General features: G+C 41.6%; 2 protein-coding genes and 1 non-coding gene across 4 annotated transcripts; 1 reads left to right on the forward strand and 2 right to left on the reverse strand.

The window, feature by feature from the left end:
• Positions 1-32,471: 32,471 nt before the first annotated feature.
• LOC131243233 (rop guanine nucleotide exchange factor 1-like) lies at positions 32,472-46,054 on the reverse strand. 2 transcript variants are annotated; one of them, XM_058242429.1, is made up of 5 exons: positions 45,657-46,054; positions 45,121-45,237; positions 43,935-44,485; positions 33,479-33,832; positions 32,472-33,356 (listed from the first exon to the last, which is right to left on the reverse strand). In XM_058242429.1, the coding sequence occupies exons 1-5, from the start codon at positions 45,940-45,942 to the stop codon at positions 32,928-32,930; spliced, it is 1,737 nt and encodes a 578-aa protein (XP_058098412.1). In that variant the 5' UTR covers positions 45,943-46,054; the 3' UTR covers positions 32,472-32,927. The 2 variants fall into 2 exon arrangements, with proteins under 2 accessions (XP_058098412.1, XP_058098411.1); XM_058242428.1 differs by having other exon boundaries at positions 45,121-45,243.
• Positions 40,101-40,172, forward strand: TRNAN-GUU (transfer RNA asparagine (anticodon GUU)). Its single transcript has one exon. It is a non-coding gene; the product is annotated as a tRNA-Asn (tRNA).
• Positions 46,055-47,854: 1,800 nt separating the features above from the next.
• LOC131244169 (rop guanine nucleotide exchange factor 1-like) lies at positions 47,855-48,943 on the reverse strand. The gene is made up of 2 exons (XM_058243817.1): positions 48,390-48,943; positions 47,855-47,976 (listed from the first exon to the last, which is right to left on the reverse strand). The coding sequence occupies exons 1-2, from the start codon at positions 48,673-48,675 to the stop codon at positions 47,855-47,857; spliced, it is 408 nt and encodes a 135-aa protein (XP_058099800.1). The 5' UTR covers positions 48,676-48,943.
• Positions 48,944-72,089: the final 23,146 nt, after the last annotated feature.

Consider the following 72,089-nt stretch of genomic DNA (forward strand, 5'->3'; position numbering starts at 1 on the left):
CTCCAAGGTTTGTAGCTGGCTTAACTTGTCGAGTTGGATTTCCCACAACAGAAGCCCCCTACTCTCTTGGTCTAAGCCCAGACCTAGAGAGTAAACACCTGGGGAAATGAAACGACGTCCCCATGCCTCTACTTATGATGGCAATTGGGATGATTAGGGTATCATTAATGTGATACATATGCCTCAGATCCCGCGTGATGTACAGCGGCCGCAACCCTTCGGCTTCTATCCATTTTAACGGATGACACATGGAGACGATTACGATTCGCAATCGATGGAATAAAGGAGCTAGTGCCACGTGCATGCGAGGGGACGAGGGGTCGTCTGCATCATTAATGACATTAAATGCTGAGAAGACTCCGACCTCGAAGCGTGGGTTCAGACCTATCACTATCTTCCATGTGTCCTCTGGTGTCAGTACCAAATCGCCTTGGCTTTGGGAGCGGCCGTTTGCAATGATGGCGTAGAGTAATGAGGTGTCTATATAAACCCCTCTCATTCCCACCCTTCATACTTCTCGCGCACACACTCTTCACTTTCTCTATTCTCTCCTTCCGAATCGTCCTTTGCCGAAAATCGCCTTCTGCCAGAAATCGCCCTTCGCCGGAAATCGCCTTCTGCCGGGAAAAGAGTTTTCATCGCCGGATAAAGGATTCCCGACCATCGGAGAAGGGATTCAACTCAACAAAAGCCGTCAGAGTTGGGAAAATTTCTGCTAGAGGAGATCGCCTGCAACGCTGTGAGTCTTCCAACACTTAAACGCCTTTTTCCTTCATGTTAAGCAACTCTGATGAAATGGAAGAGGTTCGAGGAGCTAGTTCAGAGTCCGAACCAGAGACTACCGCCTCGAGACCCGGAGAGTTCGAAGGCCCTTTCGAGGTTGTACCCCTTTACACTCCGGCCCTGGCCCAAAGAACCCCAAGTCAGAGGGCCAAGAGTCGAGGCAAGGGACTGAAGAGAGCCCTCAGAGATCCCGTGAGGTGGTTGAAGGCAGGCCCCTCAGGGGGCAGGTCAAAACCATTAGTCCCTGGGGGCTTGATTCTAGTCGAGTCTCAGATGGCCCAACTCCGCGAAGACTATCAAATTCCCAACTCGGTTCACATCTGAGCCCCTGCCCCCATAGACCAAGTGAGATCTCCAGCTGAGGGAGAGATTGTTATTTTCATCTGTGCCCTCGAGGCAGACTCCAATTTCTCATCCATCCATTCTTGCGCGAGCTGACAGCGTAGCTGAGAATCGCGTCGTGGCAGCTGGTTCCGAACTCCTAGAGGATCCTCGCCTCCACTTTTGTCCTCTAGCATTAAGCGGGGAACCAGAGGCTGACGCCGGATGAGTTCCTGTTTTTGTACATGGCTAAGTTCGATAGTTCGGACACGGCCTGGTGGTACTTCTCGACTGGGCCTCCATGCATCCCGAGTCTAGTAACCCAACTTCCTTCTTCCAACAAGGACTGGAAGGGGAAGTGGTTCTAGGCCTTGGGGGAATGGGAGGCCCCTGCCTCTGAATTAGATAGACTGCGGGTTCGAGCCCCCATGAAGTTTGCCAACCCAGGTCGAGCACTTCTTTTGGTCATACTGCATCCTTGATTCATCCTTCCATGTTCTAACTCATAATTTACTTCTGTTTACAGCTCAGTCGAAGGGGGCCCCCAACCTTTCTGCCTTTCACAAGCGACAGGTTGACCGAGTCTGAGTGCTCCTTGAGAACCAGCGTGCCTGGTTTAACCTTATCAGCCAGGAGAATTTGGTGTCGTCTGACTTTTGTAGAATCTAGCCCACTCTCTTTGCTCTGGGTAAGCGGAGTTAGAGCCTTCGAAGATTAGCTTGCCGACCTTCAGTCATTCAATAGATCTTACTTGGCTGATTTCCCTTTTTTGGACAGGAATGGAAACAGGTGGCTCAAAGAGGAGAAGGCCACCGTGCCCTCTAATGGACATCGTCCTCTCCTCCGAGCTAAGGACGAAGGTGACGCGGAAGAAGAGGAAGGCTTCTGAGGCCGAGGCTACTCCAGCTGCAACCATGACTTCAGCCGAAGTTGCACCTGTCATGGCCCCCGCTGAGGTCGTTTCCCTTGCTACCCCGACTCCCATCCCCAAAGTATGAGGCCCTTATCAGAGTCGAACCCATCACCATCTCAATGCCATCTGCAAAGGAGCAGACCCCTGAGGCTCCACCTTTGGCTATAGCGAGCCCTTCAGGGGCAGAGAGGGAGGTGATCGAGGAGACTCTTGGTCTTATTATCCCAGCGCAATCTGCAGCCCACCACCTGCTACTGAGGCTAAAATCTTAGCCAGCCGAACAGATGCTCTTGTTGTATATACCACTACGCCCGATGTTGTTGTCCAAGCTTTCGCAGCCAGCGGGGTCGTAGGAACTTCCAAGCCCATCCCAGAGAGTCTGCCTCCCGATTATCACATGGCTTTACTGAACCCATGGGTAGCCAAGCATGTACCAGAAGTGAGGATAGCCTACACGCTCTCCCGATGCCACGTCAACTTCATGAATGACTATGCAGCAGTCTGTTACCAGTCGCTGCCAATGATAGTGGAGGTGAAGGAGAAGTTGAAGGAGATGGAATGGCTCGAAGCGGAACGGGCCAAGTTTGTGGTCGAGAAGGAAGAACAAGAAGCAGAGCGGGCCAAGTTTATGGTGGAGAAGGCAGAGTAAGAGGCACGGAGGACCGAGCTTGGGAAACGTTAAAGGCTTCAGCTATGGAGCGAGATGAATTGAGAAAGGCTGTTGCATAGGGTCGAGCAAGGGAGCTTGCACTCCAGAGCAAGGTCAAGCAACTCCAAGCTCACTTGGACGTTGCCGACCCCCATGAATGGCATGCTCCTTAGTTGTTTTCATAGATTTGTCATAGTGTAATGAGCCAACCCCTTTTTTAGGGAATCAGGTCGTCTCTGGGCTTTTTCCCTGTGTATGAGGGGATCCCTTTATAGATTTTCATGGGTTTAACGTTCCAACCTCTTCTTTAAGGGGTCAATCCGTTAAGTTAGCCTCTACTTTGAGAGGTAACTTTTTTCGTTTGTAGATTGCACAAGTGGACGATGTAGCAAAGGAACTTTTATTAGAGGCCTTAAGAAGCTAGTAGCTTCGAGCAGTACATTTATTGAGGGCCTTCAACGGCCAGTAGATTTTTACAGATAGTAGATCTTCAAGTGTTCGGCATTCCAGGGATGGGGGAAGCTGATGTCCCTCGAGGTCTTCTAAGTAATAGGAGCCAATAGTACATTTATTGTGTGATTTTTATGGTAATGACCACTTAAGTTGAAGTAGGAGTATGCCAATAGTCCTAGAGGGGTGTGAATAGGACTTTTTAAAATTTTATGCTTATTAACAATCCTATTAATCTAATCCTGAGTGATTAGACATGAACAGCATCAGGATATCATTAGAGTAACTCAAATGGCTTCCAAGCCAAATTAAGGATCTAATCACAAAGCTATTTGAATGATAAACATGAAACAGTTTATAGTCTATGATGAATGTGACTATGTGTGAAGTGTGATCAAATAAAAGCATTTAAAGAAATCACACAAATAATAAGAGACAAAGATTAATCACAAACACAATCATTTTTATCGTGGTTCGACTACTTGTTTACTCCACTCCCGGCAGACACACTCAACCCTTGAGTGTGCCGGATTTCACTAAGGAGGTTTCACAATGTTTCACCTCAAACCTAAGGTTTTAAATCAGGTTCACCTTCAACCTGTACAACCTACACTGAGGATGACTGTTTATGCTCCCTCAGCAAGGGTCAACACATAGCACCCGGTTTTAGGCACACTGGCCAAGGATCCACACAAGGAACCTCTGTTTATGCTCCCACGAGAAAGGGTCAACACAACACACCTAGTTTTAGGTACACTGGCCAAGGATCCACACAAGGAACCTCTGTTTATGCTCCCACGAGCAAGGGTCAACACAACGCACCCCGTTTTAGGCATACTGGCTAAGGATCCACACAAGTAACCTAACTGTTTATGCTCTCCACAGAGCAAGGGTCAACACAACGCACCCACCACGTACACTCCCGCCGAAGGCCTCCTACGAGGGCTCGCAAGGGTGAGAAACACTTTAGACCCAATCTTAAAAAGGAATGATCACAAGTGTCCTCTGGACTCTAATGACTTACAAATAAGTAAATGAGTCCCATTTAGCATGTTGACGAAGATTTCCTCCTTGTTGATGAAGAATCTTCTGCTTCCTAGATCCGCAACACAGATAATGTACCAATACACGGCTTCGGGTTGGGTCAAGGTCAAGACAGAATCCTACTCTATTAAATATTTTCCTATAAGGAAGATAGAGTGATTCCAGTCATCTAGCATTCAAGACATCCTAGCTTAATGATTTGACATTAAAGTAGTAGCTGGAGGATCCTTGAATGCGGAAGTTCATTCCCCAATCCACTCCATTGAATATCAATGATGAGGGTAGATTGGAGGATGAACTCCCATGAGAGAAAGGGCTTCTGGTATATGATCTAAGGTAAAACACTCAAAGGCACTCTCTTCTTTCTCTACCAGCAATAATAGACAAGTTCTCTTTATATAGGCAAAAGGTTCCAATGGATATAAAATGGTCACATTTATGACAGAGTTCGATATCATCGAGCAGGGTCGATATCATCGAGCGTATACTCTCGATTGCATCGACTTGCTGCTCGATGACACAAATTCAAATGTCATATGCTTTTGAACCCTTTTGCCAGCTGGTCAATGAAATCGAAACACATGTCGATGTCATCAGATTTCGAACTCCGATATCATCGATGAGAGGTTCGATTCATCGACACTTTGAAAAATGAAAGAGACTTGCTATGAAATATTTCAAGTTTACAATTATCGAGGGACCTTCGAGATCATCAAAATTTGAATGTCAATGATATCGATAGCTATGTCGAGGCATCGATAAATCTAAGGGATTTTCGTTTAAGCTTGCTAGACAGTTTCTGTCCCTGTTCGATGTCATCGAAACCGTACCGATATCATCGATATTTGAATATCGATTCTATCGAGTGACCCTCAATCATAGATAAACTACCCTGAAATAATTGTTAGAAGACTAAGCGTCCATGATCGATAACATCGCGGGCCTTTCGATATCATCGAGATTTAAATTTCGATGGTATCGAGAAGGGCTTCGATATATCGGTGCACATGTGATTTTCTTAAGTAAAAACAGGGGCACCGGAGATCTGTCTGTCAATATTATCGAGTCACCTTCGATGGACTCGAGATTCAAATATTGATAGGTATATCGATACATCGATAAATCCGTCTAGAGATATATGTGATTGCTGGATGTAATTTGTCCTCATTTCGATGATATCGTTTAAGCATCGAGGACATCGACAGTACGGGTCAATCATATCGAGATGTGTATCGATAAAATCGACAAAGCAAGAAAACTTAGAGAATTTTCTGATTTTGAAAAAATTTTCTCAACTTAAAAACCCTATATGTTCTAGTTTATTTTAAGGGTTTTATATACCTGGTGTTTTGGGACATGGGATGTGAGGCTTAGATTTACCTGTGATGAGCTTGCACGCATCCGGTTGAGGTAGACGCTTTGAATTGATCTTCCTATGAGGCTCTACAGTCTAGCTGACTCAACACTCACGCTAATTGACAAACCAGGGCACTTTCAATTTCCCCCTTTGTCAATTACATGACAAAATACTAAAACACCCTAGAGCAGTATCTAGACAACCACATCCTAAATTGTGTGTACATGTATTTTACTCAATTTTACAATTTCTGATGAAACCATGTACACAACCCAGTATCTGCTCTCCCTAACTGTAAACTCCCCTTATCTTGGTGTAGCTACTACCCCTAATACCTGCAGCACTATTCAAGCAGATATACAATTTTCCGTTTGGGGTGTTTAAACTCTTCTCCCCCTTTTTGTCAGTCATTGACAAAGATATAGCGGTTGATATTGACCAAAGTTTGAAGTATTGGGAAGAACCAACATTCAGAGGAATATGCATATAACAAATAGATGTATAAAGATTAAACAGAGATCTAAATATCTTCATGTTGGAATCCTATGTATGCAGGGGAGATCTAGTAAGGTGGTGAGATAGATCAAAATGCATCACATACCATTTGCAATATAAGCCCAAACCAACAAAACAACGAAAATCATATTGATTATGTCAGTAAAGAACAATGATTAATGCACGCCATATCCAAACTAGACAAAACAAAGCGCATACTGCCAAACTTTGGCAGAAAAAAAATAGTTCGCAAAAAGAAACAAGCCCTTTCATGGGCACCCAGAAGTAGTAACAAACCCACACCAGGGCATATACAAGACAAAAAGATGTCAAACTCTCAAGAGGTTATCACATTCATCCATGAGAGCGTAGAGCATCCAAAAAGATACTAGTGCTCGTACGCAGAAATAAGTGTGAGTGAATGTGATAGCATTCAGAATCCCATATTATGGTGGAGGAGCAGAGGTAGATGGCGTCGTATCGTCTCAACGGCATGTGATTAGCTCAACCAATTATTGTACTATCTGCTGCACTCCTTGGACCAGCCACTCCAAGACGGTAAGCCTTTCGTGCACTGAGTGAACATCCCTCTGAATTGCTCCAATCCGATCCTGGTGGAGCTTAAAGCATTTCATGCCCAGGAGTTGATGTCGATGTTGCATGATGAGGTCCAGAAGCTTCTTCTCCAGCCATCTCAGTCCCTTCCATGGGAGCATCACTAGCACCACCTACTCCTTCTACTTGAATGCCTTCCTCAATCGGATCCTCGAGATACCTATGAAACTTCAAATCCATCCTTCGGATGTTGCTGTTGTTAAAGGTTTGGAGAGGAAGTTCAGGATCATTTGTAGTTGGAAAGCCTATGGCATTGCATATTGTATGTATGATCCAGGGATATGGTAAGTGAACATCCCTAGCTGTATGAAAAGCATAAACCAACCGATGCACGATGAAGGTAGGCAGACAAATCTTGATCCCAGAGGTGATCGAATAAATTATTGTAGTCATGAAGCCTGTGAGATCAGCCCTGTTGGAGACCCTAGAGTAGATGTTTGAAGCAAGGATACCGTGCAGAACCCGAAATCGTGGTTCCATAAATTTGGCTTTCAGAGCATTGCCTTGGTACCACTGAACATCACGATCATGATAGAGGAATTTGGTGACCTTGGACCTGATCTCAATATATTCCATGTCCATAACTGGGAGTCCTACAGGTGATAGAGTAAGATTGAAAATTCCTACGACAGACTCAGGAGTGATTTGCCTATCATCACCATCGACGGTCACAGTGATGGACGGAGGGTCGGATACTGGAGAATGACAGGCGACGAAGAAATTATATGTTCTTTCAAGATGACAAGGCCCGCAAAAATCAAGAACGGGTAACCAATCTATGGCAGTAAGTAGAGGTTCCAGGTTATATAGAATTAGACAACTCTTATCAACTTTTCTCTCCTGAATAATCTCTCCCAGTGAACTTTTCTAAGACCGGATTTACTTTTGCCGGTGGAGGTGTCGGTGCCTCGGACTGGGACCCGCCATGCGATCTAGTGGGCTGCCTTGTAGGGGTCCCACGTTCCGGGGCCCTTGCCCTTTCTTTTGGAGCAAGCACTTTTTGTCGGGCAGATCTCGAAGACTCACTCGGTCCGGATGCTTTTCCTTTGTCTTTTCCCATGTGGACAAAAAGAGGGTTTGAAGGATTTTTGGGAAAGAGGACAAAAAAAACCAACATAAACGGAAATAACCAAAAGAAGGATGGACTTTGATGTATAGAGAGGTATTACCGGATTTGTGGGATGTTTGGGGCTGCCTGATGAGGGTCCAAGCGGTCCGATTGAGAGAATCGAGCAGGGAAGAAGAAAGGTGAACTCTAAGACAAAAATCCCTTTTTCGTGCTCTACCGCCTTATATCGGGCGGCATCTGTCGATATCATCGATCCTTGTTTCAATGATATCGATAAACCCAGATCAATTTTATCCGCCCTGTCTTCGATATCATTCTCGATCACACTACTTTTCTTATTCCAAGGAGTCGTCGATGGTATCGATCCTTGATCGATTAATCGATAATGACTTGTCAAGAGACATATCGACTCTTAATATTTCTCATTCTTCTGCAGTTTAACAGACATCAAAGTATAGGATTTTATCCTTGCATTTACGATATACACACCAAAATATTGTACAGGTTTTGTACAACTCAAAATTATAAACATCACAATGTTTATGCACAAAAAGATTCAGATGTAACATTTTGAAGCTCAGCAGAATTTCATCATTTCAGCACATATCCAGATCTTGATGCATGATCTGAACTAGTTCTTCCTTACCCATTTCATGGCAGAGTTTTTAACTGTGATGGATTTAATTTTAGCGTTCGGTTCATCCACTTGATTAAATAACTCTTTAATGTTGTTAGTCATTTCGGGTGGTGATGGAAGTGTATTTCTTCTATCCATGTTCCTAGGTGAACTCTTGACATTCTGCATTTCTCTGGTTAGTTTGAATTTATCAATATGATTCTAACCAGAGATGTGTTGAGTCCTCCTAGGGGTCATGCATTCGAACTTATAGTGACCCAAATCACCACACAAATGACACACTAGAGTAGCCTTAGTTTTGCTTCCTAAAGCAGCAAATTTTTCAGTTATTGGTGCTGTATTTTCAGATTTTGACTTAAATTTTTCATATCCTAAGCTGCTCTTGTCTTTCCCAGGCCTTCCCAAACCTAATAGTTTTTCTAGCTTTTCACCACTCTTGGAAAACTTATAATTTATCTTCGCCATTTTTCTGGATTCTTCTAGATCAAACAGGAGTGTGTGATTCTCATTTTGAATGAGCATATTCTTATCTTTAAGTAGCTCAACCTATTTGTTCAATTTTTTAGTTTCAGATTTTAAGAAAATATTCACGTTTTTTAACCTATTATTATCTGAATGATATTGTTGTAGATCATTCATTAGTTGTGTGTTGATTTCCAGTGTTTTATCTAAATCTTTCTGCAGCAACTTACTTTTATTTTCCATTATTTCGAGTCTTTTAAGGATATTTATGCTATGAATGTAGAGTTGATTATAAGTATCTTACAGTTTATCCTTTTCTTCCTCTTCTTCTTCTCCAGTTTCCTCATTATTAGACGGAAATGATTCAGTGACTCGCAAATTCTTAGTTGCAATGGGAATGATTGGATTAGTGGAGACCATAAGAATTTTCAAGGATTTCTGGTCTCCATCACTCTCTGGGTCCCTAGATTCTGAGTTTGACTCTTTTGTATCATCCCATGTGGCAACCATCGCCTTGCCCTTAGTTTTTCTGTTTGGCATTCAATAGATAAGTGTCCATACTTCTGACAGGTATAGCATTGTGGTTCTTTGGTCTCAAATTTGTCTGCCAAAGGTTTGTTGTCCACCCATTTTCCTCTGGAAGGACGGCCACGATTCTTTTGAAAGAATTTCCTGAATCATTGTGCCAACAAAGCCACTTCCTCATCTTCATCTTCCTTTTCGCTTCCACTATCATCATTCATTGTTTTCTTTGAAGTTTTTAGGATAGGTGTTTTGGATTTTGGGATCTGTTTGAAGTGTAGTTCAAAAGTTTGTAGGGAACCTACTACTTCTTCTACTTTCATTTCATCAGTATTCCTACACTCTTCAATGGTTGTTACTTTGGGATTAAACTGTTCCAGCAATGATCTCAGTATTTTCCTATAGATTTTAAGAACCAGAACTTTTTCTCCCAATCCACCCATGGAGTTGCAAATGATATTCAACCTTATGAAAAACTCCATAAAGGTCTCATGCTCTTCCATTCTGAGACTTTCGAACTGTGAAGTAAGGAGTTGTAGTTTGGATCTCTTCACAGGGCTTGTGCCTTCATGGGTTGTTTTCAAGAGATCCCATGCTTCTTTGGATGTCCCACACATACTTTTTGATTGAATATATATTGGGACACGACACAGTAGATGGCGTTCATAGCTTTAGCTTCAGCTGTCTATTTTTCTTTATCGAACGTCGTCCACTTTTCTTTGGGTTTGGGTTTTGTGATGGTTGTGCCACTGTCAAGTATAATTTGTTCAATTGGTGGCACATATCCACTTTCAACTATCTCCAAAACATCATGATCAAAAGATCTCAGAAAGTAGTGCATCCTAGCCTTCCAGTATGCGTAATTTGAGCCATCAAAAACTGGAAGCCTAGTGATTGATGAGCCCTCTCCTTTGGCCATATTCCCAACTTCAGTCAAGATCACTCTCTAGGCGGTGAAGCCCTTAAAGAGAGACCTGCTCTGATACCAATTGAAATTGCGGTAGTGACCGCTTAAGTTGAAGTAGGAGTATGCCAATAGTCCTAGAGGGGGGTGAATAGGACTTTTTAAAATTTTATGCTTATTAACAATCCTTTTAATCTAATCCTGAGTGATTAGGCATGAAGAGCATCAGGATATCATTAGAGTAACTCAAATGGCTTCCAAACCAAATTGAGGAACCAATCACAAAGCTATTTGAATGATAAACATGAAACAGTATATAGTCTATAATGGATGTGATTGTGTGTGAAGTGTGATCAAATATAAAAGCATTTAAAGAAATCACACAAATAATAAGAGACAAAGATCAATCACAAACACAGTCATTTTTACTGTGGTTCGACTACTTGTTTATGAAATGGCCAAGCTATATGTCCTAGAGGGGGGGTGAATAGGACAATGCCAAATTTAAACAATAACAGCGGAATATAAATGAATAAAAGATAGCACTTTTAATAAATCACTATATTAGAATGTAAAGCAACCTTAAAAAGAGACATTGATATCAATGTTGTTCTAAGGACAACCTTACACCATAAAAACCAAAGGTTTATGGCAGGACAACCTTATTTCTAGAACAAATTGAATATCAAAAACTCAAACAGAAAGGAAACAAATGAAATAGCAAGAAATAAATTCTAAACTATTACAACATTTCCCACAATGCTTGAAATGTAAATCAACATTCACATTCACATATACATCCTACAAATCTGAATGATCAAAGGTAGAAAATATAAATCACACATCCACAAAACACAAAGAGTTATACTGGTTTGCCTGTGTGTACACCAACTGTTAAAAAACAACCGCACAGATTGCTACTCCACTCCTAATATCCTCACACAGGGGATATTAGCGTTCACTATCAAAATAGGTTTTCACAGGTTCACCCAAAACCTTCACAATTCTGTCTTTCTAGAAAAGGGCTTACACAATTCAAAAACCCTCACTTCTGAGTTTTCTAGCTCTCCTCAGATAACCAACACAATGAGATTTTTCTGGCTTAATCTCAAATAAAACCAAAATGAAAATTTACATAAATATAAAATACCTGGATTTCTCCTTTTGTTACAGCCCGGAAGAACCAATCGGAGTAGAAGATCGAATGTAGAAGTTCAAAGTCCAATACTCACTTTAAAATGGTTCTAGGTTCTAATTGATTTTAAATTAAACCAGTTGGGCTAGTTATATTTGATTTTGATTCTAAGAAGAAGGAATATCACAATTTCTCTTTTCAATTAAGATTGAAATGTAGAAACAAAATCAAATTAATAAAGCCAACAAAAGAGAATATAAATTATGCACAAAGTAGCTTAAAATGAACACAAACTTATCTCAAAGTGATCCCTTGATTTTACTTGAATTGAGTTATCAATCTCTGAAATTCGTGCTCTATTTATAGTTGCAAAAACTCGGCTACGGCTGGTCCTGAGGACACTATGATTGGTGGTAGGAGAAACGGATTTTTAAATTTTTGAACGCGATCGGATAAAACCGTTTTATGACTAGTCGTAGGGTGCTTACTACTGGTCATATGCCCTCTACGACTGGTCGTAGCATACCCACGACTGGTCGTAGGACTCAAAGATTGTTTATTGTAGTTTGAGTCATAGAACCAGGACTGGTCGTAGGACAAGTCGACACTGTTCACACGACCAGTCGAACAGAGTCCAGGACTGGTCGTGGACGAACAGAAAATTCTAAAAAATTGTAACCAATTTAGGACTGGTCTTGAAATTTCTTGGACTGGTCGAGGTAGTGCTAGGACTAGTTGAACAAGGTTCAGGACTAGTCTTAGAACAGTCCAATTCCATGTAAAATGATTCAATTAAATTATGCATTCAAAATGACCTACCCTAAGGACAATCTAAGGTCAATCATACCTTGAAAGTGAGGTATGAACATCGAGACTTCGTATCTTCAGATGATAGATGACCTTTGAAGATTGTGAAGCTTGAGATCTTTGAACTTGATGTAGCACTGAACAAAAGATCTTCTATAGCTTGAATAACAATTCATCTTGTGTTGTACACTGACTTGAGTCTTGAACAAGATCACTTCTACTGTTGTAGCTTGTACTTGCATTCTTCTGTAGTAGCTTGTACTTGCATTTCTTGAAGTAGTTCTTCGTTCTTGACTTGAAGTACAGTGCTCAGAGCGGTGATGCAATGTCTTGAACATTTATAACAATGAACTATGCAAGACATAGATTGAGGTTTTGGCACCACAAAATTTGACAACCAAAGGAGCATAAAACCATAGCACTTACAATCTCCCCCTTTGTCAAATTTGTGACAAAACACTCAATAATAATATAACCAATATGAATACAAAAAAATATGCACAGGTTATAAAAGAAAAAACCAGTTACAGCCTGGTTAAAGAATCATGCACCAGTTGTCATCACACATCAAGATGAAGTAGGCAGAACACCTCCTTACTTACTCCCCCTGAGTAGCACACATATATCCAAAAAAAAAAAGCTCCTCTACCACAGTCCATATTCCATCAACATATCAATTCATATGCAAAACCATATAAATTCTCTTCCTTTTTGTCACAATATGACAAAGGAAGAAGAAAAATGGAAAAGGATAATAAACAGGAGTAATCAAGGAGTCAAGATAAAAGCAAATTAAAGTCCACATACCATGAACTAGTTTAAATAAAGTCAGCAAGCTACAGTCGGCAAACCAAATAAAGTTTATAACCCAACAAAAGTAGACTTAAAGTTATTACAGACCAAAGAGTAAATCACTTAATCAAATTCTGAGGAAGGAGTAGGTATGGTAGGATCAAGTTGATAAAGGCCCTTGTTTAAGCGCCTAAGATACTTGCGCATCTATTTAAATTGTAAATCATGGGCAACATTCATATTCTTTACCTTCTCCTTAAGTGCACGCAGACGCGCATCAAACTCAGATGGTTCATAATCCGGATCATTAGCAGAATCAGACTCAATTTCATCAAAAATATCATCCATGTTTATGTCATCAGGAGGAAGATCATCAGCTTCTTCTTTATTCCCAGCTTCAGCTCCATCACCACCAACATCCACTTGGCCAGGAGCCAATTCCAATTTCATCTTGTTTATATTTGAGTTTTTAAAAATAAGATGATGGATTAGAGCCTCTCTAACAGGCATAACAACCAATATATGAGAAGCTAAAATAGTCATAAGATAGGCAAATGGAATATCACTATGACCTGGATGGAGACGAAACTGAATGATGAAATGACATATTAAAAATGGAAGACAAACTTTAGTACCAGAGATGACAAAGTGCAAAACACGAACCATAAAGGAAGTCAATTCTATTTTATTACCAGAACGCGGATATAGATTTGAAGTAAAGATTTTATGGAGGGTTCTGTATCTGGGTAACAAGTACTTTGAGGGGAGCGCATTCCCTTTATGAGTCCATTGCACATCCATATTACATAATGCTCTGGTGAGCATTCGTTTTTCTGATTCTGAGGGTTTTTCAGTTAGAATATGAATAGGAATACCCTCATCATTAACGAGTATTTCCATAAGGCTAGATATTAGATGACGATCTACATCAAAAGGGCCTTCTCTAGCATCTATTTTAAATGTTAAATTCTCAGCAGAAAAATCAGAGATACATACGAACATGGACTGAGCAATAGATTGATATACAGGCCCACCCCAATGTAAGATGTTATCTCATCCTACAGATTGGAGGAGTGGAATGATACCAAAAGGAGCAATGTGGTTAAGATCAACAGCTCTTTCAACAATAACCTTGTGCAAACGTAAATCCCGTACATATGAGGGATCATTTTCAGGTGACCGAAGATGGCGCTGAGTTATTGGAGTAGATCTAGAAGAAGATGGAACATGGGCTATTTTCTTTTTCCCTCTAGCATCCATTGGCAACAAGAAATTCAAAGAACTAAGGAGATGCAAAAGATGAGAAATGGGTTTTTCAAAATCAGAAATTTGAGAAGAAAACCCCAAATAACCCAACAAAGCTTGAAATCAAGCACTCCAATGATGAGATTGAAGTAAATGGACCATGAATCTACAAGCAAGACTGATAAAATGCACTAACCTTGACGAATCACACTGTAGGGTTCGACTAGTTATGCCACGGCTTGTCGGAGAGAAAGATAGAAATGAGGAAGATGACGATTTTTCCTAAATAAAAGAGGACAGCGCGCTCCACGACCGGTCTTGAGCTGTCCTCGACCGGTCGTACCAGGACCAATCGAGTACACCCACGACTAGTCGAGTATCAATAAAAATATGCATTTTTCATAAAAATTTAAAATTTAACCAAATAAATTATCAAATACTATGATACATATATGCATGAATAATCAATTTTGAATGCACATACCAAGATCAAATTTTAATTTATTAAACTTACTTTTGTCGAGTGGTTCAGTGAAAATGTCAGCAAGTTGAGTCTCGGTCGGAATGTATTCTAAAGAGATTATTTTTTCTTCCACTAATTCACGAATATAATGATACCTAATATTAATGTACTTAGTACGTGCATGCTGGATTGAATTTTTTGAAATATTTATAGCACTGGAATTATCGCAATATAGAACCATTGAATCCTGTGTAATTCCATAATCACTTAACATACGTTTCATCCAAACAAGCTGAGTACAAGCATTTTCAGCTGCGATGTATTCAGCCTCAGCCGTAGAGAGTGATATAGAACTTTGCTTCTTACTAAACTAAGAAACTAAACAATTTCTAATATAAAAACAACCACCACTGGTTGATTTCCTATTGTCGATATTTCCAGCCCAATCAGCATCAGTGTACCCTACCAACTGAACACTAGTATCATATGGATACTAGAGACCCAAATTAACTGAACTTGCAACATATCGCATAATCCGCTTAATAGCAGTTAACTGAGACTCTTTAGGATCAAACTAATATCTAGCGCAAATACCAACACTTAAAGCCATATCTGGTCTACTAACAGTTAAATAAAGTAAACCGCCAATCATACTACGATATAACTTAGGATCAACATTTTTACCTGTAGAGTCCTTTGAGAGTCTTAAGGTTGTACTCATAGGAGTATCAAAATTTTTACCATTCTCAAATCTGAACTTTTTGATTAAGTTCAGAGCATATTTGGTTTAAGAAATAAAAATACCATCAGGTTATTGTTTTACTTGCAACCCAAGGAAATAGTTCAATTCCCCAACCATGCTCATTTCGAACTTAGATTTCATTAAATCTGCAAACTTAACAGTCATGTTAGAACAGGTAGATCCATAAATAATATCATCAATGTAAATTTGAACGATTAAGATATCATCGTTATGTTTCTTAACAAACAAAGTTTTATCAACACTTCCCATTTGAACGTTATGACTTAGTAAAAACTTAGTCAACTTTTCATACCATGCCCTGGGAGCTTGTTTTAAACCATAGAGAGCCTTTTTTAAGCGATAGACATGATCAACACTCTTAGGGTCTTCAAAACCCGTTGGTTGTTCAACGTACACTTCTTCATGCAGATCACCATTTAAGAAGGCACTCTTTACATCCATTTGATAAATTTTAAATTTTCTAAAACAAGCAATGGATATGAATAGTCTGATTGATTCAAGATGAGCTACTGGGGCAAAGGTTTCATCATAATCAATTCCTTCAATTTGAGTGTACCCTTGTACAACCAGTCTAGCCTTGTTTCAAATTATATTACCAAGTTCATCAGACTTATTTTTGAAAATCCACTTAGTACCAATAATATGTTTATCTTTAGGTCTAGGAACAAGGTACCAAACATCATTTCTCACAAATTAGTTAAGCTCTTCTTGTATCACAATTATCCAGTTTTCGTCAGTAAGAGCTTCTTTTACGTTAGCCGGTTCTATCTGAGATGTGAAACATACGTAATTACATATGTCTTCAAGTTGTCTATGAGTGCGCACACCAGTGAGAGGGTTTCCAAGAATCTGAGTGGTTGGATGATCTTTAACAGTCCTCAATTTAGAATCAGTTTGATTTGATGAAGTATCTGGTTTGTCAATTAAAAGAACTTCATCATTATCTGAACTTGGGGCAGGTGTATTCAAGTGATCGTCTATGACCACATTTATAGATTCTTAAATAACACCGGTCCTTTTGTTCAGTACTTGATATGCGCGACTATTTAAAGAATATCCTAAAAAGATCCCTTCATCACTTTTAGTATCAAACTTTCCCAAATTTTCACGGTCACGTAGAATATAGCACTTACTGCCAAAAACTCGAAAGTATTTAACAGTAGGCTTCTTATCGAACCATATTTCATAAGCCGTTTTATTATTAGATTTACTCATATAGACCCGGTTAATTATATAACAGGCAGTATTAACAGCTTCAACCCAAAAAATTTTAAATAGCTTCATATTATTCAACATTACATTAGCCATTTCTTGAAGCACTCTATTTTCCTTTCTACAATTCCATTTTGTTGAGTTTTGGGTGCAGAGAATTCATGCGATATTCCTTGATCACTACAGAATTTCTCAAAACTGCTATTCTCAAATTTAGATCCATGATCACTACGGATCTTACAGACTTGAGAACATTTTTCCGTTTGAATCCATTTCAAAACTCTTTTTATTTCATCAAGGGTTTCTGATTTATCTTTTAAGAAAGCTACCCAAGTGAATCTGGTAAAATCGTCCACTATTACCAAAATGTATTTTTTACCACCTTGACTTTCCATCCTGGTAGGTCCTATAAGATCCATATGGAGAAGCTCGAGTGGTCTTGATGTGGCATTGGAGTTCACCTTCTTGTGAGAGCTCCTTGATTGCTTGCCTATTTGGCATTCGCCACATATTTTGTCTATCTTTTGTAATTTAGGTAGACCTCTTATTAGTTCTCTTTTGCTCAATCTATATAAATTACGATAGTGTACATGTCGAAGACGTTTATGCCACAAATCAGTCTCATCGGTATGGACCATGTAACACGTTTGACTAGATGAGCTAGATTCACTAACAATATAGCAGTTTTCAGAAGTTCTGTGACCAGTTAATATTGCTGAACCCTTATTATTTAGAATTTCACAACCTTAGTTAGAAAATCTTACACTATGATTGTTATCACATATTTGAGATATGCTTAATAAATTGTGTTTTAACCCTTCAACGTATAAAACATTTTTAAACAAAGGGAGGTTATAGAGTTGAACCGTACCTTGGCCAATAATCTTGCAATTGTTGCCATCGCCGAATGTGACTGAACCATCAGTCATGTCTTTAAGATCGGTGAATAAACCTTTATCACCAGTCATATGCCTTGAACATCCACTATCTAGGTACCACTTTGAATGGCTTGTCGCTTTGAAAGCAGTGTGGGCAACCAAGCAGGTAACCTTAGGAACCCATTTCATAACTGTTTTGGGTTTAGAAGTATAGTGGGTCTTCTTCAGATTGTAGTTATTGTTAGAGTTACCCACTGAGTTAGATTTTAAGAGCTCCTTAAGAAGATTAACTATTTTCTTAGCTAAGGGTTTCGGTTCTGATTTTTATAGTTGATATAGATGTTTTAGGTTTTTGAAAAGTTTTAGAATTTTTAGAAAAATTTTGATTACTTTTCCCTTTTGAGTTCAAAGTTTCTCCTCTCACAAACTTGGGAGAAGTGTTCTTCTGTTTAAGAGGAATATTCTTATCGTAGCCCAAACCGGATCGGTCGCCATATTTTCTTGATCCGAATAAAAGTTTTCTAACTTTGAATCACCTTGGGCATATCTCCATGTATCCTTTAAACTCAAAAGAAAAGAGACTTCAAGTTTAAGTTTTTCATTTTCAGATTTCAGATTTCAGATTTTCAATCTGGAAGGTTTTGAATTCCAAATCGCATTTGCGTTTTTCAAAACAATCTGAAATATGAGATTTTTCTAAAACAAGAGACTCAAAATTTTCTTTAAGCTTTGAAAATTTTTCTTTTTGAAGTTTAAGTTTCACAGCAATTTTACAACTTTCCTTTTATAGAGCATTATAAGCATCTTGAAGATCATTTTCATTTTCACATTCACTGTTCAGATTTTCTTCACTTGTTGAATCATTATCTGAGAATGTAAATTTGGCTAGAGTCATAAGGGCTTTAACTTCACTGCCCGACTCAGTTTCAGAATCTTCTGAATCAGAAGATGCTTTAGAATCAGAGGATTCATCCCAAGTAGCCAACATACTCTTCTTTTTGGGTTTGTCCTTTTTAGGACACTCGTTTGCTAAATGCCCATATTCTTGGCAGTTGTAACATTGACTATCTTTTAAAGATTTTCAAGTCTTAGATTTAGATTTAGATCTTTTCTTATCATTTGCTTTTTGAAAATCAACCCTCTTTTTACTTTTGAAAATTTTGTAAAACTTGTTCGCTAAAAGGGCCATATCGTCTTCAGAATTTTCTAAATCTGAATTGTTTTCTTGAGAAACATTTTTAGAAGACTTAAGGGCAATAGATTTTCCTTTAAGAGCTTTAAAATTTAACTTGTAGGTTTGTAAAGACCCAACTAATTCTTCTACCCTCATAGTATCTGTATCACAAAGTTCCTGGATCGCAGTTACCTTAGAATTAAACCGTTCAGGAAGTGAGCGTAGTATTTTTACACACACTTTACTTTCTGGGATTTTATCTCCAAGACCCCACATAGAGTTCACAATGTCATTTAATCTAGTGTAGAAGTCCATAAACTTTTCATTTTCTTCCATATGTATTTCCTCAAATTGGGTTGTGAGGATTTGGACTTTAGATTTCTTGACAATTGATATACCCTTGTGTGTCATTTCTAAAATATCCCAAGCTTGCTTTGCAGAATCACAGGATATAATTCTTTTGAATTCATCCGGTGATAGTGTGTTTTCGATTGCATTTAGTACTTTTGCATTTGCACTACTCTCACTTTTTTGAAGTGTGATCCATGAGAAATAAGGTGTTACTCTCATTGATTTTGAACCATCGATCCCGGTTACTTCAATGGTAGGAGGGGTCCATTCATTCATTGTGGCTAGCCACACACTTTCATCCATGGATTTAAGGAAGATCCTCATCCTAGCTTTTCAATAGGCATAATTGGTACCATCAAAAGGTGGAGGCCTAGTGACTAAAAGGCTATCAAAATTTGACATCTTATATATAGCTTAAATCAGTTAGCTCAGGAAATAAATCCAAATAACAAGAATTAAAACGAGCTATTAGGCTCTTATACCACTTAAAATGGCCAAGCTATATGTCCTAAAGGGGGGGTGAATAGGACAATGCTAAATTTAAACAATAACAACGGAATATAAATGAATAAAAGATAGCACTATTAATAAATCACTATATTAGAATGTAAAGCAACCTTAAAAAGAGACATTGATATCAATGTTGTTCTAAGGACAACCTTACACCATAAAAACCAAAGGTTTATGGCAGGACAACCTTATTTCTAGAACAAATTGAATATCAAAAACTCAAACAGAAAGGAAACAAATGAAATAGCAAGAAATAAATTCTAAACTATTACAACATTCCCCACAATGCTTGAAATGTAAATATTACAACATTCACATTCACATATACATCCCACAAATCTGAATGATCAAAGATAGAAAATATAAATCACACATCCACAAAACACAAAGAGTTATAGTGGTTCGCCTGTGTGTACACCAACTGTTAAAAAACAGCCACACAGATTGCTACTCCACTCCTAATATCCTCACACAGGGGATATTAGCGTTCACTATCAAAATAGGTTTTCACAGGTTCACCCAAAACCTTCACAATTGTGTCTTTTTAGAAAAGGGCTTACACAATTCAAAAACCCTCACTTCTGAGTTTTCTAGCTCTCCTCAGATAACCAACACAATGAGATTTTTCTGGCTTAATCTCAAAGAAAACCAAAATGGAAACTTACATACATATAAAATACCTGGATTTCTCCTTTTGTTGCAGCCCGGAAGAACCAATCGAAGTAGAAGATCGAATGTAGAAGTTCAAAGTCCAATACTCACTTTAAAATGGTTCTAGGTTCTAATTGATTTTAAATTAAACCGGTTGGGCTAACTATATGTGATTTTGATTCCAAGAAAAAGGAATATCACAATTCCTCTTTTCAATTAAGATTGGAATGTAGAAACAAAATCAAAGTAATAAAGCTAATAAAAGAGAATATAAATTATACACAAAGTAGCTTAAAATGAACACAAACTTATCTAAGAGTGATCCCTTGATTTTACTTGAATTGAGTTATCAATCTCTGAAATTCATGCTCTATTTATAGTTGCAGAAACTCGGCTACGACTGGTCCTGAGGAGGCTACGACTGGTCCTGGAGACACTACGACTGGTCGTAGGAGAAACGGATTTTTGAATTTTTGAGCGCGATCGGATAAAACCATTCTACGACTGGTCGTAGGGTGTCTACAACTGGTCGTAGGCCCTCTACTACTGGTCATAGCATACCCACGACTGGTCGTAGGACTCAAAGATTGGTTATTATAGTTTGAGTCGTAGAACTAGGACTAGTCGTAGGACGAGTCGACACTATTCACACGACCGTCGAACAGAGTCCAGGACTGGTCGTGGACGAATAGAAAATTCTGAAAAATTACAACCAACTTAGGACTGGTCTAGAAATTTCTTGGACTGGTCCAGACAATGCTAGGACTAGTCGAACAAGGTTCAAGACTAGTCTTAGAACAGTCCAATTCCATGTAAAATGATTCAATTGAATTATGTATTCAAAATGACCTACCCTAAGGACAATCTAAGGTCAATCATACCTTGAAAGTGAGATATGAACATCGAGACTTCATATCTTCAGATGATATCACTTCTACTGTTATAGCTTGTACTTGCATTCTTCTGTAGTAGCTTATACTTGCATTTCTTGAAGTAGTTTGAAGTAGTTCTTCGTTCTTGACTTGAAGTAATGTGCTTAGAGCGGTGATGCAATGTCTTGAACATTTATAACAATGAACTACGCAAGACATAGATTGTGGTTTTGGCACCATAAAATTTGACAACCAAAGGAGCATAAAACCATAGCACTTACAGTCTACTCCACTCCCGGTAGACGCACTCAACCCTTGAGTGTGCCGAATTTCACTAAGGAGGTTTCACAGCGGTTCAGCTCAAACCTAAAGTTTTAAATCAGGTTCACCTTCAACCTTTACAACCTACACCGAGGCTGACTGTTTAGGCTCCCTGAGAAAGGGTCAACACATAACACCCGATTTTAGGCACACTGGCCAAGGATCCACACAAGGAACCTCTGTTTCACTAAGGAGGTTTCACAGCGGTTCAGCTCAAACCTAAGGTTTTAAATCAGGTTCACCTTCAACCTTTACAACCTACACCGAGGCTGACTGTTTATGCTCCCTGAGCAAGGATCAACACATAGCACTCGATTTTAGGCACACTGCCAAGGATCCACACAAGGAACCTCTGTTTATGCTCCCACGAGCAAGAGTCAACACAACGCACCCAGTTTTAGGCATACTGACCAAGGATCCACACAAGGATATAATTCTTTTGAATTCATCCGGTGATAGTGTGTTTTCGATTGCATTTAGTACTTTTGCATTTGCACTACTCTCACTTTTTTAAAGTGTGATCCATGAGAAATAAGGTGTTACTCTCATTGATTTTGAACCATCGATCCCGGTTACTTCAATGGTAGGAGGGGTCCATTCATTCATTGTGGCTAGCCACACACTTTCATCCATGGATTTAAGGAAGATCCTCATCCTAGCTTTTCAATAGGCATAATTGGTGCCATCAAAAGGTGGAGGCCTAGTGACTAAAAGGCTATCAAAATTTGACATCTTATATATAGCTTAAATCAGTTAGCTCAGGAAATAAATCCAAATAACAAGAATTAAAACGAGCTATTAGGCTCTTATACCACTTAAAATGGCCAAGCTATATGTCCTAAAGGGGGGGTGAATAGGACAATGCTAAATTTAAACAATAACAACGGAATATAAATGAATAAAAGATAGCACTATTAATAAATCACTATATTAGAATGTAAAGCAACCTCAAAAAGAGAGATTGATATCAATGTTGTTCTAAGGACAACCTTACACCATAAAAACCAAAGGTTTATGGCAGGACAACCTTATTTCTAGAACAAATTGAATATCAAAAACTAAAACAGAAAGGAAACAAATGAAATAGCAAGAAATAAATTCTAAACTATTACAACATTCCCCACAATGCTTGAAATGTAAATATTACAACATTCACATTCACATATACATCCTACAAATCTGAATGATCAAAGGTAGAAAATATAAATCACACATCCACAAAATACAAAGAGTTATAGTGGTTCGCCTGTGTGTACACCAACTGTTAAAAAACAGCCGCACAGATTGCTACTCCACTCCTAATATCCTCACACAGGGGATATTAGCGTTCACTATCAAGATAGGTTTTCACAGGTTCACCCAAAACCTTCACAATTCTGTCTTTTTAGAAAAGGGCTTACACAATTCAAAAACCCTCACTTCTGAGTTTTCTAGCTCTCCTCAGATAACCAACACAATGAGATTTTTCTGGCTTAATCTCAAAGAAAACCAAAATGGAAACTTACATACATATAAAATACCTGGATTTCTCCTTTTGTTGCAGCCCGGAAGAACCAATCGAAGTAGAAGATCGAATGTAGAAGTTCAAAGTCCAATACTCACTTTAAAATGGTTCTAGGTTCTAATTGATTTTAAATTAAACCGGTTGGGCTAACTATATGTGATTTTGATTCCAAGAAAAAGGAATATCACAATTCCTCTTTTCAATTAAGATTGGAATGTAGAAACAAAATCAAAGTAATAAAGCTAACAAAAGAGAATACAAATTATGCACAAAGTAGCTTAAAATGAACACAAACTTATCTAAGAGTGATCCCTTGATTTTACTTGAATTGAGTTATCAATCTCTGAAATTCATGCTCTATTTATAGTTGCAGAAACTCGGCTACGACTGGTCCTGAGGAGGCTACGACTGGTCCTGGAGACACTACGACTGGTCGTAGGAGAAACGGATTTTTGAATTTTTGAGCGCGATCGGATAAAACCATTCTACGACTGGTCGTAGGGTGTCTACAACTGGTCGTAGGCCCTCTACTACTGGTCATAGCATACCCATGACTGGTCGTAGGACTCAAAGATTGGTTGTTGTAGTTTGAGTCGTAGAACTAGGACTAGTCATAGGACGAGTCGACACTATTCACACAACCGGTCGAACAGAGTCCAGGACTGGTCGTGGACGAACAGAAAATTCAGAAAAATTACAACCAACTTAGGATTGGTCTTGGAATTTCTTGGACTGGTCGAGGTAGTGCTAGGACTAGTCGAACAAGGTTCAGGACTAGTCTTAGAACAATCCAATTCCATGTAAAATGATTCAATTGAATTATGTATTCAAAATGACCTACCCTAAGGACAATCTAAGGTCAATCATACCTTGAAAGTGAGATATGAACATCGAGACTTCATATCTTCAGATGATATCACTTCTACTGTTATAGCTTGTACTTGCATTCTTCTGTAGTAGCTTATACTTGCATTTCTTGAAGTAGTTTGAAGTAGTTCTTCGTTCTTGACTTGAAGTAATGTGCTTAGAGCGGTGATGCAATGTCTTGAACATTTATAACAATGAACTACGCAAGACATATATTGTGGTTTTGGCACCATAAAATTTGACAACCAGAGGAGCATAAAACCATAGCACTTACAGTCTACTCCACTCCCGGTAGACGCACTCAACCCTTGAGTGTGCCGAATTTCACTAAGGAGGTTTCACAGCGGTTCAGCTCAAACCTAAAGTTTTAAATCAGGTTCACCTTCAACCTTTACAACCTACACCGAGGCTGACTGTTTAGGCTCCCTGAGAAAGGGTCAACACATAACACCCGATTTTAGGCACACTGGCCAAGGATCCACACAAGGAACCTCTGTTTCACTAAGGAGGTTTCACAGCGGTTCAGCTCAAACCTAAGGTTTTAAATCAGGTTCACCTTCAACCTTTACAACCTACACCGAGGCTGACTGTTTAGGCTCCCTGAGAAAGGGTCAACACATAACACCCGATTTTAGGCACACTGGCCAAGGATCCACACAAGGAACCTCTGTTTATGCTCCCACGAGCAAGAGTCAACACAACGCACCCAGTTTTAGGCATACTGACCAAGGATCCACACAAGGAACCCAACTGTTTATGCTCTCCACAGAGCAAGGGTCAACACAACGCACCCACCACGTACACTCTCGCCAGAGGCCTCCTACGAGGGCTTGTAAGGGTGAGAAACATCTTAGACCCAATCCTAAAAAGGAATAATCACAAGTGTCCTCTGGACTCTAATAACTTACAAATAAGTGGATGAGTCTCATTCAGCACATTGACGAAGATCTCCTCCTTGTTGATGAAAAATCTTCCGCATCCTTGATCCGCAACACAAATGATGTACCAATACACGGCTTCGGGTTGGGTCAAGGTCAAGACGGAATCCTACTCTATTAAATATTTTCCTATAAGGAAGATAGAGTGATTCTAGTCATCTATGCATTCAAGGCATCCCAACTTAATGATTTGTCATTAAGGTAGTAGCTGGAGGATCCTAGAATGCGGAAGTTCATTCCCCAATCCACTCTATTGAATATCAATGATGAGGGCGGATTGGAGGATGAACTTCCATGAGGAAAAGGGCTTTGGGTATATAATCTAAGGTAAAACACTCAAAAGCACTCTCCTCTTTCTCTACCAGCAACAATAAACAAGTTCTCTTTATATAGGCAAAAGATTTCAACGGATATAAACTGGTCATATTTATGATAGAGTTCGATATCATCGAGCAGGGTCGATATCATCAAGCGTATACTCTCGATTGCATCGACTTGCCGCTCGATGACACAAACTCAAATGTCATACGCTTTTAAACCATTTTGCCAGCTGGTCGATGGAATCGAAACACATGTCGATGTCATCGGATTTCAAACTCTGATATCATCGATGAGAGGTTCGATTCATCGACACTTTGAAAAATGAGAGAGACTTGCTATGAAATATTTTAGGTTTACAAGGATAATCGAGGGATCATCGGAATTTGAATGTCGATGATGTCAATAACTGTGTCGAGGCATCGATAAATCCAAGGGATTTTCGTTTAAGCTTGCTGGACAGTTTCTATCCATGTTCGATGCCATCGAAACCGTACCGATATCATCGATATTTGAATATCAATTCTATCGAGTGACCCTCGATCATAAATAAACTACCCAGAAATAATTGCTGGAAGACTAGGAGCCGATGATCAATAACATCGCGGGCCTTCCGATATCATCGAGATTTGAATTTCAATGGTATCGAGAAGGGTTTCGATATATAAATGCACATGTGATTTTCTTAAGTAAAAATAGGGGCACCGGAGATCTGTCTGTCGATATTATCGAGTCACCTTCGATGAACTCGAGATTCAAATATCAATAGGTATATCGATACATTGATAAATTCGTCCAGAGATATATGTGGTTGCTGGATGTAATTTGTCCTCATTTCGATGATATCATTTAAGCATCGAGGACATCGACAACACGGGTCGATCATATCGAGATGTGTATCGATAAAATTGACAAAGCAAGAAAACTTAAAGAATTTTCTGATTTTTGAAAAAAATTTCTTAACTTAAAAACCCTATGATGTTCTAGTTTGTTTTAAGGGTTTTATATACCTAGTGTGTTGGGACATGGGATATGAGGCTTGGATTTACCTGTGGTGAGCTTACACACATCCGTTTGAGGTAGACGCTTTGAATTGATCTTCCTATGAGGCTCTATAGTCTAGCTAACTCAACATCAAAGTATAGGAACTAGCTTGCTGCGGTCATCCCTCGGGCGCCGGGGTGGCTTCCGCCAAGTTCAGAGGTGGCTGCTGATTCTACTATGCCTTCATCCGACTGATTTCATCCTGCAGCATCCGGACTTCGTTTTACAGCGCCTTGTATTTCCCTCCTCGACTTCGAGTCCGTTGGGACAGCCTGATTGGAGCCAACTTGGTATGTCGTAGTGAAGAGGACTAATGTTGCCTGCTAAGTTCGGGCTCTACTGTCATCGCCTTTTTCTTTTCTCTTGCCATTTCTGATAAGCTTCTTAGCTTTTTGTTAGCGTTTCCCACAGACGGCGCCAAAAAATGTTGACGTCAAAATCTGAACCACCCTCCACTCAATGATGCAACCCCGCGATGATCCTTGGTCCTGCACAGAAGGGTAAGCAAAGGAGACCCTGGCTTAACCGGGGGACCCTCCAATGCCTAAGTCAAGCAAGAGAATCTGGGTCTAAGTCGAATGTAGAGAGAGTGTGCGAGATCTTACGTACCTGTAATAGTAGGGTTCCCTGGTATTTATACCTACAGGTTGGACGATCCACGTCCAATAATCTCGGCAGGATTCGCTCAATCAGTGAGATATTGTGATCGTGGGGATATTATCTGTAATCTATGGGTTCATGCTGCGTATCGTGCCTTAAGGGCACATATCCTTGGGCGAGATCTTCGGTCACATCCGCATTTGGATAGTTCCCTGGTTTGGCACTCGGAGTAATCACAGCCGGCCTCAGCCTCGGACTCATCTAAGCCGAGGCCGAGTGTTAGTAATCGGGGCTAGTCACATAGCCTTTACTTCGGCTCATGGCCTCGAAGTAAGACTGGAATGTAAATTGATCGATCTGAAACGACGGCTGGTCACTGCTCGGAGTCAGGATGGACCAAGAGAGGACTTGGCCCTGCTTCTCATTCGTACATTCCCAAGGTCTCCCCTCCGAGCTCTGAGGTTTGTAACTGGCTTGACTTGTCGGGTTGGATTTCCCACAACAAGATATAATCTCAAACTTTCATATTTGTCATTCAGCATATAAATGGAAATTATCTTTCTTGCCAGTATGTTTATAAATGTATATTGGGCATTTTATTTCCAATTTATCAGAATATTGATTTTAAATTTTAAAAAATAAAAATAAAAATCAAACTCACCAAAGGAAAAATTAGCAATACAAGGATGGATGAATACATGAGATGTGTTATTAGAGAAAATCCATCTTGGTCTCCAATGAAACAATAATCAATTAAGAAAATTGCGTGGTACCCGATAACTGATTTTATACATGAGAAGTTGGAATCAATGTAAAAGAAGAAAATTACAAGAAATGAATCAAAACTTTGAAAAAACAATACAATATCTCGTGACAGATCTACTCAAAAGTGGGTTTAGATGGAATGATGACTCGAAGTGTATCACCATAGAGCTGGTTGTTTGGAATAAGTCCATTGAGATAGGCTATTCGAAACTGTTTTTGCACAATACAATAAGCATTTTAGCCTGCAAGTATTAAATAACCTGATATTTTATAAGCAGTAATCCCCTCAGAAATGTGGAGAAGCAAAGGATTTGAGGAACACATTATTCCCCAATATAATCATCTGGAGATTATACTCAGCACCAAAAATGCTACAGACCATAAATCACGAGCATCGCCCAAGTTGTTGGGAATCCAAACATGCCCATATGCAGGCATTAGAACCATTTAAGGCAAATGGAAGTCCATATAATTATTAAGAGAGAGTGAGTTTAGAATTTTTCAGATGCGGGGACACAACAGGAATCAACAACAGGTATATCTCCTACATTTCAAGCAGGTGAGACTCCACAGGCTAGGCCATCCTCATCAAGGTCACAGAAGAAAGCTGCAGCCCAACCAGAAGTAATACACAAACTAGACTTTAACAGTTCCATAAAGGATTGCTTGCAGAGAATGGATGTCAAGAACACAATGAAAAGGTATGTGCAAGTAAGAAGCAAATGGACTTGCAAAAAAAAAAAAAAGCCCATGAAAATCACCACTCGCAGGCTATCCTGATGCAGGAGTTGATGAACATGCCACAAATCCTGAAGAAGAAATGTGGAAAATACTCGGATATCCCATTGCACATCAAAATCAAGAGCTCTTCATTCATATACAGCCAAAATTAAGACCTACATTTATGGAGAACGTTATGAGAAATTGAAGGATACACTTCTATCATCTTTTGATGTATTTTTTTATATGTTTGTCTCATGGTTATCATTTTGTTTTAAATTAAGACATGTACTTTAGACCTTATAAATGTTTGGGATTAATTAATCTGAAGTGGTTCTTAGTATTTGTAGTATCTTCCACTATCTACTTAGCTTAATTGCCTGGGCTCAATTTAGGTGTATTGGTTAACTATTTGTGGTAGCTTAATTTCTATCACCCAATGCTTGAAATCGCATCAATTTTGGGTCAAGTCTATCTTATTTGTTCATGCGGTACACATGCCACGTTGGTATTGGATACAATCACGTCCTATGAATAAATAGAGCAAAACTTCTGGATTCCATTGATTGAAAACCCCAGTTGCCAAACACAGTTAATGAATTCCACAAAATTGAAAATCTAGTTGCTAAACACAACTGAAGGTATCCAAATCGCATCAATTTCAAATCGAGGAAGAATCCAATTCCAGATTGCCAAACAACCCCTAGGACTGGTTTTCATGATTACACATGAGAACGCTTTGAAAACTCATCCCAAATGATATGCATAGACAATCTAGGCCATGCAGATTCTACATCTGACTAGTATGTATGAAGGTCAAGCAAAACATCAGACTGTTTTGCAGCTCAGGTGTGCCCCAGTGAAAATCAAGGGTGGGCGTCCCCTCCCACTTTGCTGCCGAAGTAAGAATGCAATTCCTAGTTGCCAAAAAAACCCCAAAAGGACCGGTTACCTTGAGAACCTGTGAGAACCCTTTGAAAACTCATCCCGTGTGACATGCATATGCAATCCAGACCATGCAGACTCTACATCTGACTCAGATGAAGGGTCAAGAAACATCACTGTTTTGCAACTCAGGTGGGCCCCAGTGAAAATCAAAGGTGAGCACCCCCTCCCACTTTGCTACCTAAGGGTTTCATGAGGTAACACGTCTAGTGGACAGACTGGAATGCCTAAGTCAAGCAAGAGAATCTGGGTCTAAGTCGAATGTAGAGAGAGTGTGCGAGATCTTACGTACCTGTAGTAGTAGGGTTCCCTGGTATTTATACCTACAGGTTGGACGATCCACGTCCAATAATCTCGGCAGGATTCGCTCAATCAGTGAGATATTGTGATCGTGGGGATATTATCTGTAATCTATGGGTTCATGCTGCGTATCGTGCCTTAAGGGCACATATCCTTGGGCGAGATCTTCGGTCACATCCGCATTTGGATAGTTCCCTGGTTTGGCACTCGGAGTAATCACAGCCGGCCTCAGCCTCGGACTCATCTAAGCCGAGGCCGAGTGTTAGTAATCGGGGCTAGTCACATAGCCTTTACTTCGGCTCATGGCCTCGAAGTAAGACTGGAATGTAAATTGATCGATCTGAAACGACGGCTGGTCACTGCTCGGAGTCAGGATGGACCAAGAGAGGACTTGGCCCTGCTTCTCATTCGTACATTCCCGAGGTCTCCCCTCCGAGCTCTGAGGTTTGTAACTGGCTTGACTTGTCGGGTTGGATTTCCCACAACAAGATGTAATCTCAAACTTTCATATTTGTCATTCAGCATATAAATGGAAATTATCTTTCTTGCCAGTATGTTTATAAATGTATATTGGGCATTTTATTTCCAATTTATCAGAATATTGATTTTAAATTTTAAAAAATAAAAATAAAAATCAAACTCACCAAAGGAAAAATTAGCAATACACGGATGGATGAATACATGAGATGTGTTATTAGAGAAAATCCATCTTGGTCTCCAATGAAACAATAATCAATTAAGAAAATTGCGTGGTACCCTATAACTGATTCTATACATGAAAAGTTGGAATCAATGTAAAAGAAGAAAATTACAAGAAATGAATCAAAACTTTGAAAAAACAATACAATATCTCGTGACAGATCTACTCAAAAGTGGGTTTAGATGGAATGATGACTCGAAGTGTATCACCATAGAGCTGGTTGTTTGGAATAAGTCCATTGAGATAGGCTATTCGAAACTGTTTTTGCACAATACAATAAGCATTTTAGCCTGCAAGTATTAAATAACCTGATATTTTATAAGCAGTAATCCCCTCAGAAATGTGGAGAAGCAAAGGATTTGAGGAACACATTATTCCCCAATATAATCATCTGGAGATTATACTCAGCACCAAAAATGCTACAGACCATAAATCACGAGCATCGCCCAAGTTGTTGGGAATCCAAACATGCCCATATGCAGGCATTAGAACCATTTAAGGCAAATGGAAGTCCATATAATTATTAAGAGAGAGTGAGTTTAGAATTTTTCAGATGCGGGGACACAACAGGAATCAACAACAGGTATATCTCCTACATTTCAAGCAGGTGAGACTCCACAGGCTAGGCCATCCTCATCAAGGTCACAGAAGAAAGCTGCAGCCCAACCAGAAGTAATACACAAACTAGACTTTAACAGTTCCATAAAGGATTGCTTGCAGAGAATGGATGTCAAGAACACAATGAAAAGGTATGTGCAAGTAAGAAGCAAATGGACTTGCAAAAAAAAAAAAAAGCCCATGAAAATCACCACTCGCAGGCTATCCTGATGCAGGAGTTGATGAACATGCCACAAATCCTGAAGAAGAAATGTGGAAAATACTCGGATATCCCATTGCACATCAAAATCAAGAGCTCTTCATTCATATACAGCCAAAATTAAGACCTACATTTATGGAGAACGTTATGAGAAATTGAAGGATACACTTCTATCATCTTTTGATGTGTTTTTTTATATGTTTGTCTCATGGTTATCATTTTGTTTTAAATTAAGACATGTACTTTAGACCTTATAAATGTTTGGGATTAATTAATCTGAAGTGGTTCTTAGTATTTGTAGTATCTTCCACTATCTACTTAGCTTAATTGCCTGGGCTCAATTTAGGTGTATTGGTTAACTATTTGTGGTAGCTTAATTTCTATCACCCAATGCTTGAAATCGCATCAATTTTGGGTCAAGTCTATCTTATTTGTTCATGCTGTACACATGCCACGTTGGTATTGGATACAATCACGTCCTATGAATAAATAGAGCAAAACTTCTGGATTCCATTGATTGAAAACCCCAGTTGCCAAACACAGTTAATGAATTCCACAAAATTGAAAATCTAGTTGCTAAACACAACTGAAGGTATCCAAATCGCATCAATTTCAAATCGAGGAAGAATCCAATTCCAGATTGCCAAACAACCCCTAGGACTGGTTTTCATGATTACACATGAGAATGCTTTGAAAACTCATCCCAAATGATATGCATAGACAATCTAGGCCATGCAGATTCTACATCTGACTAGTATGTATGAAGGTCAAGCAAAACATCAGACTGTTTTGCAGCTCAGGTGTGCCCCAGTGAAAATCAAGGGTGGGCGTCCCCTCCCACTTTGCTGCCGAAGTAAGAATGCAATTCCTAGTTGCCAAAAAAACCCCAAAAGGACCGGTTACCTTGAGAACCTGTGAGAACCCTTTGAAAACTCATCCCGTGTGACATGCATATGCAATCCAGACCATGCAGACTCTACATCTGACTCAGATGAAGGGTCAAGAAACATCACTGTTTTGCAACTCAGGTGGGCCCCAGTGAAAATCAAAGGTGAGCACCCCCTCCCACTTTGCTACCTAAGGGTTTCATGAGGTAACACGTCTAGTGGACAGACTGGATGTTGTGCATACATCACATTGGATGTGTTCTCAAAGAACAGGATCCCTGGAGAATTTCTCATGCATAGGATATTTACGGAAGTGTATATTCGATTCAGGAATTGAAATTACATGAACCCACTTTAGACACATCCCGCACCCAACACGTACACATCAGCCAGTGACTGAAAGGTTGCGGTCCAAGCCTGAACTTTCTAACAATATTTCTATCACATTCAAGTACATACATTTTACCTCTCGTCTATAGGGAGAAGATCAGCAAGCTGCATTACTTTGGTGGATCATCGCCCATGATTGCATTTGGGGAAGTGGCTTTTTCCCAACGGCATGATTGCACTTAACAATCCACTTACAAGAAATGCTTGGCTCAAACCAGATAACTGAAGCTGTCCCAAGAGATCTCTAGTCACATGCAGGTCAGATTTCAAGCTCAAGAGAATGAAGAAACAGAGACTTGTCATCACAATCAATCCTACATACTGAGCATATTTACATATAAAGACATGAATTTGCATGAAACAGCTTCAAGAAATTCTATCACTTCAGATATACTATTGAAAGTAATGTGGTTAGCGTGAGCTATTTTCTGGTATTAAATCCATCAGGAAAATAGAAAAGAGCTTAGGCATGATAATTTTTCAAGGGGGTGAGAACTCAATTTCAGGACTACAGGCAAAAAGCACAGATAAAATAGACAATTCTCACCAGGCAGCTGATGCGAAACTAAGATCAAAACTTTATCTATGTTATTCCCATTCCTTTACAAGAGGAAAGTCGCCATCCAAACTACTACTCTGATAACTCAGCCTCTGCCATGATTCCTATCCATCTTAGGACTCCGACTACTGATTGCAAATCCAACTCTGTAAGTTGCATTCGGTCAATGCCTTCTCAGTTAGTCACGCTCAGGAGCATCCCCTAAATCCTGTCTCGCACTCAGGTTACCAGCGTATGACCAGGCTCTCTCCACATCGCCAGGAACCATCTTTTCCAGTTTGCCATCCTGTTTAGCCCAAAGATTGCCCTTACCAAGGGAAGGATGTGGCCTTCTCGGGCTACTAACAACTGGACTAGAACAGTAGGTTGGCGTTGCAAACGGTGACATGTAGGGGGTGTTTTGGATTGAGAAAGGGCTGGGTGAAATCCTCTTCTGTATGGGAAGACCCCCCAAGCCTCCCCTTGCAAACATGGAAACTGTCTCTGCTGCCACACATTGCTTGGTTGTGTCATCAACATAAATCAGATCATCGATTCTCGCCATTATGTTGAATGCCAGACTCTCCATAACCCTGGAGTAGCTCTCAAGGATCGACTGGCCTACATCCTGCAAGAAAACAGATATTACTCTCCTTCCCTTAGTTTCTGATGACAGCAAGTTGCTTGAGTAGACCCAAAAGAAATGCTCATTGGAGAAAAGAATATCACATAAAAGAAGAAGAATACAACCTTGTTGTATTGAATCTTGTTCATGTCCAATACTGTCTGAGAGAGGCCAGGGTACCGAAGCCTCAGGCATTGTAGGAGGCTCTCCGCACGTCGTGCTAGAAGATGGCTCTTCTCTGTATCATTAACTAGACCCTTGACCTTACCACCCCACGATGGTCTTCGTGTCTTGGTCCGTTGCAATCGTTTCTTTTGGCTTTTATGGTGCCAAACGTGTATGGCAGCCTCAATCTTGTTTGCTATTTCAAGAGTATGGTGTTCTGATGACAGGTCTAAGCAATCAAGGAGACATTCTGGTGAAAACTGATCAGCCGTTAAGTAGCGGTAGATGATATCGCCGAGACAAGATTTCCCGCTCTGCAGGAGTAACCGAACCCATGAGTTTGCCAATAAGACTAATGACCGATAGCGGCATAAGCTTAGTTTGAAAAACTCTTGATTATTTGAAATCTTTCACAAAATTCAAATCCCATTTAGATTTTCCAATAGTAAACATATTAAATCATGACTGAATATTTCCATGAATTCATAGATGGATAGTGAAGCAAAGTAACATCACCTAGGAACATGAACCTCAAACTACAAGTCAGGTTAATATGCAGGGTTCTTTATGTAATGGTCAGGTCTTCAAGGTTAGGTGGGTTTTTATAATGAGCTTGTAAGTTGGTATAGAAAAGAGAAAAGTAGAAGAAAAGATGAAAATAAGAGAAAAGGGGAGAGAAGAAACTTGAGAAAAGGGAATTGAGAGCTAGGGCTCGTGTTCCCACTTTTCTCTTATAATATTTTATAAATGGATGAAATTACAAAAGTACCCTTAAGTAAACAAAAGCAAAAATAATGAAAATACCCCTTGTACTAAAAACTATGTTCCCAACACATCCCACCAAGACTAAGTGGGCCTAGCCCATAACCACTACCATTAACACTCTGCCTTAAGCTAGAGCATAGATGTCTTGCATGTCTAGCTTGGAGACTAGTTTGTCGATCGGAGATTTTTCAAGAGCCTTAATGAATGAATCTGCAACTTGATCGTGGGAAGAAATATAAGGTGTGTGGATCTCTCCTTGAGATATCTTGTCCCGAATAAAATGACAATTAACCTCTATATGCTTCGTTCTCTCATGAAACACTGGATTGTTGGCAATATGTATCGCATCTTGATTGTTGCAGTGTAAAGACATTGGAACCTAAACTATGAATCTCAATCTTCAAAAGAGACTTTAACCATATAAGTTTACAAGTTGTATATGCCATTGTCTTGTATTCAGCTTCAGCACTTGATCTGGCAATTACATTTTATTTCTTACTTTTCCAAGTAACCACATTACTACCTAGGAAGATGCAATAACCCACAGTTGACTTTCTATCAAATCTCGACCCTACATAATCTGCATCTAAATAACCGGCTACTTGGAGATGGTCATGAGCTCTATATAAAATATTCTTCTAAGGTGAAGATTTCAATACCCGAGGATTCTCATAACTGTTGCTAGATGTGATGTCGATGCAGGATGAAAGCCCTAAGCTAGTATGAATGAATTGAGATCATCAAAAAAGTTAACTAAAGTAATTAGTACTCAAAATTAGGCTTTCCTTCCATAATTTAAGAAAAACCATATCTACAACTAGAATGAAATTCAGACCATAAACGTTCCCACAAAGAGATAATCATAAGATGAAGAGGAAAATGTTCCAATGGGAAGTGAAACTCCCGTCTAGCGTAGGCAATAACTTGATTCGCATGTAAACCCTGCATGCAAATAAAGAATCCCACAATAACATGACTGTTTTCGGAATTGAAGGGAATTAAGGTTTAGATAGGCTAGAATTTGGGGAATTATGCCTTTGGGATTAGGATTGGGAAATTTAGGGGTTTTGGTGTAGAATGGGGGAATTGGGGTTTTTGGATAGCCAAGGGTTAAGAATTTGGAAGATGAGAAATTAGAGATTTAGAGGAATTTCGGGATTTGGCAAATTGGGAAAAATTGGAATCCTTAGTTTAGGTTTTTTTTTTTTTAAAAAAAAAAAAAAAAAAAAAAAAAAAGAAGAAGAAGAAGAAGAAGAAGAAGAAGAAGAAGAAAGGGAAGGATAGCTTTCCAGATCTCTCTCTTATCTATGGATGAGGGAGGCTTGTTATCTCATTTCCTGTATTAGGAAAGAGTCAAGGTTGTGTGGTCTCCTTGTTTTTGAAGGAATCTGGATGAGGAAGAGATTGAAGAGTCTCTAGGCAAGTCTTTGCCTTACCGGGTAGACGAAAATCAGAGGATATGTCACGCCCCGCACTTTGGATATAGAGTGTGCACCCTCAAACCCGAGTTATGGTCCATGACTCATGCACTAAGTGTACATGAATCCGCCTATTATACAATTACTAAGAGGCACAATTTGCATGTATTCTAGATCGTCACCACATTAACATTCATACATCCAGTTGTGTCCACTTCATTTATTAACACTTCATCCATAACATTCACATTCATAAATAAAATTATCAAAACTAGTCTAAGTCCACCCATTTGGGACTTTATTCAACTAAAATAATCAATCATCGTCTAACAAAGTTATGTCTATAAACAGATTTCAAATTTAGTCAAATTAGCAGCAACTAAAATGAATTGAAACTAAAACTCCTGGAATCAATCACATAATCAATTCAGTCGTCCAATGCAGCGAGCTCGTCTTCCGCCAAATACATCATTGGTCTTGAGTTTCATCCACTAACCAGACCTCATTTTCTGGTACCTGATTAGATCATCCTACATCGTCCATCTTTGTACGGTTGTTAATCCACGACGTTAGCTAGCCAAGCTAGTGAGTGAACCCAACATGGTTCATACGTAGCACAATATAATTGAAATAGTGTGTATGCAGTATGAGCATGAATGCAAAGGTGTCATGAAGTGCATGTCAAGTGGGATGATCGTCCACTTGCTTAGGTTGGATATCTGTCAACCCGAAAATTGTACCCTTTAGACATCCATCGTATGTAGGCATGGGCAATCTGTACCCATCAGACATCCACCTAGGTAGACATGGGTAATCATACATCTACTCCGTGAGTAGGCTTCCACTATCAAAGGCATCTGATAACGAATCTACTAGCCGTAACAATCGGGAGATCCCCTAGGAACCCAGGCACAAGGTGTGCATACAGTTATAATGGATGCATGTAGTGCATGCTCAATGTCTATGCATTAACATAATCAGTCGATATATACATCTCTTGCCTCAAGAGGAAACAATTGTTTAATGATTGCAATGGTTTACATGTTCATGTATTCAATTCACATTTACAGTCATAGAGCATAAATCAATATAGAAGAATCATCTTGGCATGTTATTACAGCAACACAATAGGAGATCAATCATGGCAATCATGGCAATCATCACAAACATCTCATATCTTAACCGTATAGGTATGAGACACGTTGGGATTCACTCACCTATTCGTGGTAAGGTCGAATTCATCGAATAGTCGAACACTTGAGAGTTAATGCTCCAAAGTCCTATCAATATTATTCAACATAATACCAACTCAATTAAACTATATCAATATGTGAGGCCAACATTTTGTCAACTCAAGATGGCCCACAATAAATCCTTATGGCCTTGGTGACTATCATATTCAGTTACAGGTCAAAGCAGGGAACTGTCGATTGAGCAAGCCAGCTCGAGAGCCCTTGATTGATCTTCCGATCAATCAACCATGGATCGATGATATTCTGATTTAGCTCCTAAAGTCTCTGAACACTTTTGGCCATTCACGATCAATCGAACTCTGCTCGTCGGCCGATAAAACTTGGTCAGATTAAATAAATTCGCTTACTAGACAAAAACAGTCAAGTTCGGCTGATATGCTCGATCGATCGAGACCGGTCGAGGTTCTCCTCTATCGATCGAACCTAGATATCGATCAATCGAAACAGATCATGAATTATGGTTTTGGTCTCTGTACAAACATCGACCTCATCAATCGATTGAACCCTTCAATCAATCAATCAAAGTCGAACACATTTAATCTATTTCACAATTCATTTTTCTGAAAGTTTTAGGGTTCTCTCACTTTTTCCTTATTTGCACAATTGTAATTCTTCTAGGGTTTGGGTTCAACCCATCTAATGATTTTTCTCATTGTCGGATTTAGGATGACCAAAGGATCGCTTGAATCTAAAACACCAGGAATTCGTAACTAAAAGTTGAAAACTATTTTTCGCCATAAAGTATCGTTATACAAACAATTCACTGATCGTTGTAGAAAATCCCTCTGTCAGATCACTCTAGAATTCAAGGTCCTAACATGACGTGAATTTAAGACCCTCTTATTCGAATTTTCCTAGGCTGAGACAACTGGATTCCTCACGGTTGATCATTCTTGATGTAGAAACTTATTCAAAAACCATTTTCCTTTGTTCAAACTTCTCCCAAGATCCGAACGATGGACATAGGGTGAATCCACCACGTCCATTGGTTGAATCCAGGGTTTTTAGGTAGGAAATTACAAAAAATAATAATAATAATCATAATAAATAATAATAATAATAATAATAACAATAATAATAAGAGAAAATAATGAAAACTTACCAATGGAGACTCTTCTTTCGCAGGGCCTCTCTCTCTCTCTCTCTCTCTCTCTCTCTCTCTCTCTCTCTGTTGTTCTTAGGTTTAGGGTTTTCTGTAGGAATTTCTCGTAGCTTTTCCCTTTAAATAAAGAAATCCCTAAGGGCCTGTTTGGCCAGGCAGATTGGATGGAATTGGATGGTATTAGAGTGGATTGCAGGGATTTCAAGGTAATGATAGCTGCGTCAGTGGATTGGTGGAAGATCTATGGGATTGCTATATCCCGGGATTGCTATATCCAGTCTGTTTGGCACGCCCAACCAATTCCGGGATTAAACCTTCCAATCCCTTTCAATCCCTCTAACCAAACACGTCCCAAGCAATTTTGAAGGGATTAGGGTGGATTGGATGGGATTTAAAGGTAATGATGGTGATGTCAGTGGATTGTCTTAAGATCCATGGGATTGCTATATCCCGGGATCAAGATCCCGAGTCTGTTTGGCATGCCTGGCCAATCCCGGGATCTATCTTCCAATCCCTTCCAATCCCATCCAATCTGCCCAGCCAAACAGCCAAACAGGCCCTAAGAGTGCTTCCACTAACTAGCTAAATGCTTGGTTTTGTTAATAAAGAACAAATCAAATTATTAATTTGCTTCAATCATGGTCTCCTGTGAGTCACAAAAATGGGTCGTTACAAGATAGATGGGTGTGGAAAAGGGAGGGCCACTTCTCAGTTAGCCCCTTCTATGAAGCTATCGCCTCCAACTCAAACCAAGTTTCCACATATGGAAGTAGACCACCCCGCATTCTCTCTCATCTAGTTGGTCCCGAACAACAAGATTCTCACGATTGACCTAAGTAAGAGCAATATGGCCATACTGAATAGTTACCCCATGTGCCTAAGGAATGAAGAATTGCTTGACCATATTCTTACATTGCTACTATGCCCAAGAAATTTTTTGTGGAGAATTATCTTCCTCTTTAAGGAGATTTAGGCCATGCCATACCCCATGTTTGAATTCCTTCAAGCTTTGCACTATGGATGAACAGGGAACATGATGAGATTTTCACTGTGGAAGCTATGGGTGTTAGTGATGTTATGGACAATATGGTTAGAACGTAACGCCCAAACCTTTCTAAACAAGTCGAATCCTCCGGGAATCATCTTTCTCAAGCATGGTATGCCAAAACGGTTATGTAATGGTCGTAACGGCCTTCACGTAATAGTAACAATGGTAACCGTTACATATTACGGCGTTGTAACAGCCGTTACAGAAAAAATGGCCCATAATCGCACCGTAACAGCCCATAATGGGGCCAAACTGACTTTTTCAGGAAAAATAATAATAATAATAATAATAAAATTTGAGGTTGCAACGTTAACGGTAGTGGCCGTTACGGCCATCGACCCACCGTTACCATTATGGAATACCTTGTTCTCAAAGCAAGAAGATATGTGGTGGAATGGACCCATGCAACTAAAATTGTAGGGGTATTCAGCGAAACCCCTTGAGTGTGTAGTAGGCTTTTTGTTTTTGCAATCTTTGGGATGACAACTTATCATCTTTGTAAGCTTTTACTTCTTTAGATAAAATATTCGGAACCTTTCAAAAAAAAAAAAAAAGGAAGGATACAACTAAAAATGAATGCATTTGAGGCAACTTAGGAGTAACACCAATGAGGGAAAGTAGACTTAGATGGTTTGATCATGTGCAACGAAGGTCAAGAACTGCACCGGTTAGAAGTGACTTGGTGGAAGTTAAAGGCTCTAAAGGGCAAAGGGAAGGCCCAAGAGAATGTGGGTGGAGGTAGTAAGAAAAGACTGGGTGATCTGTGGTCAAATTGAGGTTATGGCAATTGATCAAGTGGAATGGGGTAATAGGATTCATGTAGCCAACCCCAATTAAAACATCCCCTTTTTCTTCACTCTTCCAGAACCAGTACAGAAATGGGTGATTTTTCTACGTTGTTTACCTTAGTGACTGGGGGGTTTCGGGGAAGACCGCTCATATTGGTCATGGGTTGAGAGCGGGAGTTGAACTCTATGAGATCTAATCTCCCGTTGTTCCTCAGTAGCTCAATGGTAGAGCAGTTGGTTGTTAACTAATTGGTCGTAGGTTTGAATCCTACTTGGGGAGATTTGATATGAGTGAAACAAAACAGCTTATGAATTCGCAGTAAGAAGATTGATTCTCATTCCCTATGTACAAGAGTAAGGTAGAAGTAATCATAAGCAATGGAAACTGTTTACCCCAAGATTAATTGATTAGTCATCATGGCTTGAAGCGAGTGCAAAAGATCAACTGTATGGAGTTTCTACTATTGTATGTATTACCATACCGGGGATCAATCAAAAATGAATGGACGGTTAGGAACACTAGTGTAGACAAAGGATTAGTAATAGAGATAATGTAAGGTATCCAAAGGGATATTTCTACATAAAAGGAATCATAATGAGGGTTTTAAGTTGGTAAAAATGATCAAGGAGTACTTCCCCATGATTCCGATCTAAAGTATGCTCTTATCCACTGATTAAAGAAATGACTATCAAGAACGACGTAATCCTTTATTTTTTTTTTTTGAATCCCCTCTTCGTAGTGAGAAAGAAGAACAGGAACGAAAGAAATGAAATGCCTATTTCACTTTCCTCGCTTCCGCTTCATTTTCCGCAGTACCATAAGCGGTACCACAAGCCGTACGTTCAACAATTATTATACGCAAAAAGTTGATGACGTTGTTGGGCTAAGGCTTAGAAGAAGAAGAAGAAGAAGATGATGATGATGATGATGACGACGACGACTTCATGTGACCAGTGTTGAGGATCCATCATGTGGGATTAAGTCAAGTGTTAGATTGAATGGCTTCTGAGATATCCCAAGCCAAGCACTTTTGAGAGCACATTATTTCAACCAAGTAGAGGAAAGAATGAAGAAGAGACCATGGTTTGAAAACCCAAAAACACGACTCGACTCCATAGAATATTGAGTCCAGTCGAAGACTTAGAGTCTTGATAGTCATGAGACTCAATGGTATTTTAATATTTTTGAAGTATAACATTGTCGTCTTGACAAGGTTAGTAAAGTTTTGATGAACCTTCTCCAGTTTTGACAAATCAAGTCTGAGTCAACTGAAACTTGATTAGAGACGTATCAAGTCTTGACAAAATTGAGAGCTATTGGTGAAATCTGAAAGAATTAAGTCAGCCGAGTTTTCAAAGCTTGATTAGATACGTATCAAGTCTTGACAAAATTGAGAGCCATTGGTGAAATTGAGAGCCATTGATTAGAGACGTATCCAGTTTTCAAAGCATATTCAAGCACACAAAATGGTGATTTTTTGTTGTCTCATAGAATTGAGCTGTTAAAGACAACCTTATCCTACCCTTTAATATTTATTGATCTAAAAGATGATGGTGCTTGTTGCCAAAAGATTTGAATGGATCCAAACACGCTTCCACTCGGTGAGGCAGAGAAGCATATGGGAATGTTCAGTGAAGTGAGAGAGAAGTTCAAGCTGAAGGCAGATGGAGATCTTAGGTTTTTAGGGTTTGATATATGTTCTTCCTGCAGTCATTCCATAGCCCAACCTGATGAAACGTAAAATCAGTGCATGAATAAACACAAACATTGATATCAAAAACTAATGCATGAGGATAACCAGTCATAGATGCCTACATATACTGCCTACATACACTGCCTTCATGTTCATAGTTAAATGCATGGAAATTGCACCTCAAAGAGAATGGACTTGATTTCAACTGTTGTCTAGATTATGAACAATAGATAAGCAGTGGCACAGGAGTTATGGATGCTATCTAAGAGATTCTACAGAAGTTAGCAACACACGTTCCTACTACGAAAACAATAGTAATCGCCTCAAAACTAATTGGTATCTTGAAGCAATATTTTTAAAAAACTTCAATGGTTGTAGTCCATTGACGAACATCACTTGAAGCAAATTTTGCAAAATTTGCAATGGCTTTAGAAGATAAGTAGGAACTTGGATTTCTGACATTGATGAATCACGTTATGTAAATTTTGCTTAAATCAGTTAAGGAGCAATCAATTGGTATCTTGAACAGAGTAACTATTTTTCGATTTTAAAGAGGATGAGAAGCTAGAAAGCACAAGAGTGGCAATTAGAAGAACATAATAGGGAAACTCAAATATGATAGCAATTTTCCAAGAAAGATCAATGTGTAAAAAAGCAACAGCAAAAGAGCTTTTTCATACTCTAAAACACCATGTGTAATCACCTAATAGATCTTGGGAAGCAGTTCGCTTGAAGCTTTTGAATTGGTTATTGAGGACAAACTGCTAAAGCAATAACAATCATCATGCATTACCATGAGAAAAAAAAAAAAAAAATTTACGATATCATCAAATAATGGACTTTGACTTTATGAAGCTTCTATGGTCATTCACTTCAATGTGACCAAAATAACAACAACACCAGACCTCATACAAGGAAGCTCTGCTAGAGATAGGCTCTAAGTCACAAAAATGGTGTGATGATAGAAGAAGGATTCTCAACAAGATTTGGTACTGGTACTCAAACTGAAGATGGTAATCTGGATGCAGTTCACAGAATATAGTGACATTTCAATGAAAACCCATAGTAATATGCAGTTGTTATTGTAGAATATAAGAAACATATCCATGTCTCAAAGTAACATGCAGTACCGTGCAGCAAATCATAGTAACATGCTATTATATGCAGTTCTAAAGATCATAAATCATAAGACATGAGAATGCTGCCAGTTGGTGTAAAAAGGAATCTCAACAAGATCCAGCACTCAAATTGACGGTAACCTAGATAAAGTAGTTTACAGAATGTAGTGACCTTTCAGTGGAAAATAATATTAATGTGGAGGCAATTGTGAGCAAAACACAATAGTTTCTAAGCCATAAAAGATGCCAAAGAAATTATGAGTGCAAGATTAATAAAATTTCCAATGTAATTCCCTCAGAAAAGGAAAAACAATGATAGCTTCACTTGTAATCCATGAGAGATCAACCTTTTCCATATAAGCACAAAGGCATAAGCTTGTGCATACCACGTAAATAAACCCAACTATGAAATTCTAATAAAACAGAGCATCCCATCTTAGGGATTACACTTAATGCAACATGACAACATTGAACAAACAACCCAGAGTGATGATAGGTACTTTCATCCTTCAAAAAAAGTAAGTGATGATAGGGAAGGAGTTTCCTGCATTGCAAGCTCCAAAGTCATCGAGTGGTTTAACATCAAAGAGAATATGAGATTATCATTGCTGTCTTTGCATTTCTCTCAGCAATATGGGGTCCGATTTTAAACGATGGATTGGCTAACGGCTGCCCGCCAGACATCAACAATCCTCTTTTACCTAGGAACCAGCAGGCATGGAGGCTCCAATTGACACGATTCACATACAACACCGTCCACCCATATCAACCACAAGCCCTACCATTAAATGCACAACCTAAAGGGTGAGCAAACAAATTAGGGTCATGGAGAGGAGCTGCCAAGCAAACTGCTATGCACAAAGCACCCACCCAAATGAAAGGCATGCTCGAGTAGTTGGCAGCTCAAATTAGAAGGGAACCAACTGACATATGATTAGGCTAACTGCACCTCATCGCAGTAATCACACATCAATAGCAAGGGAAATTTGTGAATAACTGATATCTAGAACATGCAATGCCAAACATGCTTATTGAGGACAAAAAACAGTTCACCTCACGTAAATCCAAGAATATCGCCTTTGACTACAAAATGCAGACAACCCCAATTGTCTCTCTTAATTTTTACTCATTTTGAAGGCCAAGATAGGACCGAACTCCCATGGTGTTATCCCATAATATCAAAGGGTAAGATGTAGAGCAATATTATGAGACTGAACAGAGAGTTTGCACCTTTGGCAAGCTTTCAAAATATGCATCGGGAATCTCCATCTCTGCAAGCACACTGCTATTGATTGCCATGGCAGCCTTGAGGATCTGGTTAGCGCATTCCCTACATTGCTGCAATCTCTTCCTCATGTCATCTGACAGCCCTTTTGATGGGACCCTGGGGCACGGGAGCCACCACTTGTCTTCCTGCCTCACTGAAGGCCTACCAGAGGAAGAAGACGATGAAGGATAGGCACCAACATCATCAGCATCACCCACCAGTATCCCACGATCAACATACCAAAATTCTGTGTCCCGAAAGCCGTCAAGCATGCTGAGAAGCATGGCATCGAGCTTCTTGAGAGCCGGGAGGTTGATGTAGAGATCAGAGCGGGGCCGGGCCACCATCACCTCGAAGGTCTTGCCACCACAGCTTCTAGGGAACTCTTGCAAGGAAGGAATGAGTTCAACAATGGAATCGCTGACACACAACAGCCATTCCATTTCACGGCACCACATTGATTTCTTCTGTTGCGCCAATGGTTCCAACCTCCATAGCTCCCCAAAAACAGTTGCTGATATTTATTACCCATAATATTAAGAAAAAATGTAGATAATAATAATAATAATAAGGATTTTGCCAATATCCCCACCTTCATGGGGACATGAATGCTTTTAAGCGACACATGGAGTGTCCAATCATCAATCTGGGCAGCTCATTCATTCATACAATTAGGGGGCAACCTATGGTGAAAAAAAAAATCACGCTGATCAGATGATTATAACCCTTTGATCGGGCCAACTTGTTACAGCCGTCGGTTTTCTACAAGCCATAGATCACATGGTATAATCATCAAACCAAAGTGCTACTTTCGAATCATAAGCAATAAAAAGTTGGATCTATTAAATGGATGTTTCTAAATGATGTTTGGACCTATTTTGCTTCTCTACTCAATTTTGACTGCCCATTTTAAATGCTATTGAGCATACGTTTAGGATCACCCAATTTGCATGATTTTTTCACCATAGCTTATACCCAACTGTATGAATGAATGAACGGCACAGATTAATGATTCAACACTCGGCATGTCACTTAAAAGCATTGGGGACGTTGCTGTCATGCCCACCAAAAAAATAATAATAATAACAACAATCTTTTTTTTTAATAAAATGATTTCAAGTCTTGAAGACAAGGGAAAGGGAAATTCACCAGAGAGATTGGTGATGGCATTTGAGATTGCAAGAGCAGTGCAAACTCCCTTCCCTCCACCAGACATGTCTTCACCAAGGAGAAGCTTCGCGAACCGCTCCTTCATCATCTCAACTTCTGCAACTATGGAGAAAAAATAAATAAACAATGTAAATAGAATACTTTGCTAATCACAACGATGGGAACACCTGCTAAACTAGACATTGTCTCCAATTCTGCAGCAGTGGAGAAAAATGCATCAAATAAAATGAAAATACAACAGCAAATACGATATTTGCTATTATGCACCTCCAGAGACACAGACACCATCTCGACTTTCACAAACTCAAACAACATGGAAAAATAAAAGGCCATCTGCTAACTTGCACCCGTGGAGACAGCTTCTAAACCAGAGGTCCAGAACAAAGTGCGCCCATTAAAATCAGCGGCACAAGTTAGATCGCCCTCCCACAATGCTGAAATGCTAATCTACAGAAAAAAATTCAAAGGGCGAATGAAGGGGAAAAGCACGGGAAAAAAAAAACGAAAGAACGAACCAGATAAATCAGTCTCTCGCTTCTCCCCCTTTCCTTCCCACATGACCACATCTCTGCCGCCGACAGCAAGCATCAGTTCCGGCGCCGGTGCCGAGGAAACGGACTTTCCGGCAGCGAGAGCAAGAGACGCCGGAGAGCTCGAAGCGGCGTCAGCATCGGCGCTGTACTGGCGACCGGAGAAGCTGCTGCAGCTCTCGGACTCGCTCACATCAGCGCTCAAGCTGTAGCTTCCGAACCGTTCGCTCTGCTGGTCGAAAGCGTCGTCGTCAGACGAAACAGTCCCCATCGAGGAAATGCAGAAACCCTAGCTCAATTTCGCTCCGACGAAGAGAAGAATGCTGAATGCAATGCAGCGATTCAGGAACCTGTACCACCCATCTACCGTACTCCCATGCGCAGAATGGGATTGTATCCGATCCCGGATATTTTCATCGTCTTCTGAGATTTGCGGCGGCGTTACTGCAGCTGCAGGTGCTGCAACGCGTGAAAAGCAAAAGCGAAAAAAGCACGCTGCACCTCTCACTCCGACGGAAGAAACTGAAAAAGAAATGCGAGGTGCACTCGCGCGAGTGTGTTTCTCTTGGCTGGCCACTCATTTGTATAGCGGCATACGTGCAACCCATCGGAGTTGTTCAACAGGCCGAAACTGGCGCTGCATATCTCCTCAGTAAAAAGTATGATCAGATCATCTCGTTGATCATGCATATCCTTTAACGCGGACCATTCAATTAATTTTCTTTCAATTATCCATTCAGTTTCACAAATTAGATAATCTTATCAGCATATTTTCTTAACAAGGAATGTTAATATGATTGGTCCCACATGATCAACGGATCAGATATTTATAGCCGTATATAGCACCGGCATGCGGGAGCTAGGGTAACAGAAAACAGTCGCGCGAGTGACATTAATAAGGCTATTGAAAGTAAAAGGAGACGCCGCTTGCAGATTCCCTTCCGGACTAACAGTCTTCGGCTTGTCTGCGCGCCCATTTTGGAGCCCTTGCCACGTCGTTATCCACGTCGGATTATTTCTTGCTTGTGAGATACTGGAATTGGCGGACTGAATAACATGCACTATAGGTTACTGACTAAGCTATGTGGTGCCCACTCTGATGTATGTATTTTATCCACACCGTCCATCCATTTTACCAGCTCATTTTTTGGCATAAAACAAAAATTAAAGTATATTCAAGGATCAAGTGAACCACACCACAGGAAATAGTGTAGATAACGTCGTTGACTGTTGAAACTTTTCTAGGGCACGGTCATGTTTATATGTCATCCAAACTGTTCTCAATGTCACCAAGAACTGGATGAAGGGAAAACACAAATAAAATTTTGATCCAAAGCTTCCGTGGCACCCAATAAGTTTTCAAGGTACGTGTGCAATTCACACAGTTTCCTATATTATTTCCACTACTTGACTTTGGGTATACTTCAATTTTGGGCTCATGACAATAAATAATCTACTAAAACAGATGAACGGCATGGATAAGACACATAAATTAAGGTGGCCCCACGGAGTTTACTCAGTACGAATCGCAATCTGCTTCTGTGGGAGACTGTTGGTCCGACTCGGACCAAAGAATCATGGTGACACCACGACCCACGTGGGTGCAGCAGGTTGTCGTGGGTTTGGAATCTTAGGTCTTAAGGCATTTGAATGGCTAGAAGTAACAATGATGGTGGTTACATGCTCGCGGGAAATCTTGGTGGGCCCTTTTTCTTCGGCGATCCGACCCGGAGGCTATAGCTCCGTGGACACTTCTAAAATTGCTCACATTGAATGATACCAGACGTTCGTTTCTTCGTATATTTTCTGGATTGAAGCTACTTTTGTTACCAGAAAAGCTTAATACCTACGCAGAGCATGATCGATGATCCACGGTAGGGCCTCTATGGTTGAATGTATTTCAGGGAAGTTACAGTGTATTTTAGGCTTTTAAAATATTAATTACGTGCTACATGGATTTGTGATGGAATGGATGCTGTATCACGTTAACAGTAGCAACTTTTGGGTAGGGAAAATAAGATGGGCTCTAGAAGTCCCACCATGATGAATGTGTTTTGTCATGCTGTCCATTCATTTGGCCCTATCATTCCGAGGTCTAATTCAAAAAATAGACAGATCTAAAGCTCAGATAAACTACACCATCGGAAAAGCATTTAAATTGTTAGTATTCAATCTCTAATATTTTATGGATTGGTGATGGCATTTGAGATTGCAAGAGCAGTGCAAACTCCCTTCCCTCCACCAGACATGTCTTCACCAAGGAGAAGCTTCGCGAACCGCTCCTTCATCATCTCAACTTCTGCAACTATGGAGAAAAAATAAATAAACAATGTAAATAGAATACTTTGCTAATCACAACGATGGGAACACCTGCTAAACTAGACATTGTCTCCAATTCTGCAGCAGTGGAGAAAAATGCATCAAATAAAATGAAAATACAACAGCAAATACGATATTTGCTATTATGCACCTCCAGAGACACAGACACCATCTCGACTTTCACAAACTCAAACAACATGGAAAAATAAAAGGCCATCTGCTAACTTGCACCCGTGGAGACAGCTTCTAAACCAGAGGTCCAGAACAAAGTGCGCCCATTAAAATCAGCGGCACAAGTTAGATCGCCCTCCCACAATGCTGAAATGCTAATCTACAGAAAAAAATTCAAAGGGCGAATGAAGGGGAAAAGCACGGGAAAAAAAAAACGAAAGAACGAACCAGATAAATCAGTCTCTCGCTTCTCCCCCTTTCCTTCCCACATGACCACATCTCTGCCGCCGACAGCAAGCATCAGTTCCGGCGCCGGTGCCGAGGAAACGGACTTTCCGGCAGCGAGAGCAAGAGACGCCGGAGAGCTCGAAGCGGCGTCAGCATCGGCGCTGTACTGGCGACCGGAGAAGCTGCTGCAGCTCTCGGACTCGCTCACATCAGCGCTCAAGCTGTAGCTTCCGAACCGTTCGCTCTGCTGGTCGAAAGCGTCGTCGTCAGACGAAACAGTCCCCATCGAGGAAATGCAGAAACCCTAGCTCAATTTCGCTCCGACGAAGAGAAGAATGCTGAATGCAATGCAGCGATTCAGGAACCTGTACCACCCATCTACCGTACTCCCGTGCGCAGAATGGGATTGTATCCGATCCCGGATATTTTCATCGTCTTCTGAGATTTGCAGCGGCGTTACTGCAGCTGCAGGTGCTGCAACGCGTGAAAAGCAAAAGCGAAAAAAGCACGCTGCACCTCTCACTCCGACGGAAGAAACTGAAGAAGAAATGCGAGGTGCACTCGCGCGAGTGTGTTTCTCTTGGCTGGCCACTCATTTGTATAGCGGCATACGTGCAACCCATCGGAGTTGTTCAACAGGCCGAAACTGGCGCTGCATATCTCCTCAGTAAAAAGTATGATCAGATCATCTCGTTGATCATGCATATCCTTTAATGCGGACCATTCAATTAATTTTCTTTCAATTATCCATTCAGTTTCACAAATTAGATAATCTTATCAGCATATTTTCTTAACAAGGAATGCTAATATGATTGGTCCCACATGATCAACGGATCAGATATTTATAGCCGTATATAGCACCGGCATGCGGGAGCTAGGGTAACAGAAAACAGTCGCGCGAGTGACATTAATAAGGCTATTGAAAGTAAAAGGAGACGCCGCTTGCAGATTCCCTTCCGGACTAACAGTCTTCGGCTTGTCTGCGCGCCCAATTTGGAGCCCTTGCCACGTCGTTATCCACGTCGGATTATTTCTTGCTTGTGAGATACTGGAATTGGCGGACTGAATAACATGCACTATAGGTTACTGACTAAGCTATGTGGTGCCTACTCTGATGTATGTATTTTATCCACACCGTCCATCCATTTTACCAGCTCATTTTTTGGCATAAAACAAAAATTAAAGTATATTCAAGGATCAAGTGAACCACACCACAGGAAATAGTGTAGACAACGTCGTTGACTGTTGAAATTTTTCTAGGGCACGGTGATGTTTATATGTCATCCAAACTGTTCTCAATGTCACCAAGGACCGGATGAAGGGAAAACACAAATAAAATTTTGATCCAAAGCTTCCGTGGCACCCAATAAGTTTTCAAGGTACGTGTGAAATTCACACATTTTCCTATATTATTTCCACTACTTGACATTGGGTATACTTCAATTTTGGGCTCATGACAATAAATAATCTACTAAAACAGATGAACGGCATGGATAAGACACATAAATTAAGGTGGCCCCACGGAGTTTACTCAGTACGAATCGTAATCTGCTTCTGTGGGAGACTGTTGGTCCGACTCGGACCAAAGAATCATGGTGACACCACGACCCACGTGGGTGCAGCAGGTTGTCGTGGGTTTGGAATCTTAGGTCTTCCATGAGAAATTTCACACATCCAACACACTCTCTCAACTTCAAGTGTGGCCCACCCTCTCATTTCCAATCTCAACCATTCATCTTTCATCAACCTCCGTTAAAAGTGAAGGTAAGGAGCTAAGGATCCAAGGGAGCAAGGAGAAGGAAGATAAGGTGGGTGATTTGCCATTATTTTAAATTTTAGGGCCCACTTGTTTGTGGGACCCATTTGGATGTATGTGATTTAATCAAGATGGCCCATAGTGGCGGGGTTCCTCTATCTCACCATGTATCTCTCTCTCTATCTCTCTCTCTTTCTTTCTTTGTAATGGTGTGGATCCCACCAATATGTGTTACATCTCCCCCGTCCATCTACATCAGACGGTGTGGCCCACTCTATTACAGGTGATGATCCGCACCATCCACTGTTTGGATGGGCCTAATGCATCTTTATAAATATATATATATACATATATGTTATATTTTATATATGTATATAATATATAATATAATATGTATTTATATACATATATAATATAAGGTATGTATTATATGTATACATGTATTTATATTGGTGGGCCACGTCCATGTGGGGCCCGCCACAATGAAGTGATTATGTAAGTCGTCCAGTGTCCAGGGACGCTGGACGTTGGCAACGTAAAGTGTAAAGTACCATTTCCCCTCTCAATATTTATATTTAAGATATTAATTATTCTCCCCACCAAGCCTTTTGAAGGGCACATGGGGTGGCTGATCAATCCAAGCCGTCCATTCTTCTTTTAACTACTAGCAAGCTATGGAGCATTAGGCCGATCAGATGATCCTAATCCCTTGAATAGGGCTATTTTGTTACAACCGTGGGTTGCTTGTGAGCCATACATCATGCTAATAGAATAATCGAATTAAAGTGTTACTTTAGAATTATAAGAAACACAAAGTGGGATTTATCTGCTAGAAGTTGCAAGATGAAAACTGGACCTGTTTTGTTGGTGGTTAATCTTGACTGTCCATTTTGATACCATTGATCGGAAGGTTAAGATTAGACAGACGAGCTGGGGTCACGGCCCCAACTGTGGGCCCCACTTTGATGTGTTCGACCATCAGCACCGTGCATTTGATGGGTCCCCACGGACTAGCCGTCCATCCCAAAAATTAGCATTATATGGAACTCAGGTGGGCCACACCATCTAAAAGCATGTGAAGACATGCCAAAACATATAAAATCACTTGGTGGGGCCTACCTGAGTTTTGAACGTTGCTAAAACTTAGTTTGGACCGTCAACTAGGTGGGACTCACCTAATGGGCGGGCTGGATCTGTGGACCACATCACAGCGGGCCCTAGGTTGGGTGGCCTCATCAACGTTAATGGCAAATAAACATTACTGTGGTGCCTCGTCCAGACCGGGTTGTACAAAAAAAAATAAACATTACGGTGGGCCCCTCCACCTCGTGGCCCTGTGTGATCAGGTTGTATGAAAAATAAACATTTCAGTGGGCCCTTGGCCCACACAACCCCATCAACAGGTTGTATGGAAAATAAATATTACAGTGGGCCCTATCCAGGCCCATATCACCTTATGAATAGTTTGGATGTCAAATGAATAGCACAGTGGGCCCTATCCAGGCCCACGTGACCTTATGAATAGATTGGGTGATAAATAAACAGTATAGTGGGCCCTACCCGGGTCCACATGTCCATATGAACAGTTGGTTGGAAAATAAACATTATGTTGGGCCCTAGGTTGCTTAGAAAATAAACATTACTGTGGGCCCCGGTCTGAATGACCTTAACAATGGGTTGGATGGGAAATAAACATTATGGTAGGCCCCTCATGGGACCCACTTATGTATGTGTTGAAAATCATACCCTCCATTAGAGTGGGCTCCATCATGATGCATGTGTTTCATCCAATTGTCCAACCATTTTGGAGATAATTTAAGGCCCATTTTATGAGGCCCATTGTGATGTATGCAAGCCCATGTGACTAGGCCCATGTGGATGCATTTGTGGCCCGTCATTGAGGCCTACCTTGATATGTATCTGTGAGACCCATGTATAAGGCCATTTGATGTATTAGAGGCCCAATGGGATGTACATGAGGCCCATTTCATGATTTATGTGTTGACCCTTATAACGGGCCACGCCTTGGAAGCAATGCTGGTTTGACGTCCACATTGATAATGTTGGTTAAATGTCCGCATTATAACTCTCCCCAAGGCCCACTGATAGGCCCATACTTGTTTTAATAGGCCGTCTAGGCCCGTCTCCATTATACCTAGAGCACATCTCTTTATACATGTTTAGTATAGATCCATGATTCATGATCATTCGCACCATATATATGCCTGATGTGAGGAGTGACCGATCATAGTATATACCTTTGGATAGACTGTTTATGGGCTCCCTGATAGGCAGAGTTGCCTCATATAAGTGCATGGTATATACAGGGCTGTTGCATGATTGATAGTGTGATTCATGCACTTGCATTTGTGTGATTGTAGTTACTGTATGCCCTAGCCACATCAGGGCCATAGCCTCCACAGACACATCGTGGATGGCAGGATTGGAAACCGGAAATATTTGGTTCTAGCATACGGGCGCCATAGACGTCCCTGGGTGAAAATCCCTAAACCCGATGGTACCAGAGGATGACTCCAATGTCGAGACCGAGTGGATATATGAACGCACGAGGGCCGAATACCAGGAGGCCGCGTCTCCCACTGTGTCGTGGTCGGTTGGAAAGGGGTGTGGCCTTACTCGCCCGAGGGTAGGGGGCAATACTAGGCTGAGTTTGACCAGCTCGCGAATGGGTCCGCTATCGACGTGCCGGATAGGTATTGGCAGACTATTGGCCAGGCGGATAGTGAGGTTTCTTACACTCACTTGGACTGTGCGGCTAGGAGAGCGACAGTGCCATTTGGAGTGTATTGAACCCCGGTGATTATCCAGAATGAGAACTGTACTGATACATGATGAGGATTGGCATGCTTGAGTTGCATCTCGCATCGCATGGTCGTATTATGGCCGATGGCATTCATATATTGCACCGCATAGCCTTGGTACGGCTGATTGCATTCATGTACTCATCGCCATGATTTCGCATTACTCTGACCTTGCATTTTGAGCACGCTTATATTGCGCACATACTTACACCACCCTCTAAGCTTTCTATAAGCTTATGCACGATTGATGCGTGCAGGTGACGCCAAGACGCAGTCGCAGCCATAGTCTCGCCGTAGTTGGACCGTGCAGACGAGCCTTGGAGTTTCTATCTTTTGCACTACATTGTATTTTCCCTTTCTGTCGCATTGTACTAAAAAGTTTTTGATCATAGTGGATTTTGTAGTGGTGTTCTTGTGGTTATTGTTGTGGGTTATACTTTTGTTATGCTCATTATGAATCAGACTGATGATTTGAAATCCTCCTTATAGTATCCCAGGATTGGAACCTGGTGAATGGGTGCCGGGATCCGAAAATGGGGTTCTATGGAGGCTGTCGGCGCCGGATTCGGCCATCGAAAATTTTGTGAGCCCAGTTTCCGAGTTCGGGGCGTGACAACTACTTTATAAATGTTTACAATTTATTGAAAGTAATGAATTTAGGTAAAATATAATTGACAATAATTACTTTATAAACTGACTTTATTTGTATTCCTTAGCAATATTTTCGTCTAAAGTTTTTTTTTTATCTCGTGGATTCGAAGTTTCTCATGGATTTCAATTTATCACATAGGAAGAAGAAAATAATTTCTTCCTTCCCTTTCCGCCATGCACTAGTTATGCCATTATGTTACCATTGGATTAGTAGATATCTATTTGATTGTTAAAAATTAAAATTATCTAATGGTTTTATTTCAAGAAATAAGGTTCCACTAATAAGAAGTCAAATTTATTCACCTAATTTGTTTTAATCTGTACCGTTCCTTAGACTCCCGCGATCCTCCCGGTCGAATTCCGGCGACCCGCGACCTATAACCGGCGTTTGGGCGCTACCCAAAGTCGCATCCCGTATATCTGAGTCGACTCAACCCAAGACTTATACCCTAACAACCGCGTCGTCGCCGTGGTTCCAATGCCACATCTCACGCGCCAATGCGATACCCAGGCCAGGAGTAGTGGGCCCGCGTATATTTCGAAAAAACGCCGCGCGTTGCGAATCCCGAGAGAATCTATACCCAATCTATTACATCAATCAATCAAGTGCAAGCATGTACTCAACCAATACCTAGCCCATCCCCCTCTTACACAACTCATCCCCAAAGTCAACTCTCTCTCTCTCCACCCATCCCTTTCTTACACCTCACCATCCCTCTCTCCCATCCATCCCATCCTTTTCATCCCATCACCCCTCTCTCTCTCATTCTCTACCCATTCCCCAAGCAACCCCAAGAGTGTGGACATCCAAGCTTTCTAAGTAGAGAAAAGAGAGAACCCCAAGTGTGACCCACTCCCTACCACCCAATCTCCCATCCTAGCCATCCATACTTCATCATCTTTCATCAAAATCAAAGCCAAGGAGCTAAAGAAGCCAAGGGATCAAGAAGGAGTGCAATCGGTGGGTGATTTTAAGATATCCACCGTTGATTTTCATTTGAGGGCCCACTTATGATGGGACCCATTTTGATGTATATGTTGTAAACAAAGAGGGGCCCATAGTGGTGGGGTCCCTCCATTGCGTCGTCTCTCTCTCTCTCCATCTCTTTCATTTCTTTTGGTGATGATGTGGCCGTGTGGCCCACCTGGATGGACCCCACCATGAAGTATGCATTTTATTCATGTTGTCCACCTGCGTGGACCCCACCTTGCACCCGTATCTCATCCAGGCTATTCGCCCGTTTACTGGACATTAACATCCCTAGATGAAACAAAAATACAAATATCGGCTTCTTCCAACTGGTGGATCCCACACGTGTGGACCCACCTCAATGTATGCGTATATCTCAGCCGTCCAACAGCTGGACGCTATTATTTGGTGTCTGCAAGTTCTGTGGGCCCCACCGTGTAAATGTGTTAAATCCAGGCCGTCCATCTCTGGTTGGCCAGCACCCCCCTAGTAGGTCTTGATGTCAACAAGTCCTGTGGGCCCACCGTGAGCACGTGTGATATCCCAACTGTCCATCTGTTGGATGAGCAGCCTATGGCTGTTGGATTGACGTCAGCAAGTTCTGGGGGTCCCGCATGATGTATGTATTTCATTCCATGCCATCCATCCGTTTCATCCATGACGTCCATCTGCATGGGCCCCATTAGCTAGATTAGTGGTTCTAATCATGAGGTCTGTATTATATCAGACCGTCCATCTGAGGGTCTAATCATGAAGTATGTGTTATATCCTAACCGTCTGTCTATCTGGACATGGACCCCACACCAGCCATATAGCTGTTGTATGACGTCAGCAGGTTATGTGGGTCTGATCTGAGGTATGTGTTAAATCTAGACTGTCCATCTGCTGGTGGGCCAGCTGCCCAGCCATATGGCTTCTGTATTGACGTCAGAAGTTCTGTGGGTTTCATCCCCACCGTCCGTTCGCTGGACAAGTGGGTCCCACCTTTAATGCATGTATTGTATATCAGCACCGTCCAACTGGACAGTGTATAACGCCCTGAAAATCGGGAGTTGAGCAGGAGCCCAACTCCCGAGTTCCAATACATCACTTATGCAACATAGATAATAATGATTAAATGTTGTCCATATTAACGCATTAAACATGAGTGGGATTATACCAAATCGGCATATCATACTCTAGAGACAGTTAGATTACACAAGCGAAAGACTGTGATAAGTATATAGAACATATAAGTGATTGTAAGTCTCCTGAGTATGATCATGTTACCAGGTCAATTAATTATATGTAGAATTTCAAAATATACAAAATGTGTAAGTCATCTAGCTAGTATCCCAGTAATCCTCGTCGATCAGAACATGGTCTACATAGACCCGTCTGATAACTGCATGTAGGAGAACTCCTCATCGCCATAAAAATCAGGCTCCGCCTCGTAAGCATCACCGTCATCTGCAACTAAACCAGAGTCTAGTTGGTGTTTTAAAATACTGTCCGAGAGTAGGAGTGAGTGATCAACTCACTGGTACTATAAGGCGAAGGTTAACATGTTATCAACTCAACCAAGCAGTAATGATAAAGCAATACAACAATCATAGCCTAAGTACTCTTGTTAATACAGAAATGGTATACGATAATGATGTATGCCCTCGCCTACACTTCCTCAGCAACATCATCTCACTATCGTGGCATGCACTACTCCGGACACGTGCACTTCCTCACCAAAGTACCGTGCAATGCGAATGCATGATCATGTTAGCCAAGTTCTTATTTAGGTTTATTCAAACAGCATATTCGGGAAGCTAAGGTACCTCCCTTATATCATTACTCAAACAATGATCCATCTAGTGTCGTCAATCCTAGTCAATCACATACGATGTGCATGTTCCAGGTCGCCACGGAGAGGCTTGTCACCTCAGCGCAGGCCTGGTTTATACGCAAGGTCACTACGGAAAGGCTCATCACCTTAATGTAGTCCTAGTGTATACTTGAGATCACTACGGGAAAGGCTCGTCACCTTAGCGTAGGCCGACAGCTCGAATATAGTGTCTCATTGGTCACTACGGGGAGGCTCGTCACCCCAGCGTAGGCCGACAGCTCCACCACAATTTTCCATACCACCATGCCCAGCTCATGAGTGTATGTGGATCGAGGTACCAAAGTTAAACGGGCTTTTCACTGGTAAGTTGGTACCTTAGGTTCAAGCAGCAACGTCCATACATGGTGAACATGCATTAGGCCAATCGAGTTGCTTAACGAGCTCGACTGGTACGAGTGTACGTTGAATTAATCAACATGGAGTGCGTAAGCATTCCGCATGGCCTAACCACTGTCGACAATCGGCATACGACTCAGATTCATCAAACGTGTCTTATATGGTGTAACAACCTCGACCACTAATTTGGGAATTCATTACCGATTGCCTGGACTACATCGTAATACCAATCACACTCCAAATAATAGCATTCGCATATGATAATCTAAGACAGCATGTGACAACAAAATCTAAACATAAATCTCATTCGAGCATTTCAACAAACACATACTACACATATCATCATACATAGGCATCTCATCTGTAAATCACGTAATAGTAAGATAGGTTACATAAAGGAAACTGTAACTATATATAAGGGGATTGAGAATCATATCTCAACACCCTCATTAAGTACATTACATCATGTATTTTCTCATTTGGGCATTTTATCAAACACTTAAGCTACATATATTAACATACATGTAATATAGCAGTTATAACAGGCATTATAGCAAATCCTTTCACAAGGAAGTTGCCACACGTACAACAATCATGTACCCTTAAACATAGATCATGGGAAGCACAAATCATAATTCCATACTCATACAAACATTTCAACAAACACATGGAATGCATTTATTTTAACATAGTTCATATATGTGTGTAATACGTAGAAAATATCGTATCTAAGCATATGTGATAGCAATCAAGTCAGACATAAATCATTGCTGACATTGAAAGCCTTGAAAACTATAACCTAAATGTTTATCGTTCGCACCTTTTGCCGGTAAACTCGTAACGATCTCAGTTTAAACACTAAGTCCTCGCCTACGGCACAATGACAACCTATAGTATGAAATAGGTTAACTACTTCACCATTTACTCAATTTGAATCCCTAAAACAGATTAGGGTTAGGATTTTTTATCCAAAAATGGAATCAAAATTGCCAGTATAGCGACACAGAAGCGATAACTAAGTACGTGGAGTAGTGGGATCGAATCCCAGGAACAAACCCTAACTCTCTCTCTCTCTCTCTCTCTCTCTCTCTCTCTCTCTCTCTTCTCCTCACTTTCTTCTTCTCTTTTCTCTCTTCTCTCTCCTAGGGTTTTAAAATTCGTATGGCAAGGGGGAGAGAGGGTTTAAGGCCCTTATATAGGCCCGGGACTAATGTAAATGGCCCCAAGGCCAGGGTATACTTAGGTTATAGACAAAAGTTGGTTCTTTCGGTCCAACGGAGCACATCTAGAGGCCCCTTTTCTGCGTACGGTCTAGGAAAAGTTCTCTGACATTGGATCTAGGTCAAGTTAAGTTTTCGGTCCGACCGGATTTACAGATCGACCGCGGAGGATCAGTTTCAGTTCAACGGTCACCGTTACCCGATCAGGGCCACAAGTACACTGACATGTATTGAAAATTTTTCCAGATCTGAGGGTGTAGTTGGGTCAGAATATGATGGTCTGAATTCTTAGATTTGGCATGCAAGTGAACAGCTTAATTCACTTAAGTTTCAGTTCACTTCCTAAAGATATTAGCGTTTCTCACACACTTCGCTCCGGGCTTAAGTTATGCGTTTCTGGATACTATTAGGGTTTGATTTCCAAGATGGTTGTCGAGCCCAGTAAGGCGGTCATAACCGTATAGTTTTATGGTAATCAGACTTTCAACGCGCGGTCCAGGTCCGATACGGAGTTTTATGATGCTCCCGAAAGCAACTGGGTTTTGAGATTGATCCTACGTTTTTAGGTAATGTGGCATTAACGATTCTGCTAGTTTTGGGTCTTGTAGTTCATATTTAAAGTGGTTAGAGCTAATTTCACACATAATCTAGTTTAACACTTAGTTAATTCTCATTTTATTTCTAAAGAATTTGGTCTTAGTGATTTCTGCCTGAGGTGGTCCTCGGGTCTTTGTACGGATTTTTTCGAGACATTACACAGTGCCATGTGGGGCCTACCTTGATGTATGGGTCTTATCCTGTACCGTCCAGTAGCTGTTAGATGGTGGGACCCACCGTTGATGTATATGTTCCTCATCCACACCGCCTATCAGGTGGACCACACCGCAAAACCATTGGAGGATCGAACGTCTACTATTGAAACCCATTTGGGGTCATAGAAGTTCTAGATCAATATGGAATTTTTTTTCCTCTTAATTCAAGTCTTTGTGACCTTGTGAACAGATTGGGTGAAAAATAAACGTTATGGTGGGCCCCTGCCTTGATGACGTGTTGTACATCACACCTTCCATCATTGGACAGTACTATGTGGGCGCACCATGATGTATGTATTTTATGTCCAAGCCGTCCACCTGTTGGGCCCACCTAATGTATGTATTTCATCCCTGCTGTCCATGTGGGACCCATGTGATGTAAGTGTTTTATCAGCGCTGTCCAAACTGCTGGACGTGCGACTCACGTGATGTAGGTGTTGTGCACCCATGTTGTTCATCTGGTGGGCCTATTTGGAATGTGCAGGGCCCACCCCAATATGATGTAATTGTGGCCCATTGATGAGACCCAATATGATGTTTTTATGGACCATTGATAAGGCCCAATATGATGTATTTGTGCCCTTGTATAAGGCCCAATATGATGTATACGAGGCCCATGAGTGAGGCCCGATGTGATGTATGAGAGGCCCATGGATGTGGCCCATTGTGATGTATTCGAGGCCCATGGGATATGACCCATTGTGATATATTTGAGGCCCATGGGATGTGGCCCAATGCGATGTATATGAGACCCTTGTATGAGGCCCAATGTGATGCATGTGAGGCCCATGGTGAGGCCCAACAATGTATGTGAGGCCCTTGTGTGAGGCCCAAAGCAATGTATATGAGGACCGATGTGATGTGTGATTCCACCATAATGTATGTAATGATGTTTATGATGGGTCATGCCTTGAGAACAATGATGGTTTGATGTTCACATTGTAAGGGCAATGATGGTTAAATGTCCACAATATAACTCCCCCTAGGGCCCATTGTTAGGCCCATTCTCACCTCCCCTTAGTGGGCTAACCCAAACCGTTGGGCCTCATGATCGTTAGGCCCATTCTTGATATGAGTAGGTCATCTAAGCTCATCCTTGATATGAGGAGAGTACATTATCATCATATAACATGCTTAGTACAGTTTCATGATCCATGCCCATGCGCATTATATGTATACTTGATATGAGTGATTGATCATAGCACATGCCATTGGGGGGAATATTATGGGACTCCCTGATAGGAAGAGTTACTCACATGAGCGCGCAGTATGCGTAGGATTGCTGCATGACTAGATAGTATGATTCATGCATCTCGCATTTGTGTGATATGATTTTTGTATGCCCTAGCGACATCAGGGTCATAACTTCCACAAGCACATCGTGGATGGCAAGATTTGACACCGAAAATACTATTACTAGCATCGGGGCATCATAGATGTTCTTGGGTGAAAATCCTTAAACCCAATGGTACCAGAGGATGACTCCAACATCGAAACTGAGTGGATACATGAGCGCACGAGGGCCGTATACCAGTAGGACGCGTCTCTCACTATGTCGTGGTCGGTTGGAAGGGGGTGTGGCCTTATCCGCCCGAGGGTAGGGGGCATAACTAGGCTGAGTTTGACCAGCTCATAAATGAATCCGCTATTGACAGATCGGGCCAATATTGGTAGGTGGATAGTGAGGTCTCTTCCACTTGCATGGTTGCGAATCCAGTGGGCGGTGATCTGGTGTATAGTGAACTAGACCCCAGCGATATATATTCTAGAGTTGAGCTGTATTGATATGTGGATTCAGATGAGAATTGATATGCTTGAGTTGTACCTCGCATATGACATTGGCCTTGTAGGCCTTGCATTGCATAGCCTTGGTGTGGCCGATAACCTTCATGTCTTACATCGCATAGCCTTAGTACGGCTGATGGCATTCATGGACTTACCAGCATTTTCACATTATTCTGATATTACATACTTACATTTCTACCGTGCGCACACACTTCCACCACCCACTCAGTTTTCTATAAGCTTATGCACGACCGTTGCATGTAGGTGACGTTAGGCCATAGCTAAGCAAGAGTAAGAGTGTGCCGCAGAGCTTCTAGAGTTTTGTCATTATTATCATTGTATTTCTCTTTATGCACATTGTACTTAAGTTTTTTATCATAGTAAATTTTGTGATGGCGTTCTGGTTATTGTTCGTGGGTTATGCTTGTGGTTATGCTGAAACAAATTTATATTGAAAATCCTCCTCGTAGGATCCCAGGATCGGAACCTGGTATATAGGTGCCAGGAGCCGAGGCTGTCGGTGCCGGATTCGGTGATCAAAAATTTTGTGAGCCCGGTTTTCGAGTTTGGGGCGTGACAAAAGTTGGTATCAAAGCATAACTTGGGAATAACCGAGAACAACATCACATATCTGCTATGAACTTAGAATAATTAAGTCCCGAGTGTGTAACCTTCTAGTTTAGTTCCCTAACGTCCATGCCTTCGAGAGTTCTTAAGGTTGATAGGCACCTTTGTTCTTTCCTATAAGACACACGGCTCAGGAGAGTGACCCGAGCGACTCTCACTCCATCACTAGAGATCCCTGCTCCCCAACCTGAGGATGCAGCTCCTCTACGTGAAACCGGTGCTGATCTAACCGTACCCGTGAGTGCCACCTAGCTATAGCAGATGTTGTAGGCTGTTATAGCCGCCCTCCAAGGGCAGGGCAGCCACCTTGCTGTTACGCCAGCCCAAGCAGAGCAGGAGCGCCTGAGCGCCCTTCTTCAAGACTTCCGACAACTCGATCCCCCGTGCTTCCAGGGCGAGCCAGACCCTACAGCAGCCGAGAGATTACACTCTGAAGTGGAGAAGATTTTTGATACAATGGGTTGTACGACCCAATAGCGGGTCCGGTTAGCTATATTTCTTCTCTAAGGTGAGGCTGAGCACTGGTGGACCTCTTTTACCCATGCTACAGGCCTGATTTCGTATGGACATGGGAGGATTTCATAGACCGATTTGACATACAGTATTTTCCTGACCACATTCAACGACAGCGTGTGCTAGAGTTCGAGACTCTGGTGCAGGGGGATATGACGGTGGCTCAGTATGTGGCTCGTTTTGTAGCGCTGTCTAGATTTGCGCCGTACTTGGTAGATGATAAGGTGTAGAAGGCCCGTCGTTTCAAGAATGGCTTGCATTATGGTCTCCGAGGCCACGTTATTGGGCATGAGTTCTCGAATTTGGAGGAGGTAGTACGGAGGGCCCATATCTACGAGGCTGAGTCGGCCAGCTTCTAGAGTGACCGTGATCAGAAGAGAGACCGGAAGAGGCAAACCCCCTCCGGTAGCTCCCAGTAGTATCGGTGGCCGTAAAGGCACAAGAGCCACCTTTCCGCCAGAGCACCAACGACACCTCCAGCGCCACCCTAGAGGCCATTTACAGGGACCTATTTTGGATGTGGTGGGATAGGGCACCGCATGCATGAGTGCCCCTGCCCCCAACAGCAGCAGCAGCGACCACGACCACCTCCGCCGCAGAGGCCCCAGCCACTAGGCCGCCGCAACAGTAGCAGCAGCAGCACCCTCAGAGGGGACAAGCACCTTCCCAGTCGGCTCAAGCTAGGTTCTACGCCGCCCAGTAGGACCCTCAGTCATTAGGAGGGGTCGTCGAGGGTACCCTCCTTGTTTCTACATGCATTGCACATGTATTGTTTGATTCTGGTGCATCGCATTCCTTCATGGTCGAGGATTTCTGTTGATCGACTGGATTGCCGATAAAGTCCACTAAAGAGGGGTTGTCAGTGTTGACTCCATTGGGGAAGACCACAGTGTTGGGCCGATTTTGCTCATCTTGTCTTGTTCTTGTTAGTGATATCTTTTTAACTCCCGATCTGTTTGTGTTGTCGATGTCTGAGTTTGATGTCATCTTGGGCATGGATTGGCTTACCGAGTATCATGCCAAATTAGACTGCTCCGCGAGGACAGTCACGTTCTGTATACCCTGAGTGCTGCAGTTTCAATTTGCAGCAGAGCCCAGAGGAGAACAGATTTCTTGTCTCATGTCATGCGCCGTTGAGGAGCCCGTTGCCTTTTGTATCGACCAGTTGTCGGTCCTCTGTGGTTTTCCCGATGTGTTCCAAGAGATCCCGGGATTACTGCCTCGCTGGCACACCGAGTTTCAGATTGATCCCGTACTCGGTACTGTGCCTATTTCGAAGGCCCCGTATCGTACAGCACCGTTGGAGTTGCGGGAACTACAGAAGCAGTTGAACGAGTTGCGTGAGTTAGGCTTTATCTGTCCGAACAGTTCACCGTGGGGAGCACCGGTACTCTTCGTGAAGAATTAGGACGACATGTTGAGGCTCTGCGTCGATTACTGCGAGCTCAACAAGGTCACAATTAAGAACAAGTATCCGCTCCCAAGGATTGATGATTTGTTTGATCAGCTACAGGGTGTACGATTCTTTTCGAAGATTGACCTGCATTTTGGTTATCATCAGATTCGAGTTTGAGAGGAGGACATACCGAAGACAGCATTCAGGAGGCGCTATGGTCATTTTGAGTCCAGGTCATGTCCTTCGGACTGACGAATGTGTTTGCGGCATTCATGCAGTTGATGAACGAGGTCTTCCGTCCATATTTCGATCAGTTTGTTGTGGTGTTCATCAACGACATTCTGATATATTCGAGGACTCATGAGGAGCATGAGTAGCATCTAAAGATTACCTTGCAGACCCTCCGCGCACATCAGCTCTATGCGAAGCTGGAGAAGTGCGAGTTCTGGTAGGAGGAGGTGAAGTTCCTCGGTCACGTGGTGACGAGGCAGGGTGTTACAGTAGACCCCTCGAAGGTTGATGCAGTGTGTCATTGGGGCCAACCCATGAATGCGTCAGAGATCCGCAGTTTCCTTGATTTGGCGAGCTACTACCAGCATTTCATTGAGGGTTTCTCCCTTATTGTAGCCCCATTGACTAGGTTAACTCAGAAGGGCGCAGAGTTTGTTTGGAGCGACAAATGTGAGCAGGCATTTGCACAGCTAAAGGACCGTCTAACGTCCACACCTGTCCTCACTCTTCCCTCTAGGAGTGATGGGCTCGTAGTTTTTACCGATGCCTCGCATATTGGTTTGGGTGTTGTCCTGATGTAGCATGGGAAACCAGTGGCCTTCGCGTCTCGCCAGCTCAAGGTCCATAAGCTGAACTACCCCACGCATGATTTAGAGCTGGCAGCAGTCGTCTTTGCACTGAAGGTGTGGAGGCACTATCTCTATGGGGTTAGGCTCGAGCTCTTCTTCGACCACAAGAGCTTAAAGTATTTATTCTCTCAGTCTGGGCTGAACATGAGGCAGAGATGCTAGATGGAGCTCCTGAAGGAATATGATTTTGATCTTCAGTACCACCCAGGCAAGGTAAACATGGTGGCGGATGCCCCTAACCGTCAGCCACGAGGCATGGTGGCGCATATGATGATTCAGGAGTGGAAGATGCTTGAGGATATAGCAGAGTATGACTTCGAGTATGGTCTGTAGTCTACTATCGTTCAATTATCGAGTCTATCGATTCAACCCTCTCTTGTCGCAAGGGTGATCGAGGCTTAGCAGATAGACGAGTCGTTACAAGGTTATTGAGCAGAGGCCACATCCGAAGAGCAGGTAGATTGGCAGATTGGTTTAGATGGTGGACTTTGTTTCAGAGGCCGATTGTGTGTTCCCGACGTTCTAGAGTTGTGTAAAGATTTGATGACCGAGGTACGCCGATCAAGGTTTACTATCCACCCAGGCTCCACGAAGATGTACTACAACATAAGGAGACAATATTTTTAGGCGGGGATGAAGCAATAGATCACCAGTTTTATGGCCGAGTGCGACACATGTCAGCGTGTTAAGGTAGATCATCAGAAACCCCTAGTCCATTACAGCCGTTGAGCATCCCGACATGGAAGTGGGAGCACGTGTCGACAGATTTCATTATGAGCTTACCAAGGACTCAGTGCGGTCATGACGTTATCTGGGTTGTCTTGGATCACCTGAGGAAGTCAGCACATTTTCTCATATTCGTGCGACTTGGCCTTTGGACCGACTTGCGAGGATATTCATCGAGGAGATTGTGAGACTGCATGGCATTCCAGTCTCGACCATTTCTGACCGAGGCCCGAGGTTCACGTCTTAGTTTTGGAGGAGCTTTTAGAGAGCGTTGGGGTTTATTTTGCAGCTCAGCACCATGTATCATCCATAGACCGATGGGCAGATCGAGAGGGTCAACCAGATCCTTGAGGATATGCTTCGGGCTTGTGTGATTGACTTCGCGAGTAGTTGAGATGAGCATCTACGATTGGCTGAGTTCGCATACAGCAATAGCTATCAAGTAACCATTGATATGACTCCTTTTGAGGCACTATATGGCAGACCGCGTAGATCTCCGAGTTGTTAGACTGAGGTTAAAGAGCAGCATCTCCTAGGTCCCGAGCTTGTGTAGCAGACATCAGAGGTCATTGATATCATCAGGCAGAGGATGCGCACAGCTCAAAGCCTGCAGAAGAGTTTTGCTGATTATCAGGGTCGTCCCTTGGAGTTTGTCATTGGGGAACATGTGTATCTCAAGGTCTCACCCATGAAGGGTGTGGTTCATTTTGGAACGAAAGGCAAGCTTACCCCAAGATTCATAAGACCTTTCAAAATCACTGGGCGCGTTGGCGCCTTAGCCTATCGGTTTGCCTTGTCATCTCAGTTGTCTGGCGTCCACAATGTTTTTCATGTCTTAATGTTGAGGAAGTGTGGATTAGACATCATTCCTGTCATTGATTAACAGTCGTTGGAGGTTCATGAGGACGCTTCTTACATGAAGCAGTCAGTTCGTATCCTTGATCGGAACGAGCAGGTCCTCCGGACCAAGGTCATTCCCTTGGTGAAGGTCCAGTGGAGTCACCATTCTATTGATGAGGTGTCTTGGGAGCACGAGGTTGAGATTTAAGAGCGTTATCCTCATCTCTTTGATGATTGATTTTATGTTGTATCTTGTATGTTGTCTCCGATTTTCTATGATGATGTTATGTTTCCTCTTTCCTTATGAGTTATATCTAGTTGCGTGATAGTGTAAATTTTGAGGATGAAATTTTTATTAGGAGGGGAGAGTTGTAAGGACTGTATCCTAGTTCGTACCGTTCCTTAGACTCTTGCGATACTCCCCATCGAATTTCAGCGACCTGAGACTTGTAACCGGCATTTATGCGCGACCCTAAGTCACATCCCGTATATTTGAGTCAACTCGACCCGAGACTTATACTCTACCGATCGCGCCATTACCGCGGTTCCAATGCCACGTCTCACGCACCGATGGATACCCAGGCCAGGAGTAGTGGGCCAGCATATATTTCGAGGAACGCTGCGCGTTGCGAATCCCGAAAGAATCTCTACCCAATCTATCACATCAATCAATCAAGTACAAGCAAGTACTCAACCTATACCTAGCCCATCCCCCTCTTATACAACCCATCCCCAAAGTCAACTCTCTCTCTCTCTCCACCCATCCCTTTCTTATACCTCACCATCCCTCTCTCCCATCCATCCCATCCTATTCATCCCATCACCCCTCTCTCTCTCTCATTCTCTACCCAATCCCCAAGTAACCCCAAGAGTGTGGACGTCCAAGCTTTCTAAGGAGAGAAAAGAGAGAACCCCAAGTGTGGTCCGCTCCCTACCACCTAATCTCTCATCCTAGTTATCCATACTTCATAATCCTCCATCAAAATCAAAGCTAATGAGCTAAGGAAGTCAAGGGATCAAGAAGGAGTGCAATCGGTTGGTGATTTTAGGATATCCACCGTTGATTTTCATTTGAGGGCCCACTTGTATGGGACCCATTTTGATGTATGTATTGTAAACAAAGAGGGGCCCATAGTGGCGGGGTCCCACCACTACGCCGTCTCTCTCTCTCTCTCATTTCATTTGGTGATGATGTGGCCGTGTCACCCACCCGGATGGACCCCACCATGAAGTATGCATTTTATTCATGCCGTCCACTTGTGTGGATCCCACCTGGCGTGCGTATCTCATCTAGGCTGTCTGCCCGTTTACTGGACATCCAACGTCCTTGGATGAAACAAAAACACAAATATCAGCTTCTTCCAACTAGTGGGTCTCACACGTGTGGACCCACCTCAATGTATGCATATATCTCAGCCGTCTATCTACTTGTTGGCCCAGCAATCCAGCAGCTAGACACTGTTGTTTGGTGTCTGTGAGTTTTGTGGACCGCACTGTGTAAATGTGTTAAATCCAGGCCGTCCATCTTTGGTGGGCCAGCACCCCCCTGTAGGTCTTGACGTCAGCAAGTCCTATGGGCCCCACCGTGAGCACGTGTGATATCCCAACTGTCCATCTGTTGGACGAGCAGCCTATGGCTGCTGGATTGACATCAGCAAATTCAGGGGGTCCCGCATGATGTATGTATTTCATTCCATGCCGTCCATCTGTTTCATCCATGACATCCATCTGCGTGGGCCCCATCAGCTAGATTAGTGGTTCTGATCATGAGGTTTGTGTTATATCCAGACTGTCCATCTGAGGGTCTAATCATGAAGTATGTGTTATATCCTAATCGTCCGTCTATCTGGACATGCACCCTGCACCAGCCATATAGCTGTTGTATGACGTCAACAGGTTATGTGGGTCTGATCTGAGGTATGTGTTAAATCTAGACCGTCCATCAGCTGGTGGCCCAGCTGCCCAGCCATATGGTTGCTGTATTGACGTCAGAAGTTCTGTGGGTTCATCCCCACCATCCGTTCGATGAACAGGTGGGACCCACCTTTAATGCATGTATTGTATATCAGCACCGTCCAGTAGCTGCTAGACAACCCACCGTTAATGTATATGTTCTATATCTACACCGTTTATCAGGTGGACCATACCGCAAAACCAATGGAGGATCGAACATCTACCATTGAAACCCATTTAGGGTCATAGAAGTTCTGGATCAATATGGAATTTGTTTTCCCTCTTAATTCAGGTTGTTGTGACCTTGTGAACAGATTGGGTGGAAAATAAACGTTATGGTGGGCCCCTGCCTTGATGATGTGTTGTACATCACACTGTCCATCGCTGGACGGTGCTATGTGGGCGCACCATTATGTATGTATTTTATGTCCACGCCGTCCACCTGCCAAGCCCACCTAATATATGTATTTCATCCCTGTTGTTCATGTGGGACCCAGGTGATGTAAGTGTTTTATCAGTGCCGTCCGGACCGCTGGACGTGCGGCCCACTTGATGTAGGTGTTGTACACCCATGTTGTTCATCTAGTGGGCCCATTTGGAATGTGCAGGGCCCACCCCAATATGAAGTAATTGTGGCCCATTGATGAGGCCCAATATGATGTTTTTATGGCCCATTGATGAGGCCCAATATGATGTATTTATGGCCCTTGTATGAGGCCCAATATGATGTATATGAGGCCCATGAGTGAGGCTTGATGTGATGTATGAGAGGCCCATGGATGTGGCCCATTGTGATGTATGAGAGGCCCAAGGGATGTGGCCCATTGTGATGTATTTGAGGCCCATGGGATGTGGCCCAATGCGATATATATGAGGCCCTTATATAAGGCCCAATGTGATGCATGTGAGGCCCATGAGTGAGGCCCAATGCAATGTGTATGAGGCCTTTGTGTTAGGCCCAAAACAATGTATACGAGGACCGATGTGATGTGTGATTCCACCATGATGTATGTAATGATGTTTATGATGGGTCATGCCTTGAGAGCAATGATGGTTTGATGTCCACATTGTAAGAACAATGATGGTTAAATGTCCACATTATAACTCTCCCTAGGGCCCATTGTTATGCCCATTTTCACATCCCTTTAGTGGGCTAACCCAAACTATTGGGCCCCCATGATCGTTAGGCACATTCTTGATATGAGTAGGTCGTTTAGGCTCATCCTTCATATGAGGAGAGTACATCATCATAATATAATATGCTTAGTATAGTTTCATGATCCATGCCCATGCGCATTATATGTATGCTTGATATGAGTGATTGATCATAGCAAATGTCATTGGGCAGATTATTGTAGGACTCCTTGATAGGAGGAGTTGCCCACATGAACGAACGGCACGCGCAGGATTGCTACATGACTAGATAGTATGATTCATACATCTTGCATTTGTGTGATATGATTTCTATACGCCCTAGCGACATTAGAGGCATAGCCTCCACAAGCATATCGTGGATGACAAGATTGGACACCGAAAATACTGTTACTAGCATCAGGGCGCCATAGATGTCTCTGGGTGAAAATTCCTAAACCCGATGGTACCAAATGATGACTCCAACGTTGAGACCGAGTGGACACATGAGCGCACGAAGGCCGTATACCAGTAGGTCGTATATCTCACTGTGTCGTGGTCGATTGGAAGGGGGTGTGGCCTCATCCGCCCGAGAGTAGGGGGCATAACTAGGCTAAGTTTGACCAGCTCATAAATGGGTCCGCTATTGACATGCCGAGCCGATATTGGTAGGCGAATAGTGAGGTCTCTTCCACTTGCATGGTTGTACATCCAGTGGGCGGCGATCTGGTATATAGTGTACTAAACCCCGATGATATATATTCCAGAGTTGAGCTGTATTGATATGTGGATTCAGATGAAAATTAGTATGCTTAAGTTGCACCTCGCATATGACATTGGCCATATAGGCCCTGCATTGCATAGCCTTGGTATGCCGATAACATTCATGCCTCGCATCGCATGGCCTTGGTATGGCCGATAGCATTCATGTCTTGCATCGCATAGCATTAGTACTACTGATGACATTCATGGACTTAACAGCATTTCCGCATTACTCTGATATTATATACCTACATTTCTAATGTGCGCACACACTTTCACCACCCTCTAAGCTTTCTATAAGCTTATGCACGACCGTTGCATATAGTTGACACTAGGCCATAGCTGAGCAGGAGCAGGAGCGTACTGCAGAGCTTCTGGAGTTTTGTCATTATTATTATTGTATTCTCCTTTATGCGCATTGTACTCAAGTTTTTTTATCATAGTGGATTTTGTGATGGCGTTCTGGTTATTGTTCGTGGGTTATGCTGAAACAAATTTATATTAAAAATTCTCCTCGTAGGATCCCAGGATCGAAACCATTTTATGTTGAAATTTTTCGATGATGGGAGTCTAGCTTAATGGAGAATAAAAAATGCACTCCGTGATTTTTATTTTTCTTAATCCAAAATTGTCCTTTGCGAGAGAGATTTTCTCCCTTAACGTTATACACATCTCAACTTTTAACATAAGGCACTTCTCTGAGCCCACCATGCTTTACGTGTTAGATCCACACCGTCCATCAACTTTTTCAGATCATTCTAGAGCATGAGCCCAAAAATGAGCCACATGTAAAACTCAAGTGGACCACACCATAGAAACCAACAATAATTAAATAACTATTGTTGAAACTTTCATAGAATCCAATGTGATGTTTATTTCCCATGTAACCTCTTCATAAGGTCACATGTACCTAGATGAAAAAGGAAAAAGACAAATATCAACTTGATCAGGGCTTCTATGACCCTAAGAAATTTTCCACTATAGGTGCCAAATTTTCACTATTTCTTACCGTGTGGAACTTTAGCTTTATACCTACCTCTCTTTTTTATCTTATGGCCCTAAATGATATGAAAAAGTGTATGCACGGTATGGAAAAAACACATACATTACGGTAAGCCCCATAAATCCACTAATAGGGCCGCCCTTCTCCACCAGCATTGCCTAGATGGCATGCAGATGAAACGGCTTTCCGTTAAAGCCTTCCTAGGAGGTTCGGCGCTGGGATGTAAGGTGGGGTCAACCGTGATGTTCATGAGAAATCCAACCCGGCCATCAATTTTTCGAGCTTATTTTAAGACATGCTACAAAAAATGAGGAGGATCCAAAACTCAAGTGGGCCATACGAGATGAAACTGTGGGAAAGGAATGCCTCCCATTGAAACCTTCTTAGGCTCCACTTTAATGTTTATATGCCATACAACCCGTTTATAAGGTCATTTTCACTTAGATGAAGTGAAAACACCGAAAACTTAGACCAATAGTAAACTTTTGTGGCCATATAAATATTTCAATGGTGGTCATTAAAACCCCACTATTTCTTCTCGTGTGGCCCATTTGAGTTTTAGATCTACCTTATTTTTCATCGCATGTCCTAAAATAAGCTCTTAAAATGGATGGATGGGTTGGATTTCTCACAAACATCACAATGGGCTCCACCCATAATCCATGCGCAATATGTCAAGTCAGCAGGCAATCCTATCCAAATCGACTACGTTGCCGATGGGATTCCGGGCGCGGATTGCGTACTACCCTTGCCCATCCCTAGCTCCGAATGGCAGTTCTGTGGGCGGGCCCACCATGATGTATATGTACAACCAAACCATCTATCCCTTTTATTATATTATTTTAAGGCATCAAAATAAAAATGAGGCAAATCCAACTATCAAATGGACCACACCACAGATGACTCTTGCATTTAATGCAACTGAAATTTAATGCTTTGTGCATTTTAATGCAACCAAGCTTATTATTTGATGTGGTTCGCTTGATCGTTGGATCTGCCTCATTTTTTGTTTTGATGCCTTAAAATAATCTAATAAAAGGGATAAACAGTTTGGATGTACAGATACATCATGGTGGACCCGCCCACAAAACTGCCCGTTTGGAGCTAGGGATGGGCGGGGGTAGTACGCAATCCACGTCCACTGTGAAAGCCTTTTTTGAGAAGTTCCTGCGCTGGAAACATAGGTGGGCCCACCTTGATGTTTGTGGGAAATCCACCCCGCCCATGTGGGCCGAAGACGTGAGTTCAATCCCCCCACTGCTTTCTTTCGTGTGGCCCACTTGAGTTTTTTATCCACCTAATTTTTTTGTGGAAAGTCATAAAATGATCTCACAAAACGGATGGACGGGGTGGATTTCCCACAAACATCACAATGGCCCCACCTTGCATCCCAGCATGGAACCCAATAGGGAAATCTGCTTCTTGGTGATGGAAGCGGGTTGCGTAGCTAGTAACTGTGATTTATATATTTTATTCACTCCTTCCATCCATTTTAACAGATAATTTTAGTACTTGAGCCCAAAAATGAAGCATATCCAAAGCTCAAATGGGCCACACCATAGGAAACAGTGTGAATTGAATATCTACCGTTGAAAATTTCTTGAGGGCTACTGAAGTTTTAGATAAAGCTTATATTTGTGTTTTCCCTTCATCATTTTTTT

This window comes from Magnolia sinica, chromosome 4 (assembly GCF_029962835.1).
Source record: "Magnolia sinica isolate HGM2019 chromosome 4, MsV1, whole genome shotgun sequence".
NCBI classification, from domain to species: Eukaryota; Viridiplantae; Streptophyta; class Magnoliopsida; order Magnoliales; family Magnoliaceae; genus Magnolia; species Magnolia sinica.

Coding starts and splice junctions, on each gene's coding strand:
- LOC131243233 (XM_058242428.1), bottom strand. CDS start 45,942: ATGGGGACTGTTTCGTCTGACGACGACGCTTTCGACCAGCAGAGCGAA. Junction 33,833..43,934: donor ATTTTGAAAGCTTGCCAAAG/GTGCAAACTCTC, acceptor TTACTCCTGCAG/AGCGGGAAATCTTGTCTCGG. Junction 33,357..33,478: donor ACAAGATTCAATACAACAAG/GTTGTATTCTTC, acceptor GTTTTCTTGCAG/GATGTAGGCCAGTCGATCCT.
- LOC131244169 (XM_058243817.1), bottom strand. CDS start 48,675: ATGGGGACTGTTTCGTCTGACGACGACGCTTTCGACCAGCAGAGCGAA. Junction 47,977..48,389: donor GCGAGAGACTGATTTATCTG/GTTCGTTCTTTC, acceptor TTTTCTCCATAG/TTGCAGAAGTTGAGATGATG.